Source organism: Mauremys reevesii, linkage group 24, assembly GCF_016161935.1.
Source record: "Mauremys reevesii isolate NIE-2019 linkage group 24, ASM1616193v1, whole genome shotgun sequence".
Classification (NCBI taxonomy): domain Eukaryota; kingdom Metazoa; phylum Chordata; order Testudines; family Geoemydidae; genus Mauremys; species Mauremys reevesii.
In genome coordinates this window covers 9,948,889-10,018,042 of record NC_052646.1, presented here as the reverse complement: position 1 = coordinate 10,018,042, position 69,154 = coordinate 9,948,889, and the positions used below count along the sequence as shown (strand labels likewise).

Below are 69,154 nucleotides of genomic sequence, written 5' to 3'. Positions count from 1 at the left end.
TGAGTGCAGGAAGGCGTTGCTCTGTGGTTGTGGGGCGTCTTGCTGAGTCAATCGCAGAGCCCAGCCCCAGCTCACACCGGACAGTGCGTCTCTGCCGAACAGCCGGATCGGAGCAGTCGCTGCTGCCTTTGCCATCCCAGCCCCGGCGAGGGAGCGATTGGACTCGTGCGGGGGCTCCTTGGCTTGACCCAGCCGGCCAGGATGAAGATGTGGCTCGTGGCCGGCCTGCTGCTGCTCCTCAGGGCTGAAGGCGCAGGTAGGGGCGGGGGCATCGTGGGCGGCCCCAGGGCTCCGGCCCTTCTCGCAGGGGCAGGCCTCGTGTGCAGGGGCTCGGCAGGGAGCAGGGAGCAGGCCTGAGCCCGTGATTTGGCCTCGCTGGGTCCTGCCCGACCCTGCGCCTGGGGAGCCTTTCGAGGGCTGGTTCTGAACGTGGGGCCCAGGGGGTGCGGGCTCTGCGGTGGGGATGGGGGGATCCAGGACTCTAGATCTGGGGGAGTCACTTCCCAGCTCCCTGCCACCCTTGCTCAGCCCCACACAGCTCGCCTTGACCCCCCTCTGCCCCACATGGCCCCTCTGCCAACCCCATCTCTGGAGGAGCCAGCGCTGGGCTGGGCGTCTCTAACGGGGCAGTGCTCGTTCTTCAGACCTGAAGGAGTTGGTGACTAAGACCCTTGGAGGCTTTTAGGGGCCTGGAAAGGGGGCAGAGTGCGGGTTTGACTGGCAGGGCTGGCGTCTCAGAGGTCGTGCAGTGCTGGGGGCGGCCCTGAGGCAAAGGGGCCTGCGCCAAACTGGCGCCTCCAGGGCCGTCCTGCCAGTGGCACAGGGCTTGAGCTTCAACTAGGGGCAGTTCTGGGGGCAGCTTCTTGCTTTGTTCTGCACCCGCCTCCCGCTGCGAGGCTGGGCCCCCTGTGCCGAAAGTGAAACCCCTCCGAGCAGCGCCCAGGGCGGGCTGGGGCCAGTGGCAAGTGGAAGCTGGTCACACCCAAACGAGTGACCCCCCTGCCCGGCAGCCCCTATGACACCCAGATGGCTTCACTTGGCTTGTTAATGGGAGCTCTGCGCGCAGCTGTGGCCCTGAAGTGGGGCAAAGGCCCAGTGTTGTGCCCCCCTGGCTGGGCATGGACCCCTGCCCAGGCCCTGCCAGCAGCTGCTGTCCTGAGTTATGTTCTAGGGGAAGCCGGGCTGGGGTGGGGCCCCTCTGCCCCACACGGCCCCTTTGCCAACCCCATCTCAGCATATGTGTGCGTCATAGACCCACTCTCAATGGAGAAGCCTCCCCTTTTCGCTAGCGTCTCCCCTTTGGGCTGAGACCCTCTCCCCAGCCCTGTCCCCTCAGCCTGGACCCTACAGACTCTGGGGCACTATCCAGAAAGTCAGGGTTTGTCCAGAAATCCTCCGTCCCGCATTTCCCCTCCTCCCTATCACTGCCTGCAATGGGCCCACCCCCGCGGGGCTGCTGGGACCCAGTGTGGGAAGTACTTTGGGATCTCTGAGGTCAAAGGCAGGTCAGAAACTCCAGATCTTCCCCTTCTTTTCCTGCCCATTCCGGATGCCCCCTCCTGAGCTGCCCCCCCAGCCCAGTGTGTCTGGAATATGGAAGCATTCTAGGGGTGCCATCTGAAGGCATCGTACCAGAACACCCCCCTCCGCTGCTGGCTGATTAACTGAATCGCTCCATTGTCTCCCGCTGAGATCTGGGGAATGGGTGGATGGGCACTGGCTGGGGAACGGGAGCAGGGTGCATGGCAGGAGGGAGTGGTTAAATAAGAATGGGAAGCCAACCTGGCCAGGGGATGGGTGTAACCCCTTGCCCTGGATGTGTGTGTTCTGCCTCTGGCTTTTCAGGCTGGCAGGGTTGATAAGGGATCCTCACTCGGGGTCCAAACAAACCCGGGGACAGGATTCCAGCCTCAGACTTGGGAGCTCGGCTGTATGGAAAGTAGATCCTGTCAAAGGAATGGGATATCTGTGTTTGATGAGTTTACACGTTTGGTTGATAAAAGTGAGTGTTGCTGTATTGGTCATAGCTCTTCTGTGAGGTGTTTGGCATGATACCACATGACAGTTTGATTAAAAATTGGATAGGCCTCCAATTGTCATTGTAAATGCAGAATCATCTTCGAGTGGGTGTGTTTCTAGTGAGGTCCCTGCAGGGATCAGTTCTTGGCCCTACGTTATTTAACATTTGTATCAATGACCTGGAAGAAAACATAAAATCATCCCTGATAAAGTTTGCAGATGACACAAAAATTGGGGCAGTGGTAAATGAAGAGGGCAGGTCACTGACACAGAGTGATCTGGATCACCTGGTACTTGGGCGCAAGCAAACAATATGTTTTAATACGGCTCCATATAAATGTACACAGCTAGGAACAAAGAGTGCAGCCGTACTTACAGGATGGGGGACTCGAGCCTGGGAAGCAGGGACGGTGAGAAAGATTTGGGAGTCATGGTGGATAATCAGCTGAACATGAGCTCCCAATGCAACGTGGTGGCCAAAAACAATCCTGGGATGTATAAATGGGGAAATCGCAATTTGGAGTAGAGAGGTTATTTTACCTCTGTTTGGCACTGGTGTGACCGCGGCTGGGATCCTCTGTCCAGTTCTGGTGCCCACAGTTCAAGGAGGATGTTGATCAGGTGGAGTGGGTCAGAGAAGAGCCACAGGAATGATTAAAGGATTAGAAAACCTGCCTTGTAGCGAGAGACACAAGGAGCTCAGTCTATTTAGCATAACAAAGAGAAGACTAAGGGTAGATATCTATAAATATCTACCTGGGGAACAAATACTTAATAACGGGCTCTTTAGTCTAGCCGAGAAAGGTTGAACAGGCTCCAATGGCTGGAAGTTGAAGCCAGACACATTCAGACTGGAAATAAGGTGTAAATTTTTAACAGTGAGAGTAATTAACCATTGGCCTAGCTTACCAAGGGTGCTGACGGATGCTCCATCACAGAGAATCTTGATCTAAGAATTTGGGCTGTATAAGTAGGGACATTGCCAGCAGATCGAGGGATGTGATCATTCCCCTCTACTCAGCACTGGTGAGGCCCCATCTGGAGCACTGTGTCCAGTTTTGGGCCTCACACTACAAGAAGGATGTGGAAAAATTGAAAGAGTCCAGCGGAGGGCAACAAAAATGATTAGGGGGCTGGAACACATGACTTATGAGGAGAGGCTGAGGGAACTGGGATTGTTTAGTCTGCAGAAGAGAAGAATGAGGGGGGATTTGATAGCTTCTTTCAACTACCTGAAAGGGGGTTCTAAAGAGGATGAATCTAGACTGTTCTCAGTGGCACCAGATGACAGAACAAGGAGTAATGGTCTCAAGTTGCAGTGGGGAAGGCTTAGGTTGGATATTAGGAAAAACTTTTTCACCAGGAGGGTGGTGAAGCACTGGAATGGGTTCCCTAGGGAGGTGGTGGAATCTCCTTCCTTAGAGGTTTTTAAGGTCAGGCTTGACAAAGCCCTGGCTGGGACGATTTAGTTGGGGATTGGTCCTGCTTTGAGCAGGGGGTTGGACTAGATGACCTCCTTGGAATCTACAAATCCTTTCCCATCAATTCCTCATTGATTTAGTCCCAGCAGAGAAAGGTGCCCTGGGATAAATCAACTCCACTGAAGCCACGGGCAAAGCTACCACCGGGATTTCAGCCCACATGCTCACAAAGGCCTCATGCCTTGGGCTGCCCCCTCAGTCCATTTCAGGTGCTCACTGTAGAGAGGGGGGTTGGGAGTGGAGGGAGACATTGTTATTACTGCTAATTACAATGGGAGCCTCTGAGCCTGAACATGGTGCACAGGAGAGGGATAATAGCAGCATCCCCGAAGAGCAGTACAGGTCATTTCTCTTCTAGCCCAGTTCCCCTACTGGTGCCCAGTGCGTTTCCCTGTCGGGGTCTCTCTTCCCTCCCCCCCGCACTGGCTACATGGCCCAGCCGCCGACTCTGCCCCCCAGCTTGGGGCTGGCCCTCAATGGGAACTGCAGTCCTCGCATTCACTCCCGCCCCAACGGCCTGTGCTGAACAGGGCCTGTCAGCTGGCGCGGGCTAATCTTCCCTACAGCAAACGCCTCTCTCCCTGCCCGCGCCCAGTGGGGCTGCCAGCGCAGTGAGTGAGATGGCGGCTTGGCCCTCAGAGCTCGGCTGGGGACTCTCAGGTCTCTCCCGCTGCCACCCGCCTGTTGCAGAGGAGCCGGTGAAACCAGAGTCAGCCCCAGGAGTCCAGAAAAGTCTCTGGGCCAGGAGCTTCCAGAAGCAGGAAACGAAGCGAGTCCAGGCTCTAGATCTGAAGGTGTTTGCTGCTGCTAGAGTCCGAGGGCCCATCTAACCAGCTCCCTGTCCCACACCCATAGAGTGGGGCTGGGACGGAGCCCCAGGCCCAGATCCCTCAGGCTCCAGGGAGGGTCGTGTACCAAGCTGAGCTTGTTGGCTCCAGCCCACGCAGTGTAGCTCCATTTTCTCTCTCTTTGCTTTTGGGTTCCCAGCTAGAGTCCTTCAAACCAGCGTCCCCAGTGTGTGACCTGGGGGTCTGATCCTGTGGGGCACACAGAGCCCTGCAGGGTCGGGCCCTCTGTTCAGGCCTCTTAGAGATCCAGCGTTTCCAAAGTCCTGGGTCGTGGCCAAGTCTGGTACTTGTCACACATCAGCCCCTGCAGTCGCTGTGCCAGAGGGTGGCTGTGAGCCCTGGGCGCTCAGCTGCGGACCTCAGCAGGAGCCGGCAGCCACAGTTCCCGGGAGGAAGGCTGGAGTAAGACTTGGGAGCCCTGGGTTTAATTCTCAGTTTGGCCACAGACTCCCTGCACTGCCTGGTCTCTCTGGGCCTCAGTTTCCCATCAGTAAAATGGGGATGGTTCCTTCCTTCCTAGGTGTTTTGTGAGGGAGGCAGAAAGACAGACTGAGCCCCTGGGGTGAGATTGAGGACAGGGTGGTTATGGGATTCATAATCTCCTAGGGTATCTGGGGAAGCTGTTTGCAGCAGAACTGAGGGGTCTGCTCGGGTGGGGCCCAGGGCCTCCCTGCCTATGGATACACCGCCATGGAAAGGTGCTGTGTGCTCCAGTGGGCTTCTCTGCAGTGCAGCTGCCCTCATGTGCCCACCGGTAGCTGCTTTATCAGTTTGGCCAGGATAACGGGAGAAACAGACAATCCCAGGGACGAGCTCAGGCTTAACCGCAGGGACCAGGTGGGCTGTGGGGCCCATCTCCCCACAACTCTGCCCAAGAGACTGTGACGTGCACCAAGGAGCCTCGACTGGGTGGCAGCACAGCCCAGCCAGCCTGGCTGGTGTCTGATTTCAACGGGTCCCAACATCCCAAACCAGGGGAAACTTGCAGACTGGGTTGGTTCAACCCCCAAATTCCGGGGCTGCCCCCATGGCAGAAGCTGCTGGGGCCTGCACTGCTCTAGCCACGAGCAGCACAGTGAGTTCCTTGCACTCCCCCGGCCACCCACATCACACCCACTGCTGCGTCCTGTCCAGCGCGACAAGCCCCAGCAGTGACGGAGTGGGGGGATACGTGCTGGCTAAGGCCTGGCAAGGGGGGCGAATGAAAACAGCTTGGGGTTTAGAGGAGAGGGCTTGATAGCATCCACCCCAAGCCGGGGGCTGGGGGTGTCTCAGCCCTGCCCTCACTGAGGAATGGGGGAGAAAAGGCCCTCAAGGGCCAAAAGGTGCCGGACTCTAGTGGGTGGATCGTGGCCTGTGTTCCTAGCTCTGCCGCTATCTCGAGTCTCCTCCCTCCCTGCCAGTCAGTTCCCTGCCCGTGCCAGGCAGCCCAGCGGCAGGAGGGAGGCAGCTCAGCCAGTGATGGCCAGGAAAAGCCTTTGCTAAAGGGTGGAGTCTCACTGTTATGACTAGAGCCGTTACAGCCCCTGCGTGAGGGCCTGCACATCGTATCTGGCACTGAGCAGCGCTGGGCTGACACGTTCCTCCGAGTGCTCCAGCAAAGCCCTTCATGGTGCAAGGTGCCCTTTCCTTGCCAGGGTTCTGCACTTACGTGTGGAGAGCGGAGAGCCAGGGTGCCCTGATCACGCCACCTCACCCGCTGCTGGCACAGCCCTCAGGCCGGGGGCAGGGGGAGTGCTGCCCCCAACCCCTTCTGGGCTGACTGGCAGGAATTACAGAGCTCCTAGCAAAGATGGTCTTTAATACCCAAAGGAAGGCACTGGGTAGCTTCCCCACCTTGTGCCCTTCTGCGGTACCTCCTGCCTGCAGGACTCTGTGCAGCTTTGACTCAATAACAAACTGAACCCCTGGGGAAGGGGCTCGGTGTTAGTAGCACTAATCTACAGATGGGGAAACTGAGGCACGAAGCAGGGCCAGAGCCAGAAATAGAATCTACGTCCGCTGATGGCTCCTCCCACGTTCCAACCACTAGACCAGTGGTTCTCAACCAAAGGTCTGGGCTGCAAGCAGGTTTCGGGGGGGCGCCAAGCAGGGCCTGCATTAGACTCAGGGTAGAAAGCCGAAGCCCCACCACATGGGGCTGAAGTCCAGGGTTCTGAGCCCCACCACTCTGGGCTGAGGCTGAAGCCTGAGCAATGTAGCTTCGTGGGAGCCCCTGTGGCATGAGGCCCCAGGCAGTTGCCCTGCTTGCTACCCCCTAATGCCGGCCCTGGTTTTTAAATGCAGAAGACCAGTTACTATGGCACAGGCAGGTGGGCTGTGGAGTTTTTATAGCATGTGGCGGGGGGGAGCTCAGAAAGAAAAAGGTTGAGAACCCCTGCACTAGACACCCTGACACCCCCTTTCCTTACTGCTTTGGCAATGAGGTATTGTAGTAGGCACCTCTGTGCAGGGAGGGGTGGGGGAACCCCCCCGTACGTGGGATGAGGAGGATGCTGCAGCCTGTCTCTGCCCCTGCTGTACGAGCAGAGCACCGGAGCTGAGCTGCTGGGCTTTCCCTTGTATGCGATTTCTGCCAAGCACCCGCGCTGTGTTTTGGCTGATGTTCAGGCCGACTCCCTTTGTCGTACCCGGCCTGCTGCTGAGCTCCTGTGTTTCCTGGAGTCTGGATTATATCAGCGACAAACCTGACCTGACTGAGAGCCCAAAACCAGAGCGTGAGAGCCAGAGCGAGCGAGAGTGAGCAAGAGAGCAAGACTGAGCGCAAGTCTGTGTGCGAGAGAGTGAGAGTGCATGTGCGAGAGAGCCAGAGCGAGCGAGAGTGCACGTGCAAGAGAGCGAGACTGAGCGCGAGTCCGTGTGCGAGAGAGTGAGAGTGCATGTGCGAGAGAGCCAGAGCGAGCGAGAGTGCACGTGCAAGAGAGCGAGACTGAGCGCGAGTCCGTGTGCGAGTGAGAGTACATGTGCGAGAGAGCAAGTGTGAGCAAGAGTGCGTGTGTGAGAGAGCGAGTGGTCTGACAACAAAGACAGAAATGCATATGGCTCGTTTGGGTGGACTGGAGGGATCACTGTCTGGGCAGTGCACAGGGGTTATGAAGTGATGATTTCATGCACAAGCGCACACACATGTGTGCACACAGATATACACACATACCTGTGTGACAGCATGCACACACACACACCCGTGCACACCCCATCCGTATATGCACATGTATGTGCATGTGCACACCCACCCACACAAACATACCTGCATGCACACACTCAAATACCTTAGTGCATGCACACGTACCTGCATGCACACATACACACACCCATACACGCATATTTGTGTGCATGCATGCGCACACACTCATACACACACACACGCACACACACCTGCATGCACATACACCCCCCCCACACATACACATGTACCTGTGTTCATGTAGACCTGCATGCATGCAGACACATCCCTGTGCACGCATACAGACACATCCCTGTGTGCATGCATATACACCCACACCTGTATGCACACACGCACACTTATACACACACTGTTGATAATTTGTATAGTCAGTTGCTTGCCCACCCTTTGGCTTGTTACTAAATATGTTCAAGAGACCAAATAATAACGTGACTCAGGTTTACTACTATGAGCCAATAATAATATAGCACTGGAAAAAAGTTCACTCCGATCGCAGCCTCTGGGAAGCCGTCTCGGGCAGTGTCGTTACATTCCCTGTACCCAGAAGGTGGCGCCCCAAGTTACACCCTAATGCCATCATGTTATGTCCTACCTCTTTACCAGTAGCAGACAGCGGTGGATTAAGATTTACCGGGGCCCCGGGCCCAAAGAACATTTGCCCCCCCCCCCCCCCCAATGCCCCATTAAAAACACGAATGTATCAAAATGCATTAACACAAAGACTCCATTCAGTGTTTACACACTGCGTTAATAATGAAGCAAATCAGACCCTAGTTCGTTATGTCTAAATTAACTGCTCTATTTTTCCACATAGAAAATGAATCTGGCTAGATATTATCCAGACCAGAACACAAAGGGGTTCCCTGCTAATCTGGACAACAGAATGTTACAAGAATCAGTTGTTCACCGGCCAAGTGGTTCTTTCATCTCCAGCGCCGCCCAGAGGGGGGGGGGGGGGCAAGTGGGGCAATTTGCCCCAGGCCCTGGGCGTTGCAGGGGCCTCCATGAGAGTTTTTCGGGGGCCCTGGAGCGGGGTTCTTCACTCGCTTTGGGGGCCCCGGAAAACTCTTGCGGGGCCGGGGCCCCCAGAGCTTCTACCGCTCCTGGTCTTCGGTGGCAATTCGGCGGCGGGGCGTCCTTCTGCCCTGGGTTGGAAGGACCCCCTGCCGCTGAATTACTGCCAAAGCGGGACCCGCCACCAAAGTGCTGGGTCTTCAGCGGCACTTCGGCAGCGGGTCCTGGAGTGGAAGGACCCCCCACTGCCGAATTACCGCTGAAGGGGGGGCCCCCCCTGCCGCTGAAGACCCCAGGCCCCCTGAATCCTCTGGGAGGCCCTGTTCATCTCTCACATTTTCTTAAACTTGACCATTACACGGGGGGAGCCTCTCACCAGTGGGGGCAACTCTTGCTGGCTGCTCTGATGCTTTTTCCTAAAATACTTAATTCACTTTAGGGAAAATAAATAAATATGCACATATACGTGTCTAAATCATGGGAATTATTTATGTAGGGTTTTGCAGGAATCAAAACAATATACAGTTGTCTCCATTCTTTACTGGACCCAACCAGAATAGTAACACAAATTAGTTGCTTTGCACATTCTGGTCTTTTTTGCTGTTGTTTCTCTTGCTTTTTTGGTCGCTTTTCTTTTTTAGACTTGCTTAGTCTGCTGCTGTGAAAAGTGATACTTGTATGTTAATACCTGTTTTCACAGCCTCCCAGGTAGCTACTACGTCTGCTGTGAAAAAGTGACAATAACAAACATACAAATATCACTTTTCACAGCAGACTTACTCAGCCCCAGAAAGCCTGGGGACAAGTTAATCTCTGGATGGGGAGGTTGGTAGGGAGGCAGTGGGAGCCAGAGGCGATGGTGGATGGATAGGGAGCCAGGGGAGGCAGTGGGGGCCGGTGGGGATGGAAGGGGGGTGATGAGGGGTACGGAGGTGGCAGCAGGGGCTAGGGGAGATGGGAAGGGGAGCCTGAGGCTGGCCCCCACTGCCACATGGCCAGGGGTGGGAGCCCAAAAGCCTGAAGCCCCATGGCTAGATCCTGGGCCCCAGCCCAAGCCCTGTGGCTGGGGCACATGGCTGAAGCCTGGGGTCAGAGGAGGCAACAGGGGCCGGGGGTCCGAGCCCAAAGTCCTGCGGCTGGAGTCTGGGGCCCCCAATTTGACAGGGGCCCCTGGGCACAGGCCCCAGGAGGCCGTGTGTTAATCAGCCACTGGTAACAGGGCCTATGTGCGTTGTCTGAAACTCGATTTAACCAGTTGGATTCCTTCCTTTTGTGGCACCGTGGTGTCCCCCGATCTTTGCCCTGAGCTCCTGCACTCCAGGTTCCCGAGGGCCTGCAGGAGCCCCTAGGTCTGTACCAGGGGAGAACAGTCACGTCTTGGCCTCTTCCTTTGGGACCTTCCAGTGCATGCCTGTTGCTATGGTAACTCGTCCATCCTGGCCTTGACAGCTTCCCTGTGGACTTAGGCCAGCGCTCACTTCAGTGATTGCGAGAGGTTAAGGGACACGTAGCACACGTGAGCAGGGGTATATAAAACGCAGAGGCCAATTTAAGCGATATAACTTGTGTTATATCACAATTATGTGCTTAATACCCACTGATAGCCGTATGGTGTGGATTATACACTATTGGAAATGTGAGATATATGGATAGATATCTGCCAGCCCAGCGTATATTAGTCAACAACACGTATCTGTGTGTGCACACTCACCCCCACCCCCATTCACACGCACACATGTGCACACACACACACACACAAGCAGTGTGTCAGGATCCTGCCTGGGGAAGATGCAAGGACACCCGGTAACATTTTCAAAGGTGCCTGCATCCCTTAGCTGGTCTATTGACTTTCCCTGGGACTTTCAGTGAGACTCAGGCCCTTCTGCAATGGTGACCAAGCTGGGCGAAGGTGCGTCCCAGACCCACCTCTGCAGAGGTTCCTTTGTGCAAGGCCCCAAAGCTGCTTGTGGCCCAGGGTCTGGGGGAAGAGCTGGCAGATTTCTTTACCGTTTCCCAGCAATGCGCTGTAAGGTGGCCTCTGAGTCTGATGACACCATCCCGACAGCTCCCTGCAGCTCCCTGTGCTGAATGCGCCACCGACGCCCCCCCCCCCCAATCACTGACGGGAAGCAGCTGTTCCTGTCTTATTGCTGCAAAGCAGACGGGTTCCCTCCCGGTGATTTGAGGTAACCAGCCCAAGGCAGTCAGTGCCCCGGGGCTGGCTGCATGGGAGGGAGCAGAGGAGCTCCTCCCCGCCACAGAACAGCAACAGCAACCGCAGGCCAGCCCAGCGCCTGTGTCTCCTGCGTGGCCTCGGGAGCTGCCTCTCCCCACTTGCTCAGGTGGCTGATCCTACTCCAGGGTGGGGCCTGCCTCTCCTCTCACGGAGCTGCTCCCCTGCCCAGCACTGCCCAGCCATGCTCCCGCCCGCTTGCCGGCTCTGGCCCCGCTTCTTCATGGGCTGCTGCTGCCACCCCGTGTAGGTTGACAAGTGACCAGAGGCGCCCAGGTGCTCGTGGTGGTGGCACCATCCCAGGTGGCTCCCTGGGGGCTGGCACTAAGTGTTTGTTCCCTGCCGCATTACCTGGGAATTCAGGGAGACTTCCAGGCAGCACCATGTAACTGAAGTGCAGCCCGTGGTGTAACCTGCTGGCACTGCCGCCCGTTCACTCTCTGCTACTCCTCTTTGCAATGATACCTCCCTCCCCCCACACAGTCCCTCCCTAGCACCTCCAGCGTCCCAAGGCGGCTGCCCAAGCAGCATCACAGGGTCCCTGCCCTGGCACATGGGTGGGAACAAAAGTTCACCTGCCTGCATGTTGGCAGACAGACCAAAGAGAAAGGGCCCCTGGCCCTGGGGAGCCAGTTCTGGTTACATTTCAGAGCCAGCAGATAAAGCTCTGAGCATCCTCAAACAGCGACAGGAAGTGCTGAAATCCTTCGCACACAGCATTGTCCCTAATACAGACCCTGCTCCGGGGCTAACCTCCCACTGACTTCAGCAGGGCCCGGACGCTCCCCTGCCCACTTCTGGCCAGTGCCCCACCAGGAAAGGCTGCAGAGGTGGGGTGAGCGATGCAGCTGGGGCCTGGACCTGAAACCAGAAGTGTGACTTTCCTCAGGGTACAATCTGGATCGCTGAATAGCGGTGTCCTCTCAATTCTCCAACGGCGAGTGCCTTTTACACTGCTTTGCTGTGAGAGCAGCCACTCCTGGCCTTGCTCACACGCAGCCTCTAGCATGTACGTGTTACCCCCAGCAGAGTTACATGAGTGCCTCTAGCCAGCCACTCCTGATTTCTATTGCAGCGTGACACTAGCAACTTCCCAGTCCCAGACGTATCCCCGGAAATGTGCATCTTACACTGTTCAGCTCTTTCCTTCTGGATGATACAAGTTCCTAGAAAGTCCATCATTTCATCGATAGATGATATGCACAGGCCCTGTTATCTCAAATGAAGTTTCCCGAACACTTCGATCCAAGCACACACTGGTTTAGATAAAACAATAAAACAAGTTTATTAACTGCAGAAAGATGGATTTTATGTGATTACAAGTAATGAGCCATAAAAGTCAGAATTGGTTACAAAGAAATAAAAGGTAAAACACAAACTAATACCTAACTTAACAAGTTAAGGGAATTCAAAGCAAAGATTTCTTTCACCATGTGCTCACAGCAGTCTGGCTGGATTCCCCCCCAGCCAGGACTCCTCCCCCATTTCAACAATGCTTTCTTTGTTTTTCAAATCTTGTTGATGCCGTGAGTAGAGATGAAGGGAGAGATCAGTTGGGGTGTCTGTTCCTCATTTTTATATCTGTTCTTCCTCTTTTCTGGGACTCCTTTCAGCTGCTAATCTGCTCTTCAGATGGGGTTCAGATGACAGCCAGTTTATCTACACAGTATCGCCCCCCCGCTTCCCCCACCAGCTGTTTGATTGCCAAGATTGCCAAGTTGTTTGTCTCTGAGGCTATGTCTACACTACGGACCTTACAGTGGCCAGCGTACTCCTACAGCTGTGCCACTGCCAGGTCTCCCGTGTAACCGCTCTAGCGCCTCCCCCCAACAGAACACTCATTGGGATGAAACAGCAACCGCAGGCCAGCCCAGCATTGACTGGCATTAGCTATGTCAGCAGGAAAGCCGTCATAGTGCTGTCCACACTGACACTTTTGCCAGTGAAACTTATGTTGGTCGGGGGGATGTTTTTTTCAAACCCCTGGCTGACGAAAGTTTTGTTGACAAAAGTGCTAGTGTAGACAAAGCCTCAGGAAGTAGTTTGGGCTGCTTCCCCAGACTTGAAATATGCCTTAGCAACATCATACAGGAAAATCTTATAACTTTACATACAATGTTGCCACACATATGTTACCAGGACAATAATGATCAGCGAAGTATGAGTTTTCTAAGGACACGTCACAAGGCATAGTTTGTAAACAATTTATCATAGTTCTGTAAAAAGGATGAACACAAGATTACAGACTGTCATAAGGAGCAACTGTGCTTCCAGGCCTCAGCCTCATGCGCCAGGTTGCAACGCCACTTGCTCAAATGTGGCCCGGCTGCCCCCTGTCCTGGCAGAGGGGCAGCTGGGCCAAACCCGAGCGGTGTGAGTGTGGGGCGGGTGATGGGAGTGAGCAGAGCTGGGCAGGGGTCAGGATTGGGGGGAGCCAGCTTAGCCCTGATGGTAGCAGAGCGCTGAGCCTAGGGGGCACCAATGAGTGGCCAGAATGGTCCCAGGGTTGGTGAAAGAGGGACTGGGGTGGGCTATGGGGGAGTGGGGAGTGGTGGGGGGTGGGGTTGAGGGTGACTGGGGAATGTTGGGGGTGGTGGGATTCATTGTGGAGGTTGGGGTTGTAATGGGGATATTGAAGCAGTGGGGTGAGTTGGGGGCAGTGGAGTGAATTGGGGGTTGAGATATGGGGGATGTGGGGGTGGTGTCCAGTGGGGCTGAGATGCTGGGGGCTGTGGGGAGTGGGATGTATGTCAGGGCTGTTGGGGGTGTGTGGAAACTGTCAGGATAAGTGGGGGCTGGTGCAGTGTTGTTGAGGGTGTATATGGGATGGGAGGGGCACTTGAGGGGCTGTGTGTGGGGTGGGAGGGGCACTTGAGGGGCTGTTTGGGGGTGGGATGGAAGGGACATTTGGGGGGCTGTTTGGGTTGGAGTACATATGGGGGGTGCTTTAAGGAAGGTAGAGGTCCAATTTCCATAGTCCACAAGGCCCTCAAATTCCGTAATCTGGGCCTGAGCAGCGGGAGATTCAAGAGCTGGCGGCTGGGGCCGAGTGAGGCGCTTGCCCCTGGGTGGGCAGGCCGGGGAGCAGGGGGCTAGTGGGCACGGGCAGCGCTGGGGATGATCACACCATGGCCCTGTGCGGGGAGGAAACCAGCCAGGCCTTGGTGTAAAGCAGGGAGCATCCAAGGCGCTGGCCCTGCAGGGAGCACCCCAGGGTGCACAGAGCTTTCTGTGGGGTCAGGGCCGAGGCACACAGCTGTGCTGTCCCTCGGTTCCCCTACAGGTCCGTTCTGGTGACCCAGTGCTCTGGGTAGCCCCTCACCCCCCACCAGGCACACCCGGAGGTAGGACTGCCCGCCCCAGGAAACAGAGGAGCACGAGTCAGATCCCCAGCCCCAATCTACCTCTCCATTCTCACTCTTCCTCTTCCTAGCCCCACATTATTCCCCTCTGCAGAGCGTCCCACGTGCCCAGGCGCCGAAGCAAACTTCTCCAGCATGGCCCCTGGTTTCTCCAGCATCTGGAAGCTCATTGCTTCACCTCCTCTACCCTTTCCGTGTTGGTTGTGCAGCGTTAGCCCGAGCACTCCGCAGCAGGGCCGGGCGCGCTGCTGGATGGGTGTATACAGTGCCCAGTACAACTGAGTCCGATCCTGCCTGGGGCTTCCAGGCACCGCCGAAATGTAGCTAATAAATAACCCTTGTTAGTGTCTGGGGCAGCGCAGCTCACAAAGCGTGTGAGAGCTGGGGCAGCGCGCGCTCGGTTGAGGAGATCCAGCTGTGGAGCAAAGAGATCGGGTTAATCTAGAGTTTGAGCATCTCTAGGGAACATTGTAAAACCTTCCTCTTCGAGAAAGCCTTTCCACCACAGCCGGAAAAGCACTCGCACCCTGACACCCCAGCTACCTGTCGCCCTAAAACCCAGCCCCCGCATCAAAGCACAAAGCCTCCCAGAGTAACTAACCAAAGCCTCCCTCCAGCAGCACATGCATCCTTCCAGCAGAGCCAGAGACTTTGCTACAACTAGTGATAGGACATGGACCGTGCCCGGATACCATGGTGATGGGCAGCAGGACAAACCCTAGGAGACAGAGGTAGATAAGATACAGGGGTGTGTGCTGATGGGGATAGATTAGACAGGGGGCTGGAGGGGGTAGCTGGCTAGGGGATAGATTAGATGGGGGATGGAGGGGGTAGCTGGCTAGGGGATAGATTAGATACGGGGGTGGAAGGGGTAGCTGGCTAGGGGATAGATTAGATGGGGGCTGGAGGGGGTAGCTGGCTAGGGGATAGATTAGATGGGGGATGGAGGGGGTAGCTGGCTAGGCGATAGATTAGATGGGGGATGGAGGGGGTAGCTGGCTAGGGGATAGATTAGATGGGGATGGAGGGGTAGCTGGTTAGGGATAGATTAGATAGGGGATGGAGGGGATAGCTGGCTAGGGATAGATTAGATGGGGGTTGGAGGGGGTAGCTGGCTAGGGGATAGATTAGATGGGGGATGGAGTGGGTAGCTGGTTAGGGGATAGATTAGATGGGGGATGGAGGGGGTAGCTGGTTAGGGGATAGATTAGATGGGGGATGGAGGGGGTAGCTGGTTGGGGATAGATTAGATAGGGGATGGAGGGATAGCTGGCTGGGGAGAGATTAGATGGGGGTTGGAGGGGATAGCTGGCTAGGGGATAGATTAGATGGGGCTGGAGGGTAGCTGGCTAGGGATAGATTAGATGGGGATGGAGGGGTAGCTGGCTAGGCGATAGATTAGATGGGGATGGAGGGTAGCTGGCTAGGGGATAGATTAGATGGGGGCTGGAGGGTGTCAAAGTTAGACTCAGGACTCACAGTTTGTCAGACCACTCTGTTTTATTAGCACAGCGCTCTGCTAATAACACCCAGATAATGTGAGCACCATGCAAGACACAAACTATCTTATTTATACAGATAAAAGGGTGAGAATTTAACAAGATAACAAATGAAGCAGAATCAGATAAGTTTACCTGGGCTAGACATGCATATCTTATATCCTTACTAACTATTACCCATCTTCTGTTAATGTTTCGCCATTAGCACCATTGTTTATGCCTAATGTTTCTTTTCCTGGCACCTGTATTTCAACATTTCTTATTTCTGCTTAAAGGTACATACAACATTTTTTTAATCCATTCTTATTTTTACAATATAATTCATTCTACTTTCACAAGGGGGTAGCTGGCTAGGGGATAGATTAGATGGGGGATGGAGGGGTAGCTGGTTAGGGGATAGATTAGATGGGGGCTGGAGGGGGTAGCTGGTTAGGGGATAGATTAGATAGGGGATGGAGGGGGTAGCTGGCTAGGGAACAGATTAGATACGGGGATGGAGGGGGTAGCTGGCTAGGGGATAGATTAGATGGGGATGGAGGGTAGCTGGCTAGGGGATAGACTAGATAGGGGATGGAGGGGGTAGCTGGCTAGGGGATAGATTAGATAGGGGATGGAGGGGGTAGCTGGCTAGGGGATAGATTAGATAGGGGATGGAGGGGGTAGCTGGTTAGGGGATAGATTAGAGAGGGGATGGAGGGGGTAGCTGGCTAGGGAACAGATTAGATATGGGGATGGAGGGGGTAGCTGGCTAGGGGATAGATTAGATGGGGGATGGAGGGGGTAGCTGGCTAGGGGATAGATTAGATACGGGGATGGAGGGGGTAGCTGGCTAGGGGATAGATTAGATAGGGGATGGAGGGGGTAGCTGGCTAGGGGATAGATTAGATGGGGGATGGAGGGGGTAGCTGGCTAGGGGATAGATTAGATACGGGGATGGAGGGGGTAGCTGGTTAGATGGACAGATAGACAGAATGTTTGTACCGTGCTTTGAGCCCCGCCAGAGACAGGCAAAGGGAGACCTGTGTGAGTTAAACGCTGCTTTATGAGTAGTGCCGAGCAGACGCTGGTGAACCGGTGCAGGAGCTAATTAACCATCAATACTAGCTGCCTTCACCGCAGTGTAAAGTCCCCGCACTTGGGGCCCCAGCCCCCACTGATTTGTGCATGTTCCTCGCTAGGGCCCTGCTCTTGCTGTTGGGAAGAGACGGGGGGACCCGGGATTTCCTGCAGGGCCCGTGCTGGGGAAAGCCTCTGCAGTCCTGTACCAGCCCGTGGGATACACAGCCCTGGCAGTGGCCCTGCATGCTCGCCTCCCCGGGCAAGGGCAGAGGATCAGAGGGTTTAGACGTTTGTCAGCGAGGCCTGTTACTGCTCAGTGCCTCAAGTGCGATCGCACAGACAACACCCCGGCCCCCACTGCTGCTTGTGGTTTCATGACACTCTAGCCGGTTGGCTAAAGCGCTTGAGACAAGTTTCTGCCACGGACGTGGTTTCCATTTCTGGCTTTGAGCTGCGAGAGGACTCTCCTGGGTGGTTTCGGGGGACTGGAGGGGAGTAGGGGGCCCAGGGGGGAGGGGCTACTCATCTCTGTATCGGAGCCCCTCGTGAGACCAAGGCGGCAGGACTTCCTTTCCGTGCAGCTGGTTTCACAGTGGCAGGGCCGGGGTGCCTGTGTCTGTGTCGGGCACCTCACACAACACGTGTCTGAACCGCCGGGTGCTGCTGTGCCTGGGTTGGGCTCTGCTGCGGCCATATTAGGCCCTTCCCCCGCAACACCCCCTCCCCAGAGCTGGGCTCCGGCTGGAAGGACGAGCGTGCTGGGGAGTGGACGGGCCCGGAGTGACCAGACTCCAGCCCCATTAGGGCTTCCGAGACTTGAAATGAACCTGTGATCCGAGGGGCAGGCAGTGCGGGGAGGTACAGCGTGGGCCCCCTCCACTGACGCTGCCAGAGCCATTGGGATTTGGGGGGTTGTGTCCAGATACGAGGTGCTCCCGGAACACGGTGTTGGAGGCTAGGGAGTCTCTCTGCCCTGGCCATATGGTGCCTCCCGTACCCCATAAGCTCTGACCTCCCCCACTCCCTCTCTTTTCCGACTGTATTTCTCTGGGAAGGCCAGGCTGATTTCACCAGGGAGCCCTGCATGACCAACATTGTGCCCTGAGTCCCTGCCCACCCCAACATGCAAAAATAGCAGCCGACTGCCCCCAGGATCTCATCAGTGCACTGGGAGTCAGGACGCCTGGGTTCTGGTCTGCTCTCCGCTGGCTGGCTAATGACCCTGGGGATGTCAGTTCCCCCTCTGAGCCTTAGCACAACCATAATGAGTCTGACTTGCCTAGTGGGTACTGGGAGGTTTCGCTGATATGTTTGCTAGGCACATGCAAAGGGCTGATAGTGCATTCAGCTCTTAGATCTCTGAGCAACTGCTATAGGTGGGGGATTCAGTTTTCTGATTCCCAGTCACTCTCTAACCACTAGGCCGTGCTGCATCATGTAGTGCATAAAGTAGTGCTCTGAAGTGCGTGTGCATCTGAACATACCGATGCATCTCACACCCACCACGGTCGCGTTTCAAGCTGTTAGCATTGTGTTTTGAATTCTGTTTTAGTTCTGCAGCAAACCACACTGAATTCCACTAATCAAAGAGTTAATCTACAGAATGCTTTTCCCCCGTGCCCTTCCATCCGCCAAAATAAACCCCGATATTTACCCAGAAATATTATTAATAGCTTGTTGCACTGATTTTCAGCTGTTTTTGTTGTTGTGGTAATAAACACTGATAAATTCCTGGGAAAAATTAAACAAAATAAAAACTGAAAACGAAGGGCCCTAACTAGGTCTCTGTGGTTTATTTGTAGAGTATCTTCTCTGAAGGCTCCCAGAGGCCTTAAGGCCTGAGGGGCCAATGCATTGCCCTGAGCTCGGCCAGCTTCCAGCACGCTGCGTTCCCCACTGTGCCCTGGACTCATGTCCCTTCTATGAAAGGAAACAGGACAAAATTCCAAGCTCCTTGTGTCATTAATGGGAAGTTCTGAGGTTCCCGCACCTTTCAGCTCCTTGTGTCAGGTGCAAATCACATCCAGAGCACAGGAGATCCAGTGTCCTGGGCAGAGGGTGAGACAACTGGAGATCTCACATCACTAGAGGGTTGGTCGCTAGGCGGGCAGAGGGTAATAATATCATTGCTGTTAGGAACAGAGGGCTGGAAACAGTGCATCAAAGCACCTGTCCATCCAACCCACGATTCTGCCTCCAGCAGAGGACAGAACCTGATCTTTGAGGAAAGAGAAAGCCCACTTCCTTCCTGACCAGTGAGGCACAATGCCCTGAAGCATGAGATCTGATTGTCCTTATTTTAGCTAGTATAACTAGAATGTCCCTGCTGGCTAAAACGTCATCCCATCTCTATTCAAACCCACTGAAACTCTTTGACTCTGCTAGGAGGCTACTGTGCAAGTAAACATGTATTTTTAGAGGACGTGTAGGGCCAGATTTGGAGACTGTTACCCTTCCCAGGGTCACTTTAAAATAACTCCAAACTTGTTAGTCTGGAGCCATGTTCTTTAGCCATTTCTAGTAACAAAGCCAGAGCCGCCAGGTTCCTCCCAACAACACGATAGACCCACAACGAGCTCTGAGTCACTCTCTGGTTGGTTGAGCCATGAACATCTGAAGTGCAATCCTGGCTCCACTGAAGTTAATGGCCAAACTCTCACTGACTTCAATGGGGCCAGGACATCAGCCCTGGTATTGGTAGGGCCTAACGTGGTCCGGAAGGGGTGCCAGGTCTGTCACTGGCCAATGGGGAATTTCATTAGTTAGCAACAAACTTGAGCCGCTCCTTTGGCTGCAGGGATATGATTTAGTCTGCGCCAGCTGTTTGGTCTAATGGGTGTGAATCCACAGAGGCCCATTAGATCGTCCAGTCCTTCCTCAAGGGGCCAGTGTGGGATGGTTCCCCATGGGCTACGTTGTTCAGCCTGGTTTAAGTGACAAGCTCAGGGCAGTCTGGTAATGAGAACCAGGAGTGACGGGTGTGGATTGCAAAGATGTGCACAGGGGTATACTGAGCTGCATCAGCAAAGGCACTGCGTCACAACCAGGGCTATCTGTGTCTATTGATCTATCTCCATCCACCTCTCTCTCTCCCCCCATCCACCCCATCTATCTATCTATCTATCTATCTATCTATCTATCTATCTATCTATCTATCTATCTAGTTCTGGTGTGATCACATGTAGAATGTGGTGTGGAGACCTCAGTGCAAGGAAGATGCAGCCAAACTGGAGGGAATTCTGAGAAAAGTGACAGTTATTCAGGGGCTGGAGGGTGAGTGAAGGAGCTGACAATGTCTCCCTTCGCTCAGGGATACCTCGGGTTGTGGCTGGGAGGGCGGGACAGATACTTGTCTGCAGGTGTTTGAGGAGGGGAGGAGCTCTGAAGGGTGACTGAGGGGGGAGCATGAGGAAATTCGACCCTGAGTGAAGGGTGTATCAGCCGGGGGAGAAGAGCCTCTCCAGGGAAGTGGTTGAAAGTCCCATCACTTGGGACATTCAAACCTGGGCTAGCCAAATGAGGAGCGGGCTCCAGTGGCCGGGATGGGAGGCAGAAGCGGCTAGCTGCTGGGAGACGCCTTTCCCACCTCGAGGGTTTGCATTTCTGGTGGGGCTGGGGTACAGAAAAATCCTGCTTGGATGTGACGGCTCAGTCCCTGACCCAGCAGGAAGCCTCAGCAGAGGTCCCAGGTTTCCTGCCTTGAAAGCAAGCTGCCTTCTCATCCTGATGTGGGCGGTGCGAGAGCCTAGTCCTACACCGATGCTCCAGCCTGCAAATCCTGGAGTTGGGCGGCTGCTCTGCTCTCCAGCAAAGGCCAGGCTTGTGTGACTCATTCTATGCCCTGGAATGCTCGTTCCTGCTGGGCTTGGTGGGACGATGGCGGTGCAACACCCCCACGCAGCAGCAGGAAGCTGCATTCCCTCTCCCCCTCACCAGAACGCTAATGACACCTCTCCTCCCTGCAGAGGCACTGGCCGAACCCGAGCTGTGCTATGTCCTGGACGCTGTCTTGTTCACCTACGGCATCATCCTCACAGTGCTCTACTGCCGCCTGAAGGTGAGTCTCCGGGGGCCTGGCCGTTCTCGCCACTCTTTAGGTGACCCCCGATGGGGAGCAGAGGGTTACTGTGCCAGCCCTTCCACTCCAGAAATGCCATGAGATTGGGAGGCTCCATCTCTTCAGTGGTTCGTAATTGTTCAGGGGACAAGGGCCCCTGCCGGGCGAAGCTTGGGGAGCCTCAGCAGAGCGGTGCTGCAGGGGGAGCGGCAGATCCAGACCGAGGTGCACTGGCAGAGCCGTGGGGGAAGCTGGCCCAGCCCATCTCGCACCAGCCAGCACTGCTGGGCTCTTGTTTTTCGGAGCAGCAAATTTACCTTTTGGAGAAAATGAAATCATAGTAAAAAGAGATGAGAAAGGCCAGCTCTCAGCACTGCTCTGCTCCCCTTGGCATCTCTGCTGGGGTTATTCCAGAGGAGCTCCGAGCTGGCACAGCTGGCTCCTACGCCTCCCTCCCGTCAGCTACTGGCACAGGGGGCGGAGAAGAGATGGGAGGGGCAGACATGGGGGGTGACTGGCATATGAGACACTCCAGCAATACCCAGCTGGCGCGGGGAGCATCACCCCTCCCTTCCAGAAAGAAGGGTGGCCCTTCAGGCTCTCGGGGGGAGACCAGGAGCCAATTCCAGGCTCTGCCATAAGTGCATTTACGCCAGGGCCAGGAGCGCAGGCTGACAGGCGTGGAAATGGCCATGTAGCCAGGGGTAGCACGGCCGCAGCTCAGGCCTGTGCCTGCCTGAGTACAAACCCACCGGGAGCCGCTGGGTACATACTAGGGTGGCGAGCTCCAGCTGCCGGGGCTACACTAGCTGGGGTGGAGCTAGTGCGTGTCTGGCAGTCTGAGCTGGGATGCACGCTCCCTGCTGCAGTGTGGACGTACCCAGTGTGCCCTGAGGCAAGTCTCAGAGCCCCTATACGCTGTGGGGGATAGCCCTGCTCTGCCTCCCAGGGCTGTGTGAGGGAAAACACCGCCAGGCTTGGGAGACGCTCAGCTACAGCAGTGACGGGGACCATACTGGTCCCAGTGCAGAGGGCTATAATAGCATGTGGTCCAGACTTAGCTGCTACAGTTTAGTGCAGCCCCAGGGCTGCTCTAGAATGCTGGATATTAGAAGTCCCTCCCACCCCTCCCCTCAGCTGAGAATCTGCCCCCAAAATGTTTCAGGGGCTATTTGTTCTTTAATTCATGTTTTTCATTTCCTTTTTCAGCTCCAGGTTCGAAAAGCATCAAAAGCCGTCCCCAGCGCAGCCTATAGCGTACGTCCTTTCTGCTTCCTGTCGTTTACCCCTTTGACAGGGCCTTGTGGGTGTAGCTGTTGCTTTCGTTGGTCCCTCGGTCCAACAGAGCCCAGATCTGTGGTGCCGCTTTGGTTGTGCTGCACAGCACAGCTCTCCTCTGGGGGTCCACTGGGAGGAGTGGGGCCAAGGGCTTTGCTGGGGGGAGTATTTTGTATGGGCACATTGAGGTGAGTTTGTTCTGTGCTGATGTTTGGGGCCTTACGCTGCAGTGCAGGGAGGCTGTGTGGGGCAGCGGGAAGCACTCAGATCCTAGTCCCAGCTTTGCCACTAATTTGCAGTTTGCAGGGGGGAGGGATCGCTCAGTGGTTTGAGCATTGGCCTGCTAAACCCAGGGTTGTGAGTTCAATTCTTGAGGGGGGCAAAAGTCTGTCTGGGGATTGCTCCTGCTTTAAGCAGGGGGTTGGACTACATGACCTCCTGAGGTCCCTTCCAACCCTGAGATTCTGTGATTATCTGCAGGCAAGTCAGTTTCCCTGTCTCTGAGTGTGAATAATGGCACTGACCCACCTTTGCAAAGTCCTCTGAGGTCTGTGCCTGACCTGCCAGTGCCATGTCCCAGGGGAGAGTCCTGGCTCTGTTCTAGTCCTGCTGAGATTTAGCCTGTTCCCTTCATGCCCATTCTTGTTTTTTCATTTGTTGTCCCATTTGGCTTCTGCACTCTGTAGCCCCTCCCTCATTTGAGGGGGGTGGGGCTATTTGTCCTCAGTGGGTTTATGCCCCCCCCCCCATTGGCATCTTTCACCAGCGATAAATGCACGCACACACACATATAAAAAGACAGGAGCAAGTTGCTGTGGAGTGTCCCGTGCTGGCTGGTGCATGGGCTAGGTAGGATATTTCTCTCCTCCTCTCACCTGAGCAAGGTGAAATAGAGCCTGGAGTAGAAACCCTTGAGCATTTTGCAAACCCTCATTTCCATCCCCTTGGGCGGGTGAACGCGGCTCACGGTGCCTGGTGCCCGCCTGCCTAGGCATTCCCCATTCTCAGGGTGGAAGTGGTTTGTAAACCTTCAGTGAACGTGGTCATGCCCCTGGTTTGAACCAGCCACCCCGACGTGTCCGGAGGCAGGTTGTGCTCGGGGTGTCTCCCTCTCTTTGGAAGCCTGGGAAGTTTCCTGAGAAATCCGGCCAGAGATTTGGGACTCCGATCCCCCCGGAGAAGATTTGGGACTCCGATCCCCCCGGAGAAGAATCTACGCTTTTGCAGAAGCCACCAAGTGATTCCAAACATCCTGATGCTTGGGTGCCCCTGGCTGCAAAATGAGCCCCAGCTGATTGGGGAAGCTGCTGGTGCTGGCTGTTTGAGCTAAGAAGATAGCGCAGGCGCTGGACTAGAGCACGCACGGCAGTAGCCACCCTGTTAGCTATGTGAGAATAAACCACCAAGTACCATGCGCACCCCATACCAAAGGAAATGGAGAGGCCTCCTGGACGGGGCAGCGTGGAGGGTTTATAGCAAATACTTCATGCCAGACAAAGCTGATTGCCTTTTGCATGCAAGTGTGAATTTCCTGGGTCAAGAGAATGCAGCAGAGGCTGGATTTCAGTGCAGTGTTTGACACATCCTCTGTCAAAATCTTCCTTGAAAAGGCCAGGTAAACTGGCGTGGAGGTGGCACTGTCACATGGACTGAAAACTGGCTAAAGAGGTCAAAAAAGGCACATGATTAAAAGCAATGGGCTGGGGGAGGAGGCAGGGATCAGTGCCATTTAATACCGTAATGGTCCAGAGGAAGAGGGCAAAGGGCACAGGACTGCGATGCATATTGATACTAAGTGGGGAGCAGCTGTGAGGCCACGGGAAGACAGAGGAAAAATAGTGCAGACCTCCTGGGCTGGGAGAGAATCACCCAACGCTCAGACAGCATGAGTGAGAGAACGCAGGGGAGCTGCCCTGCCGTGGGGTGCCAGCCAGAGGGGTGCAGACGGGAGCTTGCAATGCCAGTGTGATTTTGAGCTGTGAGGCAGGAGGCACAGCCGGGAGGCGATACGCTCTTTCACGACCAGTGGCGAGAGCAACCCCTCAATATACGACATGGCGTGTCATGGAGATCCTGGCAAAGAGGCTCATTCGAAGAGGAGTGGGGCCTGGAAGCATTAATGGCTGAGTGCGGCTGAGCGAACTCCATCTGTCCAGTGTGGCTAGTGGGGGGCAGGGGAACAAACGACAGGTGAAAAAAACCAAGACAGGAGGAGAATTCTGGGTGGGGTGGGGGTGGAAGGGGTTAGAAGGGGAAGGAATGGGATGAAAGAAAAAAACTGCAGACCCAGGATAGTTCAGTATTTCCACTTCTGCATCCGGCCCAAACCACAAAGTGCAGAGGCAGCTGCATTGAAAGAAAGAAAGAGAAAGAAAGAAAATTAAGTTATTTTTCAAGCTTCCAAGAGTTCCAGCTTTGGGCTGAGTGTCGGAGCTGGGTGATGGTGCGGACAGGCCCCGTCTCCCCCACAGTGTGGGGGGAGGAAGGGGCTGCTTCTGTTATTTTGCTTCTTGTTCCTTCTCACTTCTCTCTCTTTCTCTTTCTCTTTGTGCAGCAGAAAGAAGAAGGGATCTATACCGTAAGTACCCAAACGTCCCCACCCTGGTTTGCTGCCATGTGCAATGATTTGCATGGGACTTGGTCCCTTTCACCAGCTCCCAAGGTGCCCAGAAGATGCAAGTGATACGGGGGCTACATGGCAGAGCTGTATTTTGAATTAATTAATCGATGTTATTAAATAATAACACCGGTGTCTGCCTGAAAGTCATCTCCATCTGATGACTGTGGTAACAGCCACTGCAAGGACTGTTTTCAGTCCCTTTCCTATTAGGCAGGTATCCACATCACCAAACCACCGTCGGCACTAATTGGACCCCTCGCTGGAGGTCAGCACAAAGACTGAGCTTCCCGATAGTGCCCCTGTAGGGCAGGGCCATTGCCAGGGGGAGATACTGCTGCTGCTGCCTTGTGGGTGACCAGAGGGCACGAGTCTCGGGGGTGCCAATTTGGTCCCTCTCACCAGCATGAAAACTCTGTGTTTTGGGTCTTTTGGGATGGGTCCCGCAATGCAAACATCGGCTCAGACTCTGCTGCTTTGCTTATAGCCGGGAGCCCTTTTCTAGGTTCTTCTAGGCTATTGAATAAGGAGCAGGAGGTTTTTCTGGGCAGTGTCACTGGCTCCTGCTCTGTGCACCTGGTTCAGACGTGTGTTAACATCTCATGAGACCTGCAGGGAATGGCTGAGACAGCTGCTGATGTTCTACCTAGACTAAGTGAAGGGCTGTCAGATGAGGCTGAGCTCTGGGCACATAAAGCAGGGAACACTCCTGCACGGCAGGGAGAGGATGGACGACATGGGGCCTGGACAGGCTTTTCCAGCTCTAGTCTGACCTGGAGAAAAAACCCACCCTGTGCTGGAGTCGGATTTGGAGCTCAGCCACCAGCTCCATCTCTCCCAAAGATTTCACTCCCCTAGCCCCAGGCTTAGTTCATTTGAATCGTTTCATGAGTCCCATTTGGAACCAAAATCCTAATCCCCACCACCACTTCTGTCTCCTCTTCTTCCTTACAGGGGCTCAGCACTCAGAACCAGGAGACCTACGAAACCCTCCGGACCAAGCCTAATTAGGAGCCCAGTGGTATCCCCAGGTGCAGCCTCTGCAGAAGGAGGTTGAAGGGGGAGCAGGTGTCCCAAGAGTGATTTATACGAGTTCCTCCCCAGTCCCAGCAAAGAAACAACTTTGTTGAAACCAGTGGTTCCCAGTTGCCCTCACATGCTGAAGTGTTGGGGGTGGAGGTGTTGCACCCCTGCTCGTTTGCATGGTAGACATCCTCCCCCAGCTGTACATTGCTCCGAGACTCTGCAGGATCCGCCTTTCCTATCCCGCCTCTCTTGTGTTTCTGGTGCTGAAGCCCTGTAGATGTTCTTTCCCTTGTGCCTGTCACCAATGCCGCACAGCAAGTCTCTGGTGAGACGAAGGTGGGGTTCCATGCATGGTTCCCTCCAGCAGCAAAGCACCTTGTCTACCTTCTACAGCCAAGAACTATAATGCAAACATCTAAACCCTCCTGAACATCTCTTGGAAACCCCTGGACCAATGGAGAATCATAGAATTGTAGGACTGGAAGGGACCTCGAGAGGTCATCTAGTCCAGTCCCCTGCACTCATGGCAGGACTAAGTATTATCTAGATCATCCCTGACAGGTGTTAGTCTAACCTGCTCTTAAAAATCCTCAATGATGGAGATTCCACCACCTCCCTAGGCAATTTATTCCAGTGCTTAACCACCCTGACAGGAAATCTTTCCTAATGTCCAACCTAAACCTCCCTTGCTGCAATTTAAGCCCATTGCATCCTTGTCCTGTCCTCAAAGGTTAAAGGAGAACAATTTAACCTCCCTCCTCCTTGTAAAAACCTTTTATATACTTGAAAACTGTGATCATGTCTCTTCTCTTCTCCAGACTAAACAGGCCCAATTTTTTCAATCTTCCCTCATAGCCTATGTTTTCTACACATTTAATCATTTTTGTCGCTCTTCTCTGGACTTTCTCCAATTTGTCCACATACTTCCTGAAATGTGGTGCCCAGAACTGGACACAATACTCCAGCCGAGGCCTAATCAGCGCGGAGTAGAGCAGAAGAATTACTTCTCGCTTGCTCCCTGATAATGATAGTGTCTGTCCTGGGGAGCAGGGAATAGTCCCTTCTCTGTGCTTGTAAGTCACTGGCTTTGGTCATGTGTTTTGGTTGCCTTGATGGCTTTGCCTTTGGTGCACACCACAGCGTCTGAGCTGCTGCAGACAGAGACTTGATACTACGCCAGCTCCCTGCTCCATGTCTGCCACATGGCCAATATTTCCCTGGCCTACCTAGTGCTGCCACCTCCATGGTGGCTGCTGATTTACCAGTGGGTATAACATTTCCCTTAGATGACTTCATGGCATGGGATAAAGGGATGCTCAGTTTGGACTCAGAGGAAAGGCATTTGCTAGGTTCTGCTGTCACCCTTTGGCTGGTCTTCCTTTGCACATGGGTAGGCATAGTAACACAGATTGATAAAGGGAGTGATGAGGCCAAGGATAGCACCTCCCCCTTTCACTGGAGATGTAAAGAGCTGAGAAGCTCTTGAAGCCAAGTGTTTGAGATCAGAAACAGAACTGGGCCAGACTGAGACGCCACAATTAGCTTTCACCTCTAGGTTCCCAGTTCAAATCCCATCCAGGCTGGAGGCGCACAGCTCGTTGCCCTCTGACGGTGAATAAATACGCCCTGGGAAATGGGTTGGTAGGTTTCAGTCCAGGTCCCAGTGGACCAGGACGTACGTACTTCTCCTGCTGGTATCTGCGCTGCCTTAGGCCCATCACTAGACAGAGGGCCCCCACCTCCAGGGTGGTCATTCAGCAGTGAATGTACAGCACAATTTTTATAAATTATTGACAAACTGTAGGCCCAGATTTTCAGAACTGCCGGCCTGGGCATATTCGGATGCCTGATTTGCACCTGCACTTACTGTAGTGCCCACACACCCATTCCCTGCTCCCTGTGCGACGGGCCGTTTTTGTCCATGGAATTCTGAACCTCAGGGCTTTACATTTTAAAACTTCACCTTCACCTGCCGAGTCCCAAGTTCAAGGTCTGGTATTTTCCCTGAAAGAACTGGTGTCATTACTGATGGATAGGGCCTGGTAGTAGGCACAGGAAAGCGCCGTGGTAGATATAAGTCATCCCATAAACTCCTGCAAAAGAAAGACAGGCCCCTGACCTCAGAGCTTCGCAGGGAAGTTGAAGAGGACCCCTTTTCAAATATTAGGTTTTCAAGAGGCGTCTCATTTTGGGACCTGCCTAGCCCTGGCAGACGGGCACACAGCAACCCTGCCAAAAGGTGCAATTGCAGCTGGGCATCAGTTGGAATCTTTTCATAAAAGCAACATATTTGGGTATTGCAACTAGAGTAAACGCAGGGAATTTTTGACCATGCTGTTAGGGCTTAACAGAGCACGTGATGGCAGGAGCAAATCATCCATCTGCATTCCTGAGCCATCAGATCAAGGCTTTCATGTTTATAGCTGAATGCTGCTCCCTTCCCATTGCTCATTATCATACGTGGCTTGTTTTGGGTATTCCCGCTGGAGCACCTTTCTCCCCTGGTCCAGCAACAGGCTCCAGAAACCCAGGAGAAGGTGCACATCAGTTTCTATCAATGCTAAGACAAAATGTAGAAGTGTGCAGAGCTGTTTATCCTTTTAGGAGCACCCGGGTCTCTTTCTGCCAATGTAACCCTTTAAGAATAGACACTGGTTTTTTTATTATTATTGAGCTGAATGTTTAAACATTTTATTTTTAATAAAAGCTTTAAGCAGCGGTATTATACCACATGGCATTGCAATGCCAATTGGATGCTTGCATTTGGAGAAGATGGGATAAAAACCATCCTTGGGATGTTTATGGTAAATACCACTATTGCATTGGGACCAAGTACCACATCTATAGGAATTAATATAGCAGAATAGGTCGTTGCCAGAGTTGGTGGGAGAATGGCAATTTCCTCTCAAGACAACTTTTGAGGGTTTGAAATTTGGTTTTGTTCTGCGTTGGAATGAAAACAAAACCTTTCCAACATTTTTGAAAAACAGAATTGTGTCAAAATGTCTTTCTTCTGCTCGGAAAGGTCAGGTTTTCAATTCCGCTCACTCGCTCTCTGACCGGATGGTCCACCTGGACCTCAGAAACCTTCCACTCAAACATTTCTTCAGACTCAGTACAACTGTGTGAAATGTTTCGGCTTTGACTAAACAGCATATTTGAATGAAAAAAGTTTATTCTAAAATGTTCCAGCCAGCTCTAATCATCTCTGAATATAGAGAGTGCTACAGAAATTAAGATTTTTCCTTAATGTCTTGAATGTATTGTACTATACTGGCTCGTGTATTTTTTCGCTCATTAAAATGTGTATACAGGATACGGTGAGCATGCGCACCTTTATTTAACTTACTTGCTATGAATGGCCTGTGATCTCCGTCTGTCTGTCTGTCTCAGTAGCCAGCTGACTTGTTAGGCTTTAGGTGGGTTTGTATGTGAGTGACAGGGATTGAGGGACACACTTCGGCATGCTGCTAGATACAACTGTGCTGTGGGGGGGTGGGGGTGTTGATTTGAGATAACCATCTCACCTCTGCGTCAATATCCCAGCATGTTAGTGGAGACGTACAGCAAATGTCCTGATCAGTTGTGGTTGGCAGTGTGACTGGCATTTTTTTGCAAGGGTACCGCTGTTAACAAAACTAATTTCCCCCGAGGGATACTCACACCTTCTTGTCAACTGTTTGAAATGGGCCACCATGATTACATTGGCCTCATTACCACTACAAAAGTGATTTTTCCTCCCTTGGTATTCACCCCTTCTTGTCAACTGTTGAGAATAGCCCACTTCCACCTTAATTGAATTGGCTCGTTAGCACTGACCCCCGACTTGGTAAGGCCACTCCCATCTTTTCATGTACTGTGTTTTTATATCTGCCTCTGTATTGTCCACTCCATGCATCTGATGAAGTGGGTTCTAGCCCACGAAAGCTTATGCCCAAATACATTTGTTAGTCTCTAAGGTGCCACAAGGCCTCCTCGTTGTTTTTGCTGATACAGACTAACACAGCTACCTCTCTGAAACTGTTAACACTGGTGTCCAGCGCTGGCACTGGGTAAATCCTTACTTTTTGGTGCCCTTTCAGGGTCAAGGCCCATCTCAGCTATAATATTTCAAGAAAGAGTCCATTTCCAGCCCTTCTCAGTGGGAAGAAAACTTTCCTGAAGCTGACTATGAGGGAAATTTTTTCGGCAGATCATGAGATATGCATGGTCTCAGCCACAGTCAGATTAAGGGCAGCATTTGGGGGCTGCAAAATCTGTGGGTCACCCCATAATTTAATGCCTCAGCTTCCAAGCAGTAGCTGAATCATAGAATCATAGAAGATCGGGGTTGGAAGAGACCTCAGGAGGTCGTCTAGCCCAACCCCTTGCTCAAATCACACTATACTACATGGCTTTCCATGAAAATATTGAACTAGCCTCTATAGCCATGGGAATTGCATATCTGATTCCCCACAGGGAATTCCCCTCTTAAGTTCATTACATTTGCCCCTCCCTCAGTGTGAGTGGACATGCACTCACCTTTGTAAACTGAGCTGAGATTTTCCAAGCACTTCAACCAAAACCCACTGTTTTAGGTCAAATATAAAACAGGTTTATTAACTACAGAAATCGATTTTAAGTGATTATAAGTCGCAAGTGTAGGGATCAAAGTTGGTTACTCAAGAAATAAAAATAAATTTGCAATCTGAGGTCTACAAACTAAGCAGGATTTCAGTCAAGCAGTGTCTCACCCTGGCAGATAGTACAAACAGGTCACGGATCCTCAGTACACTAGCTGGGACTCTTTCCCGACTCAGAACCACCCTCCCCCAGTTCAAAGTCGTTGTCCTCCAGATGCGTTTCCAGATGTTGAATTGTGGGGGTAGTGAGGCCAAGTGATGATGTCACTTCCCCTCTTTTATAGTTTCATCACTGTGAGATGGGTTAGTCCACCCCCAGGGCCTACACAACTCCTCCAAGACGTCTCAAGGATAGTGGATTCTTTTCTTGATGGGTGCTGAGAAGCCATCAATCAACTCCATTGTTGTACCTAAAAGGCTGGTTGTGGGTTTTCCCAATCTCACAACGTATTTCAGTAACATATACACTTCATCACCTAACACACGATAGTAGCCCCTACAATCCAACAGGATATTCATGTTCAGCAGATCGAGACTTTTAAAATGATACTTTGTACAGACCATCTCATAATTATATCACAGTGATGAATATGGAGAGTTCCAGGATGCTACTCTGAGGTACAGGGTGTCACAATGTCATATTCAGGTTGCTATGAAAACCATGACGTTGAATTTCCTGGCTTCTGTGCATTACCATCTCGAGCCTATCAGTGCTGAATTAGCGTCGGTTTCCTTGGGCGTATCTGACAGATCACACATATGTATTCACCCACGAAAGCTCATGCTGCAAAACGTCTGTCAGTCTATAAGGTGCCACAGGATTCTTTGCTGCTTTTACAGATCCAGACTAACACGGCTACCCCTCTGATACATATGCAGCTTGTTGCTTTTACCAGTACTGTATTGTTTTGCCCTATTTTACCCATTGGCCCAACTGACAGCCATGTTTCCAGCTCTCACGATTTTATCACCAGTCTCGTGATACATTTAGCTTAGAGCCCCAGCTCCCAGATTCATGTGATTACATGAGACGCTCAGGTTTCATTTAATAAAGTTTCTAGCCCTTGTGACTGTGGAGAAAGCCTGAAGTTGGGAACCGAGACAGGCGAAAAAAACCAAAAGGCAAATAAAATGGACCCAACGTTCATTATTTTTTAAAATCTCAGGAATTTTTTTTTGAAACCTGACTGACGATTTTTGAAGGCTGGGGCTGGCATTACTGGAGGTGAACTCCATGGGGGTGGGGAGGGCTGATGCGCTGCACAGCTTGAGTGCATCCAACCTAGGGCTGGTTGGGTCTGATGTAGAGCTGCCAAATCATCAGTGTTTACTTCTGCATAGGCAGATTCTAGTTCTTTCCGTCAGCATGATAAGGGCCTTAGAGTGACAGGAAGAGAAGGAAGGGGCGTCAGGAAGAGGGGAGATGAAGGGAACTGAGTCACTTTCCATGACGCTGGGTTTCCTCTGAGGAGCTTGTCGTTTCACGCAATTATACATGTAACCTGGGAAAATTACACACCTCCCCTGGGTGCCCCTGAGAGGCTATACTTCCCCACTCGCAAGCACAGAGTCTGCGTGTAGGGAAGAAGTTTTTAATGAAAGAAAAAAAGTTACCCAACATAAATTAGGGGAAATGCCGCAAGCAGGATTCATAACCATAAAACTGTGAGCAGGACACTCACCCCAGAGTGAGTGGGGCAGAGCCTTCCGCCTCATGTCCTTGAGTTCCTTTTCTGTGCCCCTCTCTGCTCCCTCACCAGACCCCACTCACAGGGGTTGTCTTTGGTCAGTGAGGACGCAGGGTTCAGAGGGGCATCTGTGTGAGTTCACCTCCCACCTGGGGAAGGCACCTTGCTGCTCCACTGGCCATCCCGCCAGCTGCTGTTCTGCTCCGCCAGCTACCCTCACCGGCCAGTTTGCAGACAGTCACCTTCTGCTGCCACCTACTTCTCTGCTGTGATCGCTGCACAGTTTCCCCGCAGCTCTCAGTGATTGTCAGCTCATAGTGAGGGAACTTCATTACTGAAGCCAGCGGGAAGGAAATGCTGTCCCACCACAAGTGATTGCAGGCTTAGTGAACACTTAACAAAACAAAAGACTCCTAATGGAGCCTATTTAGCTCTAGCTTTGAACACTGGGGAGATGCAAATGAAACCAGACTGGGGGCCTTTCTGTAGAGCCCACATCTCCTGGTAGGAACATTTGTCCCCAATCCCTTTTACTTTCACAGGGGTCTGGCATTCAAGCCCCTGGCTTAGCGAGTTCCTTTCAGCTGAGGGTGACCCCTCACTCAGGACAAGCTCAGCACAGTTCTGCTCCCCTTTAGTCATACAATGAAGATAACAACATTGATAATGACATTTCACTACCCCTGCTTTCAGGACTAAAGCGATTTGTAACCCAACACTAGCCAGAGTGGATCACTTTGGACAACACCACTCTGTCTGCTGGATACCTACGCACAGTAGGTGTGTCCATGGAAATACAGTTTGCTCCTGAAGTCTTTCCCCCTCCCCAGCTAGCTGTCAGGGGAGAGCTCATTCAGATGTGAACAGTCCTCACCTAGGGGTGCGTTGCACCAAAGTCAGTGAGGCCGCTTGGCTGTGTGAGAACTGCAGGCCCAGCACAAAACTCATTAGCAGAGAGGAATTCAGAGGCTCGGGCAAGGGCGGAGCAGAGAGGGTTTCCTCTGAAGTTGGAAATCCGGTGGAGAGTTAAGCGAGCCAGAGAGTGGCAGCTCTGCAGAAGGGTCTTGTGCTACTAGTGGTGCCATAGTGATGAGAGCTAGAGGGATGCCAGGCAAACCGAGGGAACGGGCTGGGGAACAGAGGAAGGCCTGGAGAAGGATTTCAGCAGAGGCCGATTCAGGACCCTGGCAATGCTGCAGAAGTGATGGCAAATGGATTCCCCTCCAGGTTGCAGCAAGGTTCTGGAGAATGGGAGGCATGAGCCAGGGAAAGGAATAGAGAAGTGAGGTATTATTTACTGCTTATGGCCCAAGAGTGCCCCAGTCCAGGCACCGTGCAAGCATACAGATAGATACACTCCTTGCCCAAAGAACTCGCACTCTGAGGATATGGCTAGACAGTGGTCACAGTGAGGGATTGCGGCTCCAGCTGACACAACTGAGTTAACTTTAATCTCGCTAGCTCGAGTCCAGGACAGGCACAAGGACAAACACTTTCTACAGCACTGTCCCACGGCCTGGTCTACCCTAGGACCTTACATTGGTATAGCTACAACTTTGGGGTGTGTGTGAAAAATCCACACCCCTGAGAGATGGAGCTACACTGACCTAACCCCCGGAGAGGACAGTGCTAGATCGACAGAAGAATTCCTCCATCAACCTAGCTCCTGCCTCTAGGGAGCTGGATTACTGCCTCTGGGGAGCTGCCTCTGGGGAGCTGCGCCGACAGGAGAACCCCTCCCATCGGCATAGGTAGAGTCTACACCAAAGCACCGCAGTGGCACTATAGCATTGTAAGTGTAGACATACCCCAAGAAAGGCAGGGTGGTGATAGGAGGCTGCTAACCTGCCTCTGGGGTGCTGGGGGGGGGTTCATTAGTGTCAGGGAGTTGAGCTGAGATGCTCTGTATAGTGAAGCTTTGATCACTCATCGACAGAGTCAGCATCCAGGGAGAGGTGCAGAAAAAGGACCATGGCAGCATGTTTTAGAGAACGGCGAATGCTTGCAAAGGGTTTACACGGCAGCCCCAGCCCTCTACACCCCGTCACCCAAACTCCATCCTGGTCCTATCCACCAGGGCTACGCTGAGTATGACTCAGTGGCTGAGCCCCGCAGGTCTTTGGGGTACAGGACTGTGGAGCTCCTCGGCCCCCTGCAGGCTGGCGTGGGAAGGTTCCCCACCGGCCTGGCCTTGGTGGGGGATGGGTGGTTAACGCTGGCTGCCACGGTTTGATGCATCGGCCCCCCTACGTGAGACACAGCGAAATGAAGTGACCGAACCCGCTGCCAGGCTGTGAGCCAATGGCAGAGCCAGGCACAGACCCCAGGAGTCCTGGCTCCCCACTGCCTGTTCTTACCAATACCTATCACCCAGCCCAGCCCCTGCCACCACCTCTGGTCCTCTGCATCCGCCGCTCCCATCTCCTGCTCCTTCCAACAACATGGCGCCTGACTCTTCCCCCTCCCCCACCACCTGGCTATCACCATCCTTCCTCCTCTCTAACATTGACTTCTGGATCTTTTGGCCTCAGGCCCTCCCAGCTACTAGCCTCCCTCTGCCCCTCTCCTTTCATTGGCTGCTGCCTTTGGCCTGTTTCCCTCCCAACAGGAACGTGCTTTGTTCTCCCCACCCTAACATCCCCCCCAATCCCACCCCTGCAGTTACGGGTCCGTCCTCCTTCGCTTCACCGAACACCACAGGTACAACCGCTACCTGGAGCTCCTCTCCTGCACCTCCTCCTCCTACCCCGTCGGCTGCCTTCCACCCGCTCCGCTCCCTTGGAACTGCTCTCCCCACAGACTCCAACAGCCGCTCCTGGCCAAACCTCGTGGCCCAGGCACATTCTGCCGGACGAGGACACCCTCCTTCTGGAATTCTTACTCTTCCCAGGCTTCCCTGGCTCTTTCTTCCCCACCGCTCTGACTGGTGCATCAGCGTCTCATTTGGTGGATGGCTGTGCCTCCTTCTTACCCCTCTCTGGGAGACTGGCACAGGGCTCTGAGCCAGCCCCCATCTCTTCTTCCTCCTCGCCCTTTCTCCGGGTGTTCTGATCTTCTCACCCGGTTCCATCTAGCTCCTATGTGCCAATGAACCCCTGCTCTGACTTTCCACAGCTCCCTCCATTGCAGGCTGACTCAGACCTCGCTCCCAGGAGGTCTCACTATCAGCTTCACCATAACGTGGCCTCAGCTGAACTTCTGCTCTTTCCTCTCCAATCCCCTGGATCTCTTCCAGCTTGTCCTAGCTGAGAACATCACTCTCCTCTTTGTCTCCTGTTAGCTCCTCCCTCTCTCTTGCCTCATCCATCCCAGTGTGTCCAAAGCTTGGTGCTTCTCCCTCCAGAACATTTCTAAGATTTCTCCTTTTCTTGCAGACAGCCAAACCCATCATCCACTCCTGTGCCAGAGCCTGGTTGGATTGCTATCAGAACATAAGAACGGCCATACTGGGTCAGACCAATGGTCCTTCTAGCCCAGTATACTGTCTTCTGACTGCAGCCAATTCTTCAGAGGGAATGAAGAGAACAGGGAATCATCTATCTATAACCGCCTCCTCTCCCTGGCACCCACATCACCCTGCTTCAGCTCGTTCAAAAGCTGCTGTGAGCGCCTGCCCTGCTTTCTGCTCTGACCCACCTCTTTGAATATACCAGCGCCACATGTTTCATTGCAGTCAAAATCCAGGCGTTGTGTGCTTGTCTTCAAGGCCCTTTGCAGACCTATGTGTTCACTCTTGTCTCTTCTTGCAGTACCTCTTGCCTCCTCTGCTTTGCCAGTGGTGCCGGCTCCATCCATCTCGTTCCCAGTTATTTGCGGAAATGTCTCCACACCTTCCGCAGAGATGCCCCATCGGCCCGGATCACTTTCCCTGATCACTAATGTCTCCTTTAAAGCCTTCCCACAGACCACCCCTCCCACAACACCTACAAAAAATCAGTGAGGTAAAGAGGGCCGAGTTGAACGACACATGAGGGGAGGTGGCACTTAGTTAATCCAATCGTAATAATGAGAATTAGTGGTAGCGTTGCGGACTGTGGTAGCGGATAGCAGCTCTAGTCATGGAGCAGGACTCTATTGTACAAACACCGAACAGAGAGCCAGTCCCTGCCCCAAAGACCTGGCAATTGAACAGCTTGTCTACGTGGCGGGAGGGGTGGTGGTAATGAGGCAATACAAACTACGAGAGATGGAGGAGCACAAATGCACATGACCAGTCAGCATGCCAGGCCGCAGTCTCATTCATGAGACGATGCTGGAATTAAAAGTAATATTGTCAAATGAACGTTGATATACGGCTGCAATGGATGTGCGTTACTGTGTCACTCGACCTTTGCTACCCTTGCTGCCTTAGACTGTAAACATTTTGGGACAGGGATGTGTCTTTGTATGTGTTTGTACAGCCCCTAACTCAACGGGGCCTGCTCCTGATGGGACCTCTGGGAGCTACTGCACTATAGAAATAACACACTCCTCCTCCCTGGCATCTTCCAGGACCAAGTACTCCTAATAATAATGCACTAGTACATTTCTCGAATGCCTTTTGTTCCAAAGATCTTCACAAACCACATTCTTATAGCCCCCCGGACATGCAGTCACCTCTGGGGTGGAGAGTGTCAACTGAGAGCAGCACAGCATGCTGCAAATCAGTGGGGAAGGGAAACTTTCCCCAAGGACAGAAGGGCTAGCGCAGTTCCTCTTACATAGAAGAACCAGGGGAGCTGTCATGTCCATGCAGAGCAGTGAGAGCTGGGACAGAGTCGGTGGCCACCGTATGAACCTGCGATTCCAGAGGATCTCGGAGTTCAGATGACTAAACCATCCTCTCCCATTTCAGCATGGATGTGCCCGCTTGCAAAGAGCATCAGATGTAAGGAAACCTTGCTCTGTCTCTTAATAAATGCATCTGAAAGCTGGGATCAGTAGATAGCAGAGGTTGGAGTTCATTTTAAAGAGGGAGGGGTGATTCATCCTGAGGAAAATCACCCATCCAAAATATCCTTTTTGAGGGCACTGAAGAGTTGCTTTTAATTGACAGTCAGGAGGAATTTCCTGGCCTGCTTCATGTGTCTAAACTCAGCTGCAGAGCAACAAAATTGACCAACTACACCAGGACCAGAACGAGACAGGAAGTCGTGGTCACTTTGCCTGCACAAAGCTCTCTTCCGGCTTTTTCACTGAAGCCTATTTCAGGCCCTGCATTACTTTTATTTCCCCTTTGTTTCTGATAACGTTACAGGAACAGGATGTTTGGCTAGGAGTTGTCAAACCAAATGCGGACCCTTGCGGGTAAACACGAAAGACTCAGCCATCCTGGGAAAGTCTTGGCATCCTAGATCATTTCTCCTCTCCCCACTGCCTTTCTCCAGCCTTGCAGAGCTGCTCAGGCGGAGCAGCAGCTCCCACAGGCAGGGCCACCCAGAGGATTCAGGGGGCCTGGGGTCTTCGGCGGCAGGGGGGTCCCCGCCGCCAAAGACCCGGCACTTCAGCGGCAGGTCCCGGGGTGGAAGGGCCCCCTGCTGCCGAATTGCCACTGAAGACCCGCCCCGGGACCTGCCGCCGAAGTGCCGGAAGGACTAGGGTGACCAGATGTCCCGATTTTATAGGGACAGTCCTAATTTTTGGGCCTTTTTCTTATATAGGCACCTATTACCCCCCCACTTCCTGTCCCGATTTTTCATACTTGCTATCTGGTCATCCTAGGAAGGACACCCCCCCCGCCGCGGGTCTTCGGGGCTCTTCGGCGGCGGGTCCCGGGGCGGAAGGATCCCCCGCTGCCGAATTGCCGACGACGACCCAGAGCGGAAGAAGCTCCGGGGGCCCAGGCCCCGCGAGAGTTTTCCGGGGCCCCCTTAGCGAGTGAAGGACCCCGCTCCAGGGCCCCCCAAAAAACCCTCGTGGGGGCCCCTGTGGGGCCTGGGGCAAATTGCCCCTCTTCCGCCCCCCCCCCCGGCGGATCTGCCCATAGGCAGCAAGTTTGTAAGCCAGACTCCAGAGAACTTGCTCAGCATGTTGTACCAGGACTGAGCGCCCACACTCAGGGAGCATTTGGCTGGTCAAGAACTAAGGGTCCAATCCTGTTGCCGTTAAAGTCCATGGGAACTTTGGCACTGACTTCAGGATGAGCCAAATCAGTCCCTTTAAGAGGTCCTGCCCCTGGTTGTGCTCACAGCAGTACAGGCTTGGGCTGCAGTCTCATCAGATTGCACAAGCAGAACAAAGTTAACGTGGAGGTGAGTCCCCGCCAGGGAAAACCCAGCTGGTACTGGAAACGGAAGGAGTGACTCAGGCTCCTTTCTCTGAGTCAGCACTGGAGAGAAGCCCAGCATGGTGCCAGGGTTTGGTGTCATGAACCTAAGGGATGAAATCAAGGTCTGGATCACTTGCAATTCCCATTAAAGAGCTAACAGGATTTTTCTCAAGAGGAGGGGATATGAAGTCAATGTCCTGGCCGTGTTCCACCTTGGGCAATTGCAATCAGCTTCCTGAAATAGCTTAAACTGGATACAGGATCCGTCATCCCTTTCTGTCCTAAGCCATTGTGCAGTGTTGCTTTGTGCTATTAAACGGCTGCTGTGTCCTGCCCCAGAGTTTATATGTGCAATCTGCAAAGTCCTTTCATATCTTTTCGGATGCAAGGTGGCATATAAATGCAGGATATAATTGTTAGGGACAAGTTTCAAAAGGATGCGCCCCCACTCCCACTCCCCCTCTGAGTGATCGCCTTTTAGAGTGAACCTTATTAACACTGGACAGAGCACCCTGCAGGTCCCCAGCCAGATTTATCCTACTCCCCACTGGCAAGGGCGGCAGGTTTGTATAATTTTTGGTGGTGCCCAGTGTGACGGGTTGGATCACAGAAACCCTCTTGGGAGCTGCCACCCGATGTGCCAAGACCACTTCTACCCCTGCTTTCCCTGCCAGCTCAGGACTCCAGCACCCTGTCTTGCTGAGCCAGACACACCCATCTGCTCCAACAAAGACCCAGGGTCTGAGCCATATGCCCCACTGCTGCAGACTTAGCTGAAAGCAGCTTATAAAGTGTTCCTGTCTTTAACACTCAGATGCCCAACTCCCAGTGGGGTCTAAACCCAAATAAATCCGTTTTACCCTGGATAAAGCTTATACAGGATAAACTCATAAATTGTCTGCCCTCTATAACACTGATAGAGCGATATGCACAGCTGTTTGCTCCCCCAGGTATTAATACATACTCTGAGTTAATTAATAAGTAAAACGTGATTTTATTAAATACAGAAAGTAGGATTTAAGTCGTTTCAAGCAGTAACAGACAGAACAAAGTAAGTCACCGAGCAAAATAAAATAAAATGTGCAAATCTATGTCTAATTAAACTGAATACAGATAATCTCACTTTCCAGGCCTGGGCACAATTCTTTCCCCTGGTACAGCTCTTGTTCCAGCTCAGGTGGTAGCTAGGGGATTCTTCATGATGGCTCCTCTCACTCTGTTCTACCCATTTATACATCTTTTGCATAAGGCGGGAATCCTTTGTCCCTCTCTGGGTTCCCATCCCCTCCTTCTCAATGGAAAGACACCAGGTTAAAGATGGATTCCAGTTCAGGTGACATGATCACATGTCATTGCAAGACTTCACTTGCCAGCACACACCTATACAGGAAGAATTACAGGTAAAACATAACCATCTGCAGACAATGGCCCTGGTTAATGGGAGTCATCAGGATTCCAAACCACCATTAATGGCCCACACTTTGCATAGTTACAATAGGCCCTCAGAGTTATATTTCATATTTCTAGTTTCAGATACAAGAGTGATACATTTATACAAATAGGATGGGCACACTCAGTAGATTATAAGCTTTGTAATGATACCTTATAAGAGACCTTTTGCATGAAGCATATTCCAGTTACATTATATTCACTCATTAGCATATTTGTATAAAATTATATAGACTGCAACGTCACCCCCAGAACGGGTCCGAGTCCTCCCTCCACACATACACACACTCTGGGCTCTGAATTTGCTGGAGCTCGGGCACCACAGGTCCATACAACTCACCGCTCCTGCCCACTGGTACATGAAGTACAATTAAAAGCAGATTGAGAGGAAATGGGAGGTTGGCCCCCTCCCCTTTCTCCTCTTATGTGCTCCCCTCTCCAATCTAATGTCCCTCTCTCAGAGCCACTGACCTCCCCTTGCATTGTCCAGGTCCCTGTCCTACCAGAGGCTGAGCCCAGTGCTGAGTGCTCCTGTCCTGGGGGGGAGGAAGGGGTTAATGCCCAGGATGTGTGTGAGTGCACTGCTCAGCATAAGGTCTCACAAATAGTTTAATTACCTCTGGCCTGAGGCCAGGTCTGTCCACAGTTCTTGTCCTGGTACAGTGTCACAGTGTGTGGGGGGACACAAGGCCCTGCACCCCCGGCTTCCTGCGATTCACCGTGACTCTCAGCCAGCCAGCAACGCAGAAGGTTTATTTAGATGACAGGAACACAGTCCAAGACAGGTCTTGCAGGCATGGACAACAGGATCCTCCCCAGTTAGATCCATCTTGGGGTCCCAGGGGCACCACAGCCCCATTGGGGGATCAGAGCCCCGTCTCAGCTTCCCTCCATTCCCCAGTCAGACCCTGAAACCCTCTCCCTCCCCAGCATCTCCTCCCCCAGCCTTTGTTCAGCTTCCCGGGCAGGTCACCTGGCCTCTAACCCCTTCCTGGGTTCTCACGTTACATGCTCAGGTATCTTCCCTCAAGGCCAGTGTCCCATCCCCCAGTGCAGACCGTCCTCCCAGGCCAACACTCCCCACTCAGCATTCAAAGATCACAGTAAGAACAGTCCCAGTTCGTCACATACAGTAGAACCTCTGAGTTATGAGCACCTTGGGACGGCAGGTGGTTTGTAACTCTGAACCAAACACTGTTGTTGTTCTTTCAGAAGTTTACAACTGAACAGTGACTTAATACAGCTTTGAAACTTTGCTGTGCAGAAGAAAAATGCTGCTTTCCCTTCTTTTTCAAGTAGTTTACATTTAGCAGTGGCCTGCATTTCCCTTTTTTGTCCCTGCTGCTGCCTGATTGCATACTTCCCGTCCAAATGGGGTGTGTGGTTGACTGGTCAGTTCTTACCGCTGATGTTTGTAACTCTGAGGTTCTACTGTATAACTCTTGGGGTAGAAGATCGGCCTGCTCACCAGAGGAGTTATACTGGGACACACCTAGTGTATACTAGTATAAAGGTGCCCTCTAGTGGTATATTTGATTCCCCTTCCCATAAGGAAATACGTACGCAGGGCCACCCGGGGGATTCAGGAGGCCTGGGGTCTTCGGCGGCGGGGCGGCCCCCGCTTCGGCGGTAATTCGGTGGCAAGGGGTCTTTCCGCTCCAGGACCTGCTGCTGAAGTATCCTGAAGACCCCCGCTGCCGAATTGCCACCGAAGACCCGGCACTTTGGCGGCGGGTCCCACTTCGGCGATAATTCGGCGGCGGGGGGTCCTTCCGCCCCGGAGTGGAAGGACACCCTGCTGCCAAAGACCCGGAGCAGAAGAAGCTCTGGGGGCCACGGCCCCGCGAGAGTTTTCCAGAGCCCCCAGAGCGAGTGAAGGACCCCGCTCCAGGGGCCCTGAAAAACTCCAGGGGCCCCTCTGGGCGGCCCTGCTTTATAGAGGCCCACACTAGAAGGGGGTTCATTGCGTGGTTCAAATGATTAAGACAATTGTGGTTTTGGGTATGTCTTGCTGGGGGATGAATGTTAAAAAGAATGCACTGAAAGACAGGGCTCTGGTGCCAATGAACGGAATGGTAATAAAGAAAAGAAAAGAAAAGAAAAGAAAAGAAAAGAAACGGCATTGGACTGTAGGCTTGGCTTGACGTGAGCAATTAACGTGGGGGGGAGACCTGTAAAACAGGATTAGGGAGGTAAATAGATCACCAGACTGGACACACAATGTCTGTGCTAAATAAGGGCTTGTGTGTATTCACGGGCGGCCCCTGGCTCTGCCTCTTCTGCCCGTGTCCCTACCCCGGGGCAGTCGAAGCCCTGAGCCTCCCCCACACCACCCAGAGGTGCCCCGAGGCCCTGCCACCCACCTGCCCAGAGCTGCCTTGGGCCAGTGTCACACCTCCCCAGAGCCCAAGCTGCTGCAGGAAAAGCCTCTCACTTTCATCTGAAGAAGCTCTGAGATGCCCCATACAGGTTCTGGGGCAGCTGAGGAGTTGGTATGTGTAACTCAGCTTCTGGGGCTCATCAGTAATCTCTCTGGAGTCCAGGGAGATGACTGATGAACCCAGGAAGCTGAATAGCAGATACCGCCTCCTTAGCCGCCCTGGAACCTGCATGCAGCATAATAAAGTGAAAACTCCCCCCTAACCTATTATACCCTCCGCCCATGTGTACACTTCAAATACTACAGTTGCACAGCTGCACGGCTGTAGTGTAGACACACCCTATGCCAGCAGGAGGGGTCCTGGTCAATGGCCCGGGCTCCTGGGTGCTACCGAAATACACCTAATAACCAATGTGCAGCACCTAGCACCATGGGTTCCTTCTCCACAGCTGGGGCTCCTGCCAGGCATCTTTTCACCATCCAGTGCCTGATTCCCCGTTACACCAAGGCCTCTTTGCAATGCTCTGGCAGGGGAAAGGAGCCTTGGAGTGGGTCCCCTGTTTTGCAGGTCACTTTTAATTTCACTTCTAACTCTGTGGTTAGTTAATTAAGGCTCATTAAGAGCTTGCAGATGCTCAGGTGAAGGAGAAGAGTCTCTAACTGTTTTGTTTCTACCTTCACTGCTCTGCCCTGTCTTATGCACATATTGGGTGGAGGGATACCCATTATATGTCGAATGGGCGAAGGGATACCCTTTATGCAAATCAGTGATGAGTCTGGTGGCACTGCACCACAGCCACTGACATCACATAAGAAGGCACAGTCAGCCAATCAGCATGTGGCTATAAGATGTGATCATATTCCATGGCAGACACACCTGGGGATAAGATACTGGGGGACCCTCAGGCAGAGCCGGGGACAGAGACCAGCCTGGTGTGAATGGGAGTAACCCGCTCTGAGGTGCGGGCAGAAGCTGGTTCCCCGGTGTATTGAACAACCCTAGCCAGAACCATCTCTGCACCCAGAGCTTCCTGGGGAGGGCAGGTGGGTGAGGAAACTGAGGGGCTGGGAGTGAGGACACCTGAGTTCGATGTACAGCTCTGGGAGTGAAGTGGGGTCTAGTGGTTAGAGCAGGGTGGGACTTTCACCTTTAATAATGTAACTGTCAGAGTAGGATCTTCGCTCAGTCTGACCAGTCTGAGCAGGCGGTTGGACTAGATACCTCCTGAGGTCCCTTTCAACCCTGAGATTCTATGATTCTATGACCCTCAGCTTCCATCTTCTCTCAGCCCCACTGGGAGTCACCAACTTCCTCGTTGATGGCTCTGCCCCATTCCTCCTTGCTCATTACCTCACATGACCCTTTGGTGCAGCAGAAATGGCTTCACTTCTGCTCTTGCTTCAAGCCCACACCCTTCCCCCCAGCCAGCCCATGCTGGTGTCTGATGCTCTGGGAAGCCAGAGGGGCGGGAACTGCCACAGGCCAGGCCAGAGGAGATGGAGGCTGGGGGGGGGTGGGGGAGAATCCCAGCCGAGAGGAGGTCTGGAAGCGAGGCAGCGGTAGGAGCTGTGATAGCCCAGGCCGGAGGAGATGGAGGCCAGGGTGGGAATCTCAACTGAGGGGGAACTGGATTTCTGGGAGGTCAGAGGGGCGGGAGCTGCCATTGGCCAGGCCAGAGAAGATGGAGGCTGGGATGGGGCTGGGTCTCTGGGAGGAGCTGCCCTGAGACAAACACCTAGAGGAGGGTTTCAGCGGTTCAGCATTCCCAGGAACTCACACAAGAACTGGCCTTTCCCTCTGTAAGGCAGGGGCTGCTGCAGCTTGCTGGAGCCGACATGGCCTCACAGAGCAGTGAGGGCATCATCAAGCTGTCGAGGGAGGAGCTGGAGGCCCTGAAAGCTGCCTTTGAGGAGGGGAACCTCGCTGGAGTGGCCTCCAGGCTGCAGGAGATGCTGGAGTCACTGGAGACCGTCCAGCTGGACGTGGGCATCACGGGCGAGACCGGCTCCGGAAAGTCGTCCTTTGTCAATGCCCTGCGGGGCCTGGGCGATGAAGATGCAGGTGCCGCCCGCACCGGTGTGGTGGAGACCACCAGGGAGCCGACTCCATATCAGCATCCCCGGTACCCCAACGTGACCATCTGGGACCTACCGGGGATCGGCACACCCAATTTCCACCCTGATGCCTACCTGGAGCAGGTTGGCTTCTCGCGCTATGACATTTTCTTCATCATCGCCTCGCAGCGCTTCACCGCCAACCACGCGGCTCTGGCCCGCCACATCCAGGCCGTGGACAAGAGTTTCTACTTCGTCCGCTCCAAGGTGGATGTAGACCTGGATTCCTCCCTCAGGCGCCGGCCATCCAGCTACAGCGAGGTGGGGGTGCTGCAGGAGATCCGGCAGAATTGCCTGGAGGGTCTGCGGGCCCAAGGCATCCACTCGCCCCAGGTCTTCCTCCTCTCGGCCTTTGATCTCAGCAAGTACGACTTCCACCTCCTGGGGGAGACGCTGGAGAGGGAGCTGAGCCACCACAAGCGGCACGCCTTCCTGATGGCCCTGCCCAACATCTCCCTGCACATCCTGGAGAAGAAGAAGGCTGCCATGCTGAAACAGATGTGGCTGGTCTCTACCGTGGCCTGTGGTGTCCACACCACGCCCATCCCAGGGCTCCTGATCTCCTGCGATGTGGACATCCTGGCCAGGACCCTGCAAGGTTACTGCAAGAGCTTTGGCCTGGATGATGACTCTCTGGAGAAGCTGGCAGCAGAAGTGGGGCAGCCGGTGGGACAGATGAAGGCTGTTATCAAGGCACCACTGGCCAAGGAGATCTCCAACAGTCTGGTGGTGCAGCTGCTGATACAGGCAGGTGGCAAGGTGCCAAAGCTATCCAAGGAGGTGCTGCGCTCTGTCCCTGTGCTGGGCTCCATGGCATCTGGAGCACTATCTTTTGCCACCACTTACAAGATGCTGAGGAGTTTCATGGATGAGGTGACTGCCAGTGTCCAGAGGGTGCTGATCAAAGCCTTCGAGGTGGATGCTGAGAAATGAGCCAGAGAGGAGGAGAGAGAAAGATCAAGACACCTTCTATGGAGGGAAAGTGGAGACAGGATCCCAACATCCCCAGGAAATCCCCTGAGCTTCCTACCAAATGTCAGAATTTCATTCCCTACCTGGATAGAAAATACAGCAATGAATTTCTAAAGATTCTGTTGCAGTTACTTTGCTTTTTAAACCTCAAATATCAGATCTGGTTCTGCTCTCACTGACACTGGTGCAAACCGTAAATCCATTGTAAACATGTTGTCACAAACTGGGGGAATCGCCACTACCAATAAACACCTAATTGTAAAATAGGCAAAACACGGTTGTAAATACTCCACTGTAAACCAGGAGTAACTCTGGTGTAACCTGGGAAGAACTCCACTGTACATACATAGTTTAAAGCGGTGAGGAGCTCCATTAGAAGTAAACCAGAGACAGATTTGAAGTGAGTACAAGCAGTGAGGCATAAAAGTCAGAAATGGTTACAAGAAAACATAAAGATAAAACACTTACTAGCGTTTAATTTACCAAACTGTATTAGATTCAAGCAAAGTTTCTCACCACATGCTCCAGCCGATTGCTGACCAAACTCTCAGGTCAGGAGCTCTCCACTGGAGCCCGATAGCTATTCTCCTTTGTCTTCTTAGGTATGATGCCAGAGACAGACAGGGAGTGAGAGAGGGGTGTCTTGGGGTGCCCCTCCTTCTTTTTATAGTCCTGGCCCCCCTTTGAGAAGCATTTCCAGCTGGGAGCCAGGTGACAGGCAGGCTGGTAGAGAAAGAAAATGTCATGCTGTTTCTTTGCTACGCTGTAGATTTTTGTCTCTGCCCACTTCCTCGCCAAAGAATGGCCACTTAGCAGGTATGTCCATCAGCCTCGTTGACAGATGGCTGAGGCGTCAGTTTGCCCTTTGTCTCTGAGGAATTGTTTAGCCACCTGACTAATCTGGGAAACACGCTTCAGTCACGATTTCAGATGATGTCCATAACTTTACATATAACGCTGCTACGTGCATTTTGCCATGATGTTACTGATCAGCAAGTTATCTGTTTTGGACTGATACCTCACAAGGCATACCTTGTGTAGTAGAGCAGGGAGCTGCGGAAGAAATTGTTACGGCTGAGCTAGGCGTTGTTTATGTTCGCTTTCTCAGCTCCGGTTATTATCGGTCATTATGTATTAGTTCTAGCCAAGTATGACCGGTTTAGACCGCCAAGTGAAGAGTCCTTGGCGGTGGGCCATGGGAAACAGGTGTGCGGGGTAGAGAGCTATGTTTTATTATGTCTATGCTGCTTTGCTGCTAGTGAGATAAATAGAAGCTTGCTTTTATTAGTTTTGGACTTCGACCCAGGCCGACTTGTAGGGTGCTGGGTTCCCCATATCAGTGGCCGCAACGAGCGGAGTCCCCGTTGCCGGTGTGTCACGGTATCCTTCATTAAAAACCAATTACTCTCAGTGTGGAGTCGGTCTCGTTCTTACAGAGTACCTCGGGCTGATTTTGGGCAGCAACACCTTGTACAGACACCCTTACAATAGTCTGTAGGGTGTGAATGCTGGTATTTTCTGTCACAATGGGGCATCGACACACCCCAGACATTGAGACACATGGGACTAAGGGATGCTGGTGAGTGGACAGTGGGGACTGGAGCAGAAAGGGTATTATACTGCAAAGAGATGGCTGTATGATCCTGTGGTGAGTGGGAACCAGGCAATCTAGGTTCTAGTCCCAACTCTGCCACTGACCTACTGGATGACCCCAGGCAAGTCCCTTCCAGTCTTTGGGCCTCAGTTTTTCCTCTGTAAATTGGGATACTGATGCTGATTCCTTTTGGAAAGCACAGCACTTCTGATCTGGGGATAACGTGCTGTGCGAGAGCGAACCATTCTAACTGAAAGATAAAAAGTGACAAATTAAATAAATTCTTCTGATTGTTCTTAGTGGCCGGAGGTATTTCTGAACAGCAAGCATGTGACGGTGTGGGAATTTTCCATAATATTTTGTATTAATATTGTGTGTGCCTCAGTTTCCCCTATACGGTGCTTGGTTAACTAGGTAGTGGGAAAAGGTTGTTTGCTCATTGCAGAGACCCAGCGATACAGGTGTGACTGATGTCTGGCTGTTTGGAGCCTGGGGCCGCAAACCCATGGAGAGTCTGAGAAGACAAAGGCCACTCGAATTGCCCAGACATTTGGCACCTAGCGATTAACGACCATGGATGGCCCACCCGCCACAGGAAGCCAGCCAGGTGTGACCAGCTGGAGAACAAAGGGCTAAGGAGGTGGGTCAGGTGACAATGTTTCCCCAGGAACAGAAATAAAGTATGGAAAAGGGCCCAATGGGGATATGAAGTGGGGGCTCCTAGAGGCAAGAGACGCTCCTGTGTCACTGGGACTGAAGAGGGGTCAGTCTGTGCTTTGGGCTGACCCAGATGGACCAGGCTGTAACTTTCTGTTCTCTGGGCTAACCAAGGACTTGCCAGGCTGTGTTCCAGATGGCTAATAAACCCTGCTGCTCTCACCACGCCGGCTGAGAGTCACTGTCTGCGCATGCTGAAGGTGGGGGTGAATTGCTCCCTTTGTGTGTTCAAGTCTCTCTCAGGGTCCAGCTCAGCTGGACTCGCTGAAGGGAGCTCACGGTGTGATGCAGGGATGATGAAGCCTCTGAGGTTTGGTCTAAGGTGGCAGTGAATCTAAGTGGCTTCCCCTAGTGAAAGTGTGACCCTGAAGTGGGTCGGGTGCACTGAAGGGGTCCTCGTAGGGACCGTTGCAGAGTTGTGACAAAGGGCACAGACGCTGTTTCAATGAAACCTAAATAGCCAAGTTCCTGCTTTAACCTGCCTCGTTATTATAGCAGTGGAGGATCTACAGAGCTCCGACATCCTTCTTTGGCTTCATCAGGACCACCACCTGAATCAACACTCAGCCCCAGCACGCAAATAATCAGCGATAATGCAGTAATGTCAGGTCTGTCATGAGCTATTGCATCAACCCGGAGTTTCCTGGCTGGGCTGGCGGAAGTTGTTTCGAAGGGCAATCCATTCAGGTACCTGGAACATGAACTAGATTTGACCTTGTTTAATGTTTCTGCTGGAAACATCCCTGCATACGTGGCTGGAGAGTTCTGGTATTTGTAAGTTGTGTTTGCTTTTATGGGGTGGCTCCCCTCCCTTTAAAAGGTTAGATTTGTGACTGGTGCATCAGAGGAATAGCTCTGTCTCTCTGGCCAGAAGCTTCTGATACTGAAATCTGCAGTTAGACGCCTCAGCGACACTGGAACTAGGGACCAGGTGAGTCCTGACCCTTCCCTTAGTACGTTACTCCGTGATATCACATAGTAGTTGTGATAGGTCAATACGACAAATAGTAGCTTTAAAAAGCCCAAGACATTGTTGGTTTGTCTACATCTGTAAAATGAGGATAATGCTACTGAGCTGCTCTGGAAAGTGCTTTGAGATCCACTCATGAACAGCACTAGGCATTATTATTACACAGCATCAGCATGGGTCCATCTGGCTGCCCAGCACTACAGCACACATGAGCCTCAATGCACTTATCCTCAGAGCATCCGGTGAAGTAGGGATGGTTCTCACCCCTGTTTTACAGCTGGGGAGATGAGCCCAGAGAGAGCCCATCACCTGCCTGAGGAGTCAGTGACAGAGGGGAGAATTGAACCCACCTCTCCTGAATCTGCGCCTTAACAAGCCCCCTCTGCCTGCCGCTAGCCCTGGTAGCTGTGCTGCAGGGCCCTTTGGCTGGGCTTGTAAAGCTGTGGCCATGCCATGTAGAGGCAGATTCGACAGCATGAGTGAAATGTGCTGGCATCAGTTCTGCTGCAAAGCAAGGAGAGAGACTCCTAGAAAAAGGTCTGAAATGGGACTTGGGTACTGATCCCCTCGCTTCCCTTCCCTGGACCTGATCCCAGCACCAACTGGGCCAGTGTGAGGCATTCCATTGACTTCAATGGGCTTCAGGTCATGCTCTATCTGCCTCAGTTTCCCCATCTGCAAAATGATACAATGAGACCTGTCCACCCTACAGCAGTGATGCGAGGCTCAGTTAGCAGAAGGGGTGCAGGGGGAGGGCTTGCTCTGTGAACATGATGCTACTTGAATTCCTCCCAGTGCCCTGTGCAGACACCATGGTCCCCGGTGCTCCCCTCCCAGCCCAGCTCACCTCAGCTTCCCACCCCACAAGCCCATCACTGAGCCCTCAGTGGGCTCTGAAGATGAAAACTGCTCTAAGGATGTCACTGCAAGGCCATCCCCACTCTGGCAAACCCCCGCTGAACTCAAGGACTACAGGGAGTTAGTGCCATGAGCAGGCTATGCAGAGAGCCAGGGCAGCCCTGGGACCAGGAGATTTGGGGAGGAGCCCCCCCCCCAACTAGCCCCAACCTGGCTATTAACCAGCTGATTTACTGTTTTCTCTGCTGCAAAGTCAACAATGAAGCAACTCGCTCTCCTGCTGCTCCTCATCTCAGTGACCAGGGCTGCCCCTTGCGGTAAGTGGCTGTTTCGTTTTCCTCTTCTGGGAACTAATTCTGCCAAACTCTGACCCTGCCTCTGGGGCCAGGGCTGTGATACATGCAGGGGGAGAGCAGGGCGGGTTGCTACAGGGGAGGCTCTGCTGATACACAAGTGAGGCAATAACGACCCCAACTGGCAGGCAGCCTCCTTCCACCCCAGCTCACCAGGAACCTGCTCCAGGGAATTTCTTCTGTCCGTATCCTGGAGCCCAGGTTTGCAGAGGTGGGTGCCTCACGGGATTACTTGTATTACTCTGGGTTACGGTCGTGCCAAGGTGCCCCAGCCCTGGACCAGTTCCTGTGATTCCAGGTGCTGGGCAAACCCAGAACAGCCCCTCACGGCTGACAATCTAGAGTATAAAACGTTTGACTCTGAAGCTGTTCTAGCCCCATACATAGTAACAGTGAAAACTCCTAATTAACTCAAAGTCACCCCCTGTGCAGCTGAGAGCGTGGGTGCTGCTGAACTGAAACTCGCCATCCGTGACCTGCCGGAGAACTGGGAAGACACGTCCTCCTCCCAGAGTGGCCAGAGCTACCAGAGCCTGCCCCGCAGCTGCAAGGAAATTAAAGCCACCCGGGCCGGGGCTGGAGGTGAGTATGGAGGCGGTGTCCCCAGACCTGCAGAAGCTGCTTTGCCTCTGTTGGGTGCCTGCTCCAGACCCAGTGTAATGGCCACAGCTGGGTCCAGTCAGTTCAGATGCACCTGGGCATCTCTGTGGGCACAGTGGGGAACTGCATTACTGAGCTGGCTGAGAGACACTCTGCTAGCCCTGCCAGCCCCAGCAGGCAGGAGATGTGCTGCAGCTGACAGCTCCCTCCTGCTCCAGCCTATCTGCCTTGTCAGCAAACTCCTCAGGGCCCTCCCAGCCTAAACTTCACCTAGCCGGTAACTCCATGAACTCCAGCCCCCAAGCTCCACAGAGACGTCTCTCTGCAGCGCACAGCCCCTAGCACTGCACAGGACAGGAACAACAGCTTATTATCTTGACCAGAGCTAACAAGCCCCTCAGTTCAGTCAAAGCACGGTTTCGGGTTAGAGAAACAGTCAAACCAGTTTATTGAGTAAAGCGAGGGAGGCTTGAAGTGAGTTCCAGTAGACGGGCTCCAGACAAAGGGCTCCCAACAAACAAAAGTAAAACGACGATGTCTAACGGCAAAGACGTAACTTTACAAGGTTTGTTCCAGGCATTTCCCGACCAAACTTCCTTTCCCAGCAGTGGCTGGTTAGTTCTTATCAGGATCCCCACAGAGTCCCAGGTTCTGCTTTTCCTTGTCTCCTCCGGTGAAGGAAATTTAGGGGTTCACTCCTCTCGCTTTATAGCCCAATAAACCTTTGAAATGGATCCGGCCAGCGTTCCTGTTCCTGCTGGGGCGGGTGCCAGGCTGTCTTCACCCCGCTGGTGATTTTTACAATGCAAATGAGCTCTTCCTGCTGCCTCCCATGTGGATGAATCACCCACTGAATTTGGCCACACCCGGTTTGAGGTGTTGGCCCCTTTCCTTTGTCTGGAGAAAGTCTGTTGATGAACCGCCCTCACACCCGGTTTCAATGCCGTGAAGCTGTAGCCGTGTCGGTCCAGGGATAATAGAGAGACAAGGGGACCCATTACCCTTTGGATACAGCGAGTTGGGGTACATGGAGCTGCTCAGGCCAGCTGAACGTCACTGCGAGGAACCAGGGAGCCCCTGGCCCTCGGGATGCTCTTAGTGTCACACTGGCTCATTCTGAATACATCCCCGGGCTGACTCCAGCAGGGCTGGGCCTGACGATGAGCAGGGGCCCTGTGACTGGGGCGAGCCAGGGGGAGCGCTGTGCGCTAAGCCAGGTGCCGGGGCCCTCCCTGCTGCTGGAGCGACACGAGAACTCAGCTCTCTGCCAGCACCCTGCTGCTTAGGCCCCCGCCACACACAGCGGCTGCCCGCAGAGAAAAGCTCATTGGGGTTTGTGACACTGCAGGATGCATCCCTGCAGCGCCTCCTGCTGGCCATCTCGGGGAATTAGCTCTCCAGCCCTCGGAGCGCCCTCTGCAGGCCAGAGTCCTGCTGCCGCGGGCCTCCGTGTCCCTTCCAGGACCCCTGGGGTGCTGCCCCTCCAGGCAATACCCCATAGATCTGGGTCTCCCCTCCATGGGGAACCCCCACCCTCTATCCCCACCTTGCCTCAGCCTATGGGCTACTGCCAGTCACCATCCAGCCCCCTTTCACTGGGGCCGACTGCAGTGTGTATAAGCCAGTCATCATAGGCAAGGGAGGATTTGACTTGCTGCCTTTCCCTGCAACCCAGTACCTCCAGGGGCCTTGTAGAAGACCCTGCAGCCTGGGGAGTTGCTGGCCCAGAGCTCCCCAGCTCCTCTAGCCTTTCCTCAGCCCTGCTCCACTCCAGTCCCCTTTAGCACTCAGGCAGCTGGGTCCATCTCCCCCCTCAGCTAGCGGGAGACCCTTTCAGCCCCTGGCTCACAGCCCTTTTATAAGGGCCAGCTGTGCTCCGTTTGGGGCGTGGCCCCAGCTGCGGCTGTTCTGCCAATCAGCCCAGCTTTTCCCCGGCCCCAGCCCTCTCCCAGGGCTGTTTTAAGCCCTGCTGGGCAGGAGCGGATGATCACCCCGGTACAGGGCTCCCGCTGCCTCATCAGGGTCTGGCTGGTCTCCCCCAGCAGAGAATTTCAGAGGCACAAGTGGCACAGAGGCGCCCAACTCCCAGCGTGTGCCTCTGAAAATCCCCCCCCCGCCCCATGGACCGTGGCGTGAGTCTCAGCTGGAGGAAGGGCCTGCAGGACTCAGACAGGGAGGCCAGAGGCTGATCTTGGGGCTGAGCCCCTCCAGCGCCAGGTGACATCCAGGCCGGGGCGGGTGCTCAGCACCTTTGACAATCTGGGTGTAGCCAGTGGGTGGCAGATTCTTTGCCTGGCTCTGTTCCACCCATTGTGCACCACAGGATCAGGCCCAAAAGAGGGACACAGGACGGGGACACACACAGCAGGTGGGCCCGGGGCCTTCCCTTAGCACAAATTGCCCCTGGGCCTGATTCTCAGTTATACTTAGGCCTGGTCTGTGCACGGCGTCTGTCCTGGTGTCACTGTGTCAGGTCGGGGGATGGTTTTTCCTCATATATTGATACCAATCCAGCCCAGTGTGAACACAGTTATACTGGGAGCAAGGTGCCTTAGACAGTGATGGCCTATTTCCCTCTCCTATGGGAATGGCTATCCCAGTATAAAGCCCCTTTAAGCCAGTATAAATTGTGTCCACACTAAGGAGTTGTAGCGCTGTAACTACACTGGTATCATTAAAGTGCTACAGCTTGTGTGTGGAAAGGCTCAGGCCCCGTCCTCTGGGAGTCCCTGTAATTTGCACTCACTTCCCACTGCCAAGGGGGCTTTAGTGTCCCTGGGAATCGGGCCGCTCTGCTCCCGGATGCAGGGGCAGGTCCTGCTCCAGTGACTCCGGGTTTGCGCCCTGCTGCAGGGCACTAGCAGCTCCTCACCTGAGCGTTTCCCATTTAATGGCTGGCTCCGAGAGGGACCTGCCCCTTTCCCCGGCCCTGGCTGACCAGCTCGGTGCTCCCCCCATCCCACCCCACCCCCTGCAGATGGGATTTACACCCTGCGCACCGAGAACGGCGAGACCTACCAGACCTTCTGCGACATGACCACCAAGGGAGGTGGCTGGACCCTGGTGGCCAGCGTGCACGAGAACAACGTCTACGGCAAGTGCACTGATGGCGATCGCTGGTCCAGCCAGCAGGGGAGCAACGCCAACTACCCAGAGGGAGAGGGCAACTGGGCCAATTACAACATCTTCGGCTCCGCGGTGGGCTCCACCAGTGACGACTACAAGGTGGGGTCCCCTTCTCCATGGCCAATAGCCACCTGCTGGGAGAGAGGGTGCGTTAGAATGTGGTTCAATGCACATGGGCATGGAGGTTATATGGGGGGATGGTCCAGTGGTGAAGGCACTGGCGTAGGGCTAGGCAGCCCTGGCTTCCCTGCCCTGCCCTGCCACAGGCCCCCTGTGTGACCTAGGGAAAGTCACCTAGTCTCTGTGCCTCCATTCTCCCCTGTACAATGGGAAAGGTGCTTCTCTGCGGGTGTCACAATAAATATACCACAGCTGGTGATGTGCCCAGATGCCCCAGTGATGTAAGTACCTGGGATGTGGCTGAGAGGTTTCAACTGGGTCCTCGCTTTTCAGAACCCTGGTTATTACGATCTGCAAGCCCAGGACCTGTCCGTGTGGCACGTAACCAACAAGACGCCCCTGAAGGAATGGAAGACCAGGTCCATCCTGAGGTACCACACCGAGACCAGCTTCCTGTCCTCAGAAGGGGGGAACCTCTTCAAACTCTTCCAGGTGATGGCGCTGGGCTGGGGGTTTTGGAGGGGCGTGTGCAGGAGGGTCCGGGCGGCTCTGCTGGCCCCAGTGTAGATGGAGGAGCTGGGGTGGGAAAATTCTCAACACTCGAAAAGCGCTCCATGCTGGGGGGCCGATAATGGGACAAGGAGCCTTCCCCTCGACACAGCCCGTTGGAGTCTGACTGTGACCTCGGTGTGAGATGAGCTGGCTGGTCTCAGTTCACGTCCCAAACCAGCCACCCACCTTGTCTCTGACGTGCTGACGGACTCAGCAGAGAGGCTCAATGGGCCATGGAGACTGACCCCACCTCACACCCTGGAGACGGGGGCCATTGGACACAGGTGATTTGGTGCTAGGCCAGGCCCTCGACTCACTCTTGAGCCCCGGCTTTGGGGTTCAGGTGTCCTAGCAGGGGTATTTCCTCAGTGCCAGGGCGGTGGGTAACGGTGCTCGACACATGCTGATTCTCACCCGCATTGTGCCAGCCCCTAGCAGACCTCCCAGAGACCAGGGCCCCACAGTGCTAGGTGCTGCACAGACCCAAAACAGAACAACAGCCCCTGCCCCAAACAGTCCCTGCCCCATGTGGGCAGCAGCACTGATGGAACAAATCACCCACCGAGCATGCGTCAGTGAACGCTGCATTGTTTGTGCTGGAGCTTCCCAGACTCAGGGACAGAAGCTAACGCTGGATTCTCGCTGTGTTTGTGGCTCCCAGAAATACCCAGTGAAATACGGCGCCGGCGTCTGCAAGACCAACAATGGCCCCGCCGTGCCCGTCATCTACGACTATGGCGATGCCCAGCAAACTGCCAACTATTACTCTCCAAATGGCCGAAGTAAGTCTGCAGTGAGCGTGCGGGTTCTGCCTCTCCACCCGCACAGCCCAGCCCTGCCCAGGGCTTAAATTCTCACTCCTGGGGGAATTCTGTGCCAAGACATTAAAAATTCTGCACATAATATTTTAAAATTCTGCAAATGTTACTTCTCATGCCAGTTTCAGTTATGTTGGTAATTTATTTCAAAATACCTGTCAGCAAGTCTGTCTGTAACATACAGAAACACAAAAATCCCCCCCCAGGAGTAGAGAGTTAAAGAAACCCCTACGACAACCCAGATCCTGCTTCTCTACCTCCTCTCCCCCAGAGCGCAACTGGGGGGACAGACAATCACACCTCCTTCCTCCCAGAGCACAGCTGCAGCCTGCCACAGCCAATATACCTGAACCCCCTTTCCCCCCCAGAGCCCAGCCACAGCCCAGATACCTGCACCCCTTCCCTGCAGAGCTCAGCTGCAGGGCCCCCCAGCTCAGGCATCGCCCCCCTTCTCCTCAGAGCCCAGGGATCCAAAGGGAGACACAGACTAATGCTGGGGCCCGGGCAGGGCTTGCACTGAGTTTGCTGGGCGCTGCCTCCTTCCCTTAGCTGCTGGGAACCCTCTAGCTCTCTCCCCCTGCCCCCAGCAGTGTCTTCTATGTGTGAGCTGGGCTAGGCTGGGTCCGGCAGCCCCTACTGGTGGCCAGCAGCACTGCAGCCCATTTCTGCGGGGGAAAGGAAATTCTGCACAAAAACCCATTAATTTCTGCAAAATTCTGCATTGAGCAGTGCCACAGAATTCCCCCAGGAGTATTTCCCGGAGCCCCCCCATGTTCCCTTCCCCAACATGGTATAAAAACTCCAGGGAAGGGGGGTGGAGGAGTGGAGGTTGAAAATATTTACCGGAGCTCTGCTCTGGACAGCTCCCTCTGAATTTAAGCCCTGGGCCTGTTCCAGTCTGGATGATCTTGGTTTAAAGCAGCGATACTCAGACCTCAGAGGTTCAGGAGTCAAATTAGCGATCAGCATTACCCAAAAGAGTCACAGGAGTGGGAATTCATTGTTTCATTTACTGTAGTACTAGTCATATTTAAATAGTATGACAGGGGAAATATTGATATATTATTCTCACAGCAAATAAGATAATAACTTAGTGCCAGTTGATAACTTAACTGGTTAATAACATAGTAAAAGCATCCTGATTGGTTAATAACTTAGACTGGTTAATAATTAAATCAAACTGTGTTTTAATATCAATATATCATGTGCTGCAGAGAGCCGCAGGAGACACATTGAAGAGCCACTTGCGGCTGGCAAGCTGCTGTCTGAGTATCACTGATTTAGAGAAAGGGAAAACAATGAAAGAAGAGAGAGCAAATGGAAAATCCCCAGGAGAGAGCACGGTGTGTGTTCCCCACTTTAAGATGCTACATGGCAACTGCACACAAACCAGCTCTTAGGAATGTAAAGATGCCCTGCAAAGTGACAGAGCTGTGAACAGCCCAGCTGAGACTGGTAATTCCTGATCATCCCTGGGGCTGGAGTTCCTGATCCTTAGTCCCTGGTCATTCCCAGTTCACACATAGGGACTTACTGAAGGGGACGGGCTGAGATCGGCGCACTCTTCCTTCTCTCCGCCTCTCCATGGCAAACAATGGTCCTGACCTCTCCTTTTCTGTCACCAGCTGAATTTGTTCCTGGCTACATCCAGTTCCGTGTGTTTAATGCTGAGAAGGCAGCCATGGCTCTGTGTGCTGGGGTGAAAGTGACCGGCTGTAACACCGAGCATGTGAGTATCTGGCCAGGGTGGGGGTTAGCTGTGGAGCAAAGACCAGCTGATCAGCCTTGGGGCTGCCTAGTGTCACTGTCAGAGCTGGCCGGCTGCACAAGAGCTGCTTTTACCTCAGCACTGGTGAAGGGAAAGTTCAGTTTGTGCCCCCTGTGCCAGCAGGGACAGCTGTACACATGGAGGCAATCATCCCCCAGGACAAGACAGGGGTGGATGTTAAATCTCTCCTTTGGGGAGACTTGCTGGGAGGGAACAGCTCACAGGAGCTCTGTTGTCAGAAGCTGCGGTGGGCACTTTGCACCACTGGGAAGTCTTCCAAGGTGTCATTTCTGCCAGCAGGGGGCCTGCAGCCCAAGCGCCTGCCACAGGGAGCCGAGAGTGAATCAACCCCACTCATGGTCTGCTCCTGACCCAGAGAGGTCCAGGGGGCTCTGAACTGTAGCTAGGGCCCTACCAAATTCCTGGCCATGAAAAATGCGTCATGGACCATGAAATCTGATTTCCCCCCATGAAATCTGGTCTTGTGTGTGCTTTTACCCTATACTATGCAGAGTTCCTGGGGCAGACCAGCATATCTCAAATTGGGGGTCCAGACCCAAAAAGGGAGTTGCAGGGGGTCACAAGGTTATTTTAGGGGGGGTCCCAGTATTGCCACCCTTAAGTCTGTGCTGACTTCAGAGCTGGGAAGCTGGCAGGCAGAGGCTGTTGGCCGGGGGCCCAGCTCTAAAGGCAGAGCCACACCAGCAGCAGCGCGGAGGTAAGTGTGGCGATGCCGTACCAGGCCATGCCACTCTCACTTCTGCACTGCTGCTGGGATCCCGGCCAGCAGCCGCCGCTCTCCAGTTGCCCAGCAATGAAGGCAGCGCCGCCGCCAGCAGCAGCACAGAAGTAAGGGCAGAAGTTCCGTAACCCCCCCCTACAATAACCTTGTGACCCCAACTCCTTTTTGGGTCAGGACCCCTACAATTACCACACCGTGAAATTTCAGATTTAAATCGCTAACATCATGAAATTTACGATTTTTAAAATCCTATGACCATGAAATTGACTAAAATGGACCATGAATTTGGTAGGGCCATAGCTGTAGCATTTGTAATAATAATCCCTAGCTCGGGGATGGTTTTTTTCATTAAATCTTAAAGTGCTGCACAGAGGAGGTCAGGATCATCACCCCCATTTTACAGAAGGGAAAACCGAGGCACAGAGGCAGAGCCAGGAATAAAACCCAAATCGCCTGAGTCCTAGTCTAGTGCTGCATTCACTCAGCCATGCTGCCTGCCCAGCTCAAGACTTGAATCTCCCGCAGGGATTCCTGCATCAGGCTTTCTGGCCCCTGCCAACCTTCCCAGTGCAGGTCTCCCCCAAACTCTTATGGTAAAGGATAAATTGTGAGCACCTTGGGGCATGGGCCGTATTTATGTTCTGTGTCTGTACAGCACCTAGCACCAGAGGGTCTGTCCAGGACTGGGGCTCCGAAGCGATACTGCAATGAAAACAATAGATAATAACAACAAAACCCAATGGCCTAAACCAGCCCTGCCCCTTGTGCAGGTGTTCTCACCAGTGCAAAGTGAGTGGCAAATGCTGGCATCTGGGGACCCATTGCACCGGGGTAAGGGACTGCACAAGAGTCAGGGCAATGTAGGCTCTGGTCCCAAGAGTTAGGAAGGGATTTAAACCCTCATGCTTCAGGGCACCTGCTGACCTCTGACTGTGGGGGGTCAGGCGGTAACTTTCTCTGTGGGCAGATTATTTGCCAACTGGCTATAGCAGAGTTTTTGCACTTTCCTCTGAAGCATCTGGCACTGTCCTGGAGACAGGAGAGTGGCTAGATGGGCCCCTGCTCTGCTCCTGCCTGGCAATTCCTCTGTTCTCTCCCCAGCACTGCATAGGTGGAGGAGGGTTCTTCCCAGAAGGAAACCCGCTTCAGTGTGGTGATTTCCCTGCCTTTGACTGGAATGGCTACGGAACCCATCAGCACTGGAGCGTATCCAAGGAGATGATTGAATCCGCAGTGCTGCTGTTCTACCGCTGAGGCTAGCGTGACCCAGTGAAGGACTCTGCATCGCTCCAGACACAGCTACTCCCTGGGAGGAGAATTATGGCCTCAGCTGTGGACATCTATGATGCAAATAAAGAAAGTGAAGTGCTCTGGGGTCTCCGTGTGATTTATTCCCTTGTGACCCAGAGAGGGCTGAGAAGTTCTCAGCACCAGTCAGGATCAGGCACTGCTCTCATTACGAACACCTAGCCCTTAGCTAGCGCTCTGGATCCCTAGATCTCAAAGCACTTTACCAAAGAGGACGGCACACTTTTTTACATGTTACAGATGTGGGGAATAAGGCCCAGGAGGTGATGAAGTTGTCATGGCTCCCGAGTTAAGGTTAAGCTCCTCTGACCTTCTCATGGCTCCTCGAGGGACTCCCACCTCACTGTCAGGCCTTCAGCTGTCATTCTTCTCGGGGCTGGATTCTGCAATCCCCTCCCTTCAGAGCTGGGCCTGAGGCTGCAATTCAAAATGATCAGCTCAGCAGAGGGGTCAGTTCAGCATCTGCAGCCCTGTTCTCTGCCGGGCCGTGGCTGGGTTAAGCGGTGACCAGCCAGCTCTCAGAAAGCCAAGTCCCGTTTATTCACAACAAAAGCATTTCCGAGCAAATGTCTCTGAACCCAATAATCAGTGTATCCGAGGTCTAGCTCAGCAGGTGCTCATCACCGTCCCCAGGGTGACCCTGGAAGGTTTTTAAGTACTTCAGATCCCACCACAGGTCCTGTCTGGTCATCAATTCAGGTCAGTTCTTGGACCCTCCTTTGATCAGGCTGAACTTTTATACAGTAGCGTTACTTTTTCCTTCGTCGGCCTCTTGAGCCAGGTCCAACCAGTCAATAATATTCCCCAGTGGGCCCAACTTCACAAGCCTTGTTACCGACATTGTTTGTGTGTTGGAGATTTGTGTTAATTACCCACCTGTTGTCTTTGTTTCCTTGAGAAAACAGCTCTTCTTTCACCCATGGAGCCAGGAATATCATCACTAGCCAGCCCCTAACGATACAGATCCCACTGATAGAGTTGATACAAAAGTCTTTGAATGTTCCCTGTCTTCGTAGCTCTGCATCTGTCACAGATGGAACTTTCCCAAGGTTGTCCAGCAATCCGCTTACAGAGCCAGGAATAGACTGTAGGTCTCCTGAGGCCCAGTCCAATGCTCCATCCACTAGGCTATGCTCCCTCCCCTTGCTACAGGTGGGGCTGGTTGCACACCAAATTATTAGTGCCTCACACTGCCCAGGCCAAGACCCTGTTCTCAGCTCCATCTAACTTTGCCAAACTTCAACCCTTTGGGCTGGAGTTTTCCATGCTGGCTGTCTGCCTCGTGGCGGGTTTCATTATTCATGATTTTTATTATTAATAATTATTATTATTTTCAGCCAAAGGGTTCAGTGGTTTCTGAGACCAAGAACATTGTTTTTGGGACGTGATGCCATTCTGACAACATTTTATCTGAACTGCTCTAGCCCGCCATGGTGTGGAGCTGGGAGTTGGGATGGTCTTTGGGTCAGGAATGTGCCTTTTGCCAGCCTGGTGAAAATCAGCCCAAACTTGGCCAGAGTATAAGCCTTTGGGGAAAATGCACTTCACACGTGCTCAGTAGAAGCTTTTTTGATGGTGGCAGCTAAGTTCCCTGCAGATTCCATTATAACAATCAGGGTCCAGACATCCAAGGAGAGAAAAGAAGATTTAAACCCTAAAAATAAGCAGATAAATTCATCTGATTGTGTTCACTGTTACTAGACTAGAAGAACAGGCCGAGTAAGGTCTTTTATGAAAGCTTGTAATGTTCTAAGTTCAATAATGGTTATAAGAGATGTAGACAAACTGTGAGTCGGAGTTGATGCATTTGTGTATAGAAAAAACTGTGCTCATAAACAGTGCTATGAATTCAACTACAGTCACAGCAGGGAGGTGAGCAGGCAAACGTGGTGTTGGTCATCCTAGCAGTGGAGATGTTGTGACAGATTGTCACTCTGGGAGTGCAGTCTGGGAGCCATTGGAACCGCTGTGACCCCTAACAATTCAGCTGGGTTGGCCTCCCTCACACTGCTCCGCTGGTGACTAAGCCAGGCCTGATATCTCCAGGTCCTGATATCTCCAGGTGATCTCCAGGTCCTGATATCACCCAATATGACAGCAGGTGGCGCCACACACCCAACTGAGTTACCTGAGTGCTTTACCTAAGCCACTTATGAACAAACAGGAGACACCAGCCGATTTGCCAGCTCCCCAGCCTGGTACACCTACTGGAGTATAAACCCAGAATTATTCCATCTTGCACTGCACAGGGATTCATACAGCACAAGCTCATTAATAGAGTTTGCTCCCCCCTTGATGTAGGGAAGATATGTAACAAGCCTGTGATAACTAAGCTGAGATTGTCCCAAACACTTCACTCAAAACAATACTGGTTAAGATCAAACATAAAACAAGTTTATTAACTACAGAAAGATGGACATTAAGTGATTATAAGTAATAGGTAAAGGTAATAATTGGAGATATACCAATCTCCTAGAACTGGAAGGGACCTTGAAAGGTCATCTAGTCCAGCCCCCTGCCTTCACTAGCAGGATCAATTTTTGCCCCAGATCCCTCCTAAGCTCCCCCTCAAAACTCAACATCCTGGGTTTGGTTTAGCAGCACAAAAATCCAAGACTCACCCTCCCCCCTAAGTGATAGTAAACAGATCAAAGCAGATGACGTAGCAAATAAAGAAAACACAAGTGAAGCCTAATATACTGGATAGATGGCATTTGAATTAGCCATATGTCATCCTGACTGATGATACAAGCAGGCTTGCAGATTCTTAAGGCACAAGCTGCATCTATCTGCCTTGCAGCTTGGGTTCCCCTCACCCGTTCCCAGTCCTTTGTCTTCCAGAGCTTCTTTTAGGTTTTGAGTTGTGGGGGAGTGAAGGCAAATCATGACCTCACTCCCCACCTCATAGAGTTTCTCCATATGGCAGGAACCCTTTGTTTCAAGCTAAGTTCCCTGCCCAGTTTGTGGAAAAATAAAGGTGCCAGAATGGAGTTTAGTACCATGTGATGTGGTCCCATCCCCTTGCCTGCTCCCGAGGAGTCATAGCAGCCATTGGCCATAGGCTGTCTGAAGCGTTTCCAGGGAGGCTCACCACGTGGGGGATAAGCTTCTCCCAAGGTCTATTGTTTCCCTTACTGGCCCCTTACCATGAATAGGCTCTTCACAATCAGCTGTCTAGACTGGAAGCATCTTACCTACTGGGTGTCACTCAGGTGTAACCACACTTGAAATACAGATACATAGTCAATCTTCATAACTCCAAATACAAAACTGATACATGCACATAAATAGGATAATCATATTCAACAAACCATAACTTTTTCATGGACATCTCTCATGACACTTTTTGTACAAGATGCATCAGAACTATGTTATAATCATTTCATAATGATACCACTGTGATGAAAATGGGGTGCAGTGTCACAGATGTGTCTGCAGGTTTTGCATAGGTTGTTATGGCAGGGCCTGATGCTGCTTTGAGTTGGTGGGTCCTGGTATGTGGGGAGTTTGCTTCTGAGGATGAGCTTGGCTAAACTGGGGGTTGTTTGAAGGGCAGAAGAGGGGGGATGGGAATGATTTCTTTCAGGATGTGGTCCCCATCAAGTATGGGTTGTAATTGTTTGATGATACCCCGTATAAGGTCCAGTGTAGGGTGGTAAGTGACAAGCTGGGGTGTGTAGTCAGTGGGGCAGTTTTCTTCATTGAAGCAGGTTCTCTCAAGGTATCTGGATGGGCCATTCCATGATGAGAGCGACTTCGCTGGCGGAGTGTCCTTGTTTGGTGAAGACGATTTTAAGTGTGTTAAGGTGTCTATCCTGGACCTTCTCTCAAAGCATGTCCTGTGGTATCTGAGTGCCTGCCTCAAGAGGGCTGGACGGCTTTCTCTGCCTTCCAGTCGAGAACTGACCTTTTGAATTGCACGGATGGAGAGGGAGCTAGATTTGACTTGTTGAGGCTGAGCCTGAGGCCCACCGACAATGGAATCATTTCAAGACTCCTCTCACAGCTGCAGCCCAAACCCCTCTTCGAGCAGGTGCCCAGCTGTCTGAGTTCAAACCCTGGGCTCTTTCAGAGGATTCATCATCCATATATCCCACTGCGTAGGAAAGATAGGAAGTACGGCAAGAGACCAACCTGGCTTAACCGAGAGATCTTCAATGATCAAAAATAAAAAAGGATACCTACAGAAAGTGGAAACTAGGTCAAATTACAAAGGATGAATATAAACAAATAACACAAGTATGTAGGGATAAAATTAGAAAGGCCAAGGCACAAAACGAGATCAAACTAGCTGGAGACATAAAGCGTAACAAGAAAACATTCTACAAATGCATTAGAAGCAAGAGGAAGACCGAGGACAGGGTAGGCCCATTACTTAATGAGGGGGGAAAACAATAACAGGAAATGTGGAAATGGCAGAGGTGCTTAATGATTTCTTTGTTTCGGTTTTCACCAAGCAGGTTGGTGGCGAATGGACGTCTAACATAGTGAAAATGAGATAGGATCAGAGGCTAAAATATGGAAAGAACAAGTTAAAAATTACTTAGACAAGTTAGATGTCTTCAAGTCACCAGGGCCTGGTGAAATACATCCTAGAATACTCAGGGAGCTGATTGAGGAGATATCTGAGCCATTAGCGATTATCTTTGAAAAGTCATGGAAGACAGAAGAGATTCCACAAGACTAGAAAAGGGCAAATCTAGTGCCCGTCTATAAAAAGGGAAATAAGGACAACCCGGGGAATTACAGACCAGTCAGCTTAACTTCTGTAACCGGAAAGATGAAGCAAATAATTAAGTAATCAATTTGTAAAGATCTAGAAGATAATAAGGTGATAAGTAACAGTCAGCATGGATTTGTCAAAAACAAATTGTGTCGAACCAACCTGATAACTTTCTTTGACAGGCTAACAAGCCTTGTGGATGGGCGGAAGCGGTATATGTAGTATATCTTGACTTTAATAAGGCTTTTGATACTGTCTCGCATGACCTTCTCATAAACAAACTAGGGAAATGTAACCTAGTCAGCATTTCTCAAATGTGGCCACTGTGGCTGCATGCGACCACCAAGGGCTTTTCTTGCAGCCACAGCCTCTTGGACGGTGATGGGGAAAGGGTGAAAAGCAGTACCACCTGCCCCGAGGCTACCAGCAGAGGTTGGGTCCTGCCCCCCTCCAGAGAAACAAATGCTAGAGGAGCAAACTGCTAGTGAGTTCCCCACCTTCCTTGGGGTCCCATCCATTGCCCCCAGCCTCCACTGCCTCCCCTCCCCCACCGATCCAGTCTCCCCATTGTTTCTGGCCCCCACTGCCTCCCTACCCACCTCCCATCCTGGGGTTAATTTGTCCCAAGGCTTGCCAGGGCTGAGTAAGTCTGTTGCTATGAAAAGTGATATTTGGTAATATCACTTTTCACAGCAGTAGACTTACTAGCTAGCAAGTCTTTAAAAAGGCAACCAAAAATGCAAAATAAACAACAATAAAAAAGACAAGAATGTGCAAAGCACCTTAGTTGTGTTACTATTCTGTTTAGGTTGAGTAAAGAATAGAGACAAGTGTACATTATTTTTATTACTGAGTCTGCAAAAAAATCCCAGCATAAATACATTGGAATGATTTGGACATTGTGATAGACCCAGGCCAGTTGGGTACAGCAGAATAGCAGAAGGCAGATATACTGGCCACTGGATTAACAGTTTTCTGTTCCCTGACTGACCAGAACAGGGGCTGCTCCAGGCTAATGAGAACACCTGACTCTAATTAACCTGTAAAGAGTCAGGTGAGGCCATTCAGTTAATGTGACCACCTGACTCTAATTAAGGCCCTGCTGATACTATAAAAAGGGCTCACTCCAGTCAGGCAGGGAAGTCAGGGAGCCAGAGGAGAGGAAGTGTGGCTGAAGGGCTGGTTACTGAAGACACCCTAAAACGTTGTTAAAGGAGCCCTAAGGTAAGGGTGAAGAAGGGAGAAGCAGGAGAGCTGTGGGGAAGTGGCCCAGGGAAATGTAGCAACTCTGGCAGTGAAAGGTTGGCTGCCAACACCTGCTACCATTAGGATCCCTGGGCTGGAACCCGGAGTAGAGGGCGGGCCTGGGTTCCCCCCAACCCACCACTACAGGAACATCTCCTGGAAGGGGAAGTCAGGTCCCTGTCAGGACAGGAGGCTAAACAGAGACTGTGGGAGTTCTCTCACCAACCTCCTTGCAGCCTATGATGAAAAGGGCTCAGTAGACTGTAACCCTGGCCCTAGAGAGAGAAGGGCTACGTGGAGGGTCACAGTGAGCCACTGAGGCTAGCGAAACCGCCTAGAAGCGCAGGACCCACGGGAGCAAGGTCAGAGCTCTGCCACAACATGTATATCTGCATATTTATTTCTTTGTCTTTCCTAAACTTAATTAGGAATTTTAGTTAAAATTGTAACAGCAGCCACCAGCAAGAGTTGGTGGCCGCACTCAGAAAAACTGTCATGAGAACCCCTGACCTAGATGGAGCTACTGTAAGGTGGGTGCACAACTGGTTGGAAAACTGTTCCCAGAGAGTAGTTAGCAGTGGTTCACAGTCATGCTGGAAGGGCATAATGGGTGGGGTCCCGCAGGGGTCAGTTGTGGGTCTGGTTCTATTCAATATCTTCATCAACAATTTAGATAATGGCATAGAGAGTACGCTTACAAAGTTTGTGGATGATACCAAGCTGGGAGGGGTTGCAAGTGCTTTGGAGGATAGGATTATAATTCAAAATGATCTGGACAAACTGGAGAAATGGTCTGAAATAAATAGGATGAAATTCAATACGAACAAATGCAAAGTACTCCACTTAGGAAGGAACAATCAGTTGCACACATACAAACTGGGAAATGACTGCCTAGGAAGGAGCACTGTGGAAAAGGATCTGGGGGATCAAAGTGGACCACAAGCTAAATATGAGTCAACAGTGTAACACGGCTGCAAAAAAGCAAACATAATTCTGGGATTGTAGTGAGACAGAGCGGCCTCCCATGGAGTGGCCACTCGAAGATCCCTGCTGGGTGGAGTTCACCTCTCCCACCGGAAGTCAATGGGCGGGGCAGGAAGTACAAAAGGTGGGTCTGGGAGCTCAGTTGGCAGGCAGCCACTGAAGGAGCCAGACGCCTCCTGTCTGCTCCCGAGCTGGGGACTGCCGCAGGCCCCTGCAGCACTGAGGACTGGCCGACGCTGCCAGAGCCACCCATGGACCAAGCCCCGGACAAGTTGCCAGGACTGCCGTTGGCCTTCTACCCAGACAACCCGGCAGAACCCCTACGGACCTGGGTACGCCCTGTTAGGCAAAAAGACTCTTTTTCCCAAGAATCAGGCAAACACAGACAATACTGAAGGGGGTTTATTCACCGTACTGGGAAAACTGACAAGCAGCTTTGAAAATATGGTTCCATAGTGGCCAGTTATATTCAGTCTCTTATCAATTCATTTGCATTTATCTGTACATACAGAGACAGACATTGTTACAAGTCATGAGAGAACCCTGACCAAAGATAAAAATAAGACCAGTACGTACATATAGAGGTCATCCTAATGGTATCAAATGTCTATGACTACCTTGCGGGGGAAGGAGGCAGGGTGTGTGTGGGGGGTATGGATGAGTGCTTACAGATATCCGGTGGGCTGTGAAGGGAGGGTTTATTCTGTTCTAAGAGCTGAGCTAAGTTATCATATATTGACAGAAACGATGTCCTTGCTTCTCAGCAGTTTCTGTTTTTTCTGCTGGCTGAATTTTAACTCCTTCCTGATAGCCCTGAGGGGGAGAAAGGAAGTAGCCGTGGGGCACTAGACAACCGTCTGCTTGAGAGCTGGCCAGCTACAAGGTCAGCGTGTTGCAGGCAGATCCCCGCTGACCCAATGGCGGACCCCTCCGCCACTGTTAGGGCCCTGGGCTGGGATGTGGTGGAGTTGGGCGGGCCCACATCCCCCCTGCTACCCCACCCCTGCATAGGCCAGAGGGCCTGCATCCATCAACAGTCCGCTGAGTGAGGACACTAGGTGCTAACTCTGCCTGAGCTCCCCTAGACTGTGTTTGGGTGCTTTGAGCAGGGGGTCCTGCTTTGAGCAGGGGGTTGGACTAGATGACCTCCTGAGGTCCCTTCCAGCCCTGATATTCTATGATTCTACCCCATCCGGAGCCTGGTGGACTTGTTGCTCCACCCTGACTAAGGGCCTGGGCTTTGAACAGTTTGTTTAGCGCTCGGCCTGGAGTACATGTCCAAGCCACATATTCTGCATCGCCCTGAATGCAGGCTAGAGACCCTAACTGCCTGTCACTCTGCCCAGACTGCCGACCAGAGCTACAGGCCGAGTTTGACTCGGCTAATTCCCTAACTGTGAACAACGCCCCATTATGTAGTGAGGTGGGGTGGCCTCCCACTGACTCAGAGGGGGAGAGGCCACCATGATCCTACTACAGTTGGTGAAGAATGCGGGCATCGATCTTACCCCTCCATTAAAGGGTCCTGCATATGCCATGTCTTTGATATCCCTAGTCAGAGAGATGGAGCTTGACAAGCTCATTAAGTATCTGGCCAAGAGCAAATAGCAGCAACAACAACAATTGGTGCAGCAACTAGTCTCCCAACAACATCAACTGCTCCGGGAATTGGGGGCCCAACACCGGGAACAGCAGCAACAGTGTCTCCAAAAGCTCATAGTCCTCCTGCCCAGACCCAGTAGGCTAACCCCAGGGGAAGCGATGAATCCCCCTGCTTCTCCATTGCCCATACGCCTTTCCAAGATGGGACCTGCTGATGACCCCAAAGCGTTTCTTGTAACCTTTGAGTGGGTGGCGGTGGTTTTTGGGTGGCCTTTGGAGCAGTGGGCCAACCTCTTGGCCCCCTACCTGATGGGGGCAGCCCAGACCACCTATCATGGACTCCCAATCGATGAGGCACGAGAGTATGAACACATAAAGACGGCCATTTTAGATGCCTTAGACATCACACTGGAGACCTTCTGTGTGCGATTTCAGGCTAAAACTTACCCACCGGGAGCCTGGTCATGGGTCGTGGCCCAGGAGATAAAGGCCCTCTGCTGACAGTGGTTACACTTTGAGTGATACTCAGCCAGTGAGGTTGTGGAACTGATCACCCTAGAACAGTTTGTCCATGTCCTCCTGCTTCAGTGTAGGGCTTGGGTACTCCAGCACCAACCCACAACTTTTAGTGGAGGACTTCTTGGCCGCTGAGGCTCCTGTTGGACAAGGGGCCCAGGACCTGACCTCAACGCCTGGGTTGATGCTCCCCGGCCCGGCAAGGAAGCCCTGGCCCAAGGCCAAACGACATCCTGGAGCCCAAACCCCTGATGCCAGTGCCCAGGACACCCCTCGACAACCTGAGTCCACCTGGCACCGACATTCTGATGGCTCGGACAAGAAGAGTCGAGGCTATGACCCCAGTCCCGCCATGGAGGTGATTCCACAGCCTGGCCAATCAGAGGTGGGACCCTGCTTCTCCTGAAGCTGGTTTGGCTACTTACAATGTGAATGTCGTGAGATGGACTGTAGCTTTGGCCAAGTCAATACCAGTGAGTCTCGGGCCTGCAGGCAGTCCACCCTGAAGGTCACAACCACCATGGAAGTTGGGCAAAACCGAGACACGGCCCTCATAGACTCGGGCTGTGGCCAAACCCTTGTCCGCCAAGAGTTTGGCCCTGATCCTGCACAACCAGGTGGGGAGATACGACTCCAATGTATACACAAGGATATAAAGTCATACCCCAGCACCTGGATCTCTCTGACCATCAATGGACTGATGCATGTTATGATAGTGGGGTTGTCTCCCACACTTGCCTATACAGTCATCTTTCGTCAAGACTGGCTGGGGTTTGCTAACCTGCTGCAAAATGCTGGTCTTGGGACACCCCCTACCTGGGTAGCCCTGGAGGGAGATCCTGTCATGGAAGGAGAGGATGAGGAACCCCAAGGGGGGGCCTTCCTGATGAACCCATAGTCCTGGCATTCCCTTCAGACTTCCCCTGCAATGAACCCCCTTACAGATTTTTGCCATGACCAGAAGGCTGACCCAACCCTCAGCTGGGCCTACGAGTAGGTAGCCCAGGTTGATGGAGATGTGACTGATCCCCTGAGGGCTGCACAGTGGACCTGGTTTCAGCTGACCGGTGATCGCCTCTACTGGGTCTATCGGGACCCCCCAGAGGCAGGAAGTCAGGACCCAATTGGTTGTCCCCCAATGTCATAGCAAGGCTGTCTTGAAGCCCACCCATGATATTCCTGCAGCAGACCATTTAGGACAAGAGAAGACACTGGCCTGAATCCTAGCTCGCGTCTTCTGGCCAAGGGGTCCATCATGAGGTGAGAGATTATTGCGGTTCATGCCCCGAGTGCCAGCTTGCCGGCCCCCCCGAGTGTCAAAAGCCACCTTGGTTCCCTTGCCCGTAGTGGGGGACCCCTCTGAGCAGGTCGCACTGGACCTGGTGGGACCCCCCCTGAAGAATACTGC

General features: G+C 52.8%; 3 protein-coding genes across 8 annotated transcripts in view; all 3 read left to right on the top strand.

Moving 5' to 3' along the window:
• The window catches only part of FCER1G (Fc fragment of IgE receptor Ig), a 25,863-nt gene extending 48 nt beyond the window's left edge, over positions 1-25,815 (top strand). Inside the window, exons 1-5 of one of the 2 annotated variants that reach the window (XM_039513615.1) lie at positions 1-256; positions 20,665-20,756; positions 21,966-22,013; positions 24,592-24,612; positions 25,606-25,815. The exon at positions 1-256 is cut by the window's left edge and continues 48 nt beyond it. In XM_039513615.1, the coding sequence (XP_039369549.1) occupies positions 202-256; positions 20,665-20,756; positions 21,966-22,013; positions 24,592-24,612; positions 25,606-25,662 (273 nt within the window). In that variant the 5' untranslated portion in view covers positions 1-201 and the 3' untranslated portion in view covers positions 25,663-25,815. Of the gene's footprint in view, positions 257-20,664; positions 20,757-21,965; positions 22,014-24,588; positions 24,613-25,605 lie in introns of both variants that reach the window. The other variant, XM_039513614.1, reaches the window with a different exon arrangement.
• A 17,070-nt stretch (positions 25,816-42,885) lies between these two features.
• On the top strand, positions 42,886-45,267 carry LOC120390301 (interferon-inducible GTPase 5-like). 4 transcript variants are annotated; one of them, XM_039512868.1, is made up of 2 exons: positions 42,886-43,023; positions 43,869-45,267. In XM_039512868.1, the coding sequence occupies exon 2, from the start codon at positions 43,900-43,902 to the stop codon at positions 45,109-45,111; it is 1,212 nt and encodes a 403-aa protein (XP_039368802.1). In that variant the 5' UTR covers positions 42,886-43,023; positions 43,869-43,899; the 3' UTR covers positions 45,112-45,267. The 4 variants fall into 4 exon arrangements, with proteins under 4 accessions (XP_039368802.1, XP_039368803.1, XP_039368801.1 ...); XM_039512869.1 differs by having other exon boundaries at positions 42,901-43,107; positions 43,873-45,267; XM_039512867.1 differs by having other exon boundaries at positions 42,902-43,107.
• Positions 45,268-48,244: 2,977 nt separating this feature from the next.
• LOC120390302 (intelectin-like protein) lies at positions 48,245-58,738 on the top strand. 2 transcript variants are annotated; one of them, XM_039512872.1, is made up of 8 exons: positions 48,245-48,392; positions 49,543-49,606; positions 50,075-50,224; positions 53,220-53,467; positions 53,822-53,980; positions 54,702-54,822; positions 56,484-56,587; positions 58,470-58,738. In XM_039512872.1, the coding sequence occupies exons 2-8, from the start codon at positions 49,549-49,551 to the stop codon at positions 58,620-58,622; spliced, it is 993 nt and encodes a 330-aa protein (XP_039368806.1). In that variant the 5' UTR covers positions 48,245-48,392; positions 49,543-49,548; the 3' UTR covers positions 58,623-58,738. The 2 variants fall into 2 exon arrangements, with proteins under 2 accessions (XP_039368806.1, XP_039368805.1); XM_039512871.1 differs by having other exon boundaries at positions 50,060-50,224.
• Positions 58,739-69,154: the final 10,416 nt, after the last annotated feature.

What these genes read in the sequence shown, in the direction of transcription:
- LOC120390301 (XM_039512866.1), top strand. Translation starts at nt 43,003, where the DNA reads ATGGGAGTAACCCGCTCTGAG. An exon ending in TGGGAGTAACCCGCTCTGAG is followed by an intron (nt 43,024 to 43,872) that starts GTGCGGGCAGAA and finishes TCTGTAAGGCAG; the next exon opens with GGGCTGCTGCAGCTTGCTGG.
- LOC120390302 (XM_039512871.1), top strand. Translation starts at nt 49,549, where the DNA reads ATGAAGCAACTCGCTCTCCTGCTGCTCCTCATCTCAGTGACCAGGGCT. An exon ending in CACCCGGGCCGGGGCTGGAG is followed by an intron (nt 50,225 to 53,219) that starts GTGAGTATGGAG and finishes CACCCCCTGCAG; the next exon opens with ATGGGATTTACACCCTGCGC. An exon ending in CCGGCTGTAACACCGAGCAT is followed by an intron (nt 56,588 to 58,469) that starts GTGAGTATCTGG and finishes TTCTCTCCCCAG; the next exon opens with CACTGCATAGGTGGAGGAGG.